General features: G+C 43.3%; 1 protein-coding gene across 2 annotated transcripts; it reads right to left on the reverse strand.

Moving 5' to 3' along the window:
• Positions 1-13,895: 13,895 nt before the first annotated feature.
• LOC149466128 (uncharacterized) lies at positions 13,896-44,092 on the reverse strand. 2 transcript variants are annotated; one of them, XM_089672794.1, is made up of 5 exons: positions 44,020-44,092; positions 33,648-33,755; positions 29,796-29,969; positions 29,569-29,677; positions 13,896-24,299 (listed from the first exon to the last, which is right to left on the reverse strand). In XM_089672794.1, exons 2-5 carry the CDS (start codon positions 33,747-33,749, stop codon positions 22,927-22,929), a joined length of 1,758 nt encoding a protein of 585 aa, XP_089528920.1. In that variant the 5' UTR covers positions 33,750-33,755; positions 44,020-44,092; the 3' UTR covers positions 13,896-22,926. The 2 variants fall into 2 exon arrangements, with proteins under 2 accessions (XP_089528920.1, XP_089528921.1); XM_089672795.1 differs by lacking the exons at positions 33,648-33,755; positions 44,020-44,092 and adding an exon at positions 24,421-24,454 and having other exon boundaries at positions 29,796-29,933.
• Between the last annotated feature and the right edge of the window lie 25,299 nt (positions 44,093-69,391).

The raw sequence follows: 69,391 nt of genomic DNA on the forward strand, positions 1-69,391 counted from the left end.
GCAACTACAGGAAACGTTTGGTTGAGGTTATTGCTGCCAAGGGGAGGGTCAACCAGTTATTAAGTCCAAAGGTTCACATACTTTTTCCTCCCTGCACTGTGAATGTTTACATGGTATGTGCAATTAAACCATGGCAACATCTAATGTTTGTGTAGTATTATGTTCAGCAGACTGTGTTCTTCTATTGTTGTGACTTAGATGACATTCAGAGCACATTTTATGCCCAATTCATGCAAAACTCCACGTAATCCCAAGGGGTTCACATACTTTTTCTTGCAACTGTATATATATATATATATATATATATATATATATATACGTACACATTATAATTATATATATATTATAGTGTGTGTGTTTATATATATAAAATATATAATGTGTGTGTGTATATATATATATATGTGTGTGTGTGTGTGTATGTATGTGTGTATTATATATATATATATATATATGTGTGTGTGTGTGTGTGTATATATAATGTGTGTGTATATATATTACACAAAGGGTTTGCTCAGCGCTGTACATTAGAGTGGGGGGACAATACATGAGACAATACAGTAACAATACAATACACGAGGGGTTCGAGGGCCCTGCTCTTTCGAGCTTACAATCTAGGATATAATGTGTGTGTGTGTGTGTGTGTGTGTGTGTGTGTGTGTGTGTGTGTGTACAGTGGGGATCGAAAGTTTGGGCACCCCAGCTAAAAATTTGTATTAATGTGCATAAAGAAGCCAAGGAAAGATGGAAAAATCCCCAAAAGGCATCAAATTACAGATTAGACATTCTTATGTCAACAAAAGTTAATTTTATTTCCATCATTTACACTTTCAAAATAACAGAAAACATAAAAATGGCGTCTGCAAAAGTTTGGGCACCCTGCAGAGTTAATATCTTGTACTGCCCCCTTTGGCAAGTATCACAGCTTGTAAACGCTTTTTGTAGCCAGCCAAGAGTCTTTCAATTCTTGTTTGAGGTATCTTTGCCCATTCTTCCTTACAAAAGTCTTCCAGTTCTTTGAGATTTCTGGGCTGTCTGTCACGCACTGCTCTTTTATGGTCTATCCATAGATTTTCAATTATGTTGAGGTCAGGAGATTGTGAAGGCCATGGCAAAACCTTCAGTTTACGCCTCTTGATGTAATCCCCCGTGGATTTCGAGGTGTGTTTAGGATCATTATCCATTTGTAGAAGCCATCCTCTCTTTAACTTCAGCTTTTTCACAGATGGCATCAAGTTACCATCCAAAATTTGCTGAAATTTTATTGAATCCATTTTTTCCTTCTACTCGTGAGATGTTCCCTGTGCCACTGGCTGCAATACAACCCCAAAGCATGATTGATCCAACCCCATGCTTAACAGTTGGACAGAGGTTCTTTTCATTAAATTCTGCGCCCCTTCTTCTCCAAACGTACCTTTGCTCATTCCGGCCAAAAAGTTCAATTTTAACCTCATCGGTCCACAGAACTTGTTTCCAAAATGCATCAGGCTTGTCTATATGTTCATTTGCAAAGTTCAAACGATGAATTTTGTGGTGAGGACGTAGAAGAGGTTTCCTTCTGATGACTCTTTCATGAAGACCATATTTGTACATGTACAGTCAGGTCCATAAATATTGGGACATCGACACAATTCTAACATTTTTGGCTCTATACACCACCACAACGGATTTGAAATGAAACGAACAAGATGTGCTTTAACTGCAGACTGTCAGCTTTAATTTGAGGGTATTTTCATCCAAATCAGGTGAACGGTGTAGGAATTACAACAGTTTGCATATGTGCCGCCAACTTGTTAAGGGACCAAAAGTAATGGGACAATTGGCTTCTCAGCTGTTCCATGGCCAGGTGTGTTTTATTCCCTCATTATCCCAATTACAATGAGCAGATAAAAGGTCCAGAGTTCATTTCAAGTGTGCTGTTTGCATTTGGAATCTGTTGCTGTCAACTCTCAAGATGAGATCCAAAGAGCTGTCACTATCAGTGAAGCAAGCCATAATTAGGCTGAAAAAACAAAACAAACCCATCAGAGATAGCAAAAACATTAGGCGTGGCCAAAACAACTGTTTGGAACATTCTTAAAAAGAAGGAACGCACCGGTGAGCTTAGCAACATCAAAAGACCCGGAAGACCACGGAAAACAACTGTGGTGGATAACCGAAGAATTCTTTCCCTGGTGAAGAAAACACCCTTCACAACAGTTGGCCAGATCAAGAACACTCTCCAGGAGGTAGGTGTATGTGTGTCAAAGTCAACAATCAAGAGAAGACTTCACCAGAGTGAATACAGAGGGTTCACCACAAGATGGAAACCATTGGTGAGCCTCAAAAACAGGAAGGCCAGATTAGAGTTTGCCAAACGACATCTAAAAAAGCCTTCACAGTTCTGGAACAACATCCTATGGACAGATGAGACCGAGATCAACTTGTACCAGAGTGATGGGAAGAGAAGAGTATGGAGAAGGAAAGGAACTGCTCATGATCCTAAGCATACCACCTCATCAGTGAAGCATGGTGGTGGTAGTGTCATGGCGTGGGCATGTATGGCTGCCAATGGAACTGCTTCTCTTGTATTTATTGATGATGTGACTGCTGACAAAAGCAGCAGGATGGATTCTGAAGTGTTTCGGGCAATATTATCTGCTCATATTCAGCCAAATGCTTCAGAACTCATTGGATGCCGCTTCACAGTGCAGATGGACAATGACCCAAAGCATACTGCAAAAGCAACCAAAGAGTTTTTTAAGGGAAAGAAGTGGAATGTTATGCAATGGCCAAGTCAATCACCTGACCTGAATCTGATTGAGCATGCATTTCACTTGCTGAAGACAAAACTGAAGGGAAAATGCCCCAAGAACAAGCAGGAACTGAAGACAGTTGCAGTAGAGGCCTGGCAGAGCATCACCAGGGATGAAACCCAGCGTCTTCTGATGTCTATGAATTCCAGACTTCAGGCTGTAATTGACTGCAAAGGATCTGCAACCAAGTATTAAAAAGTGAAAGTTTGATTTGTGATTATTATTCTGTCCCATTACTTTTGGTCCCTTAACAAGTGGAAGGCACTATGCAAACTGTCGTAATTCCTACACTCTTCACCTGATTTGGATGTAAATACCCTCAAATTAAAGCTGACAGTCTGCAGTTAAAGCACATCTTGTTTGTTTCATTTCAAATCCATTGTGGTGGTGTATAGAGCCAAAAATGTTAGAATTGTGTCCATGTCCCAATATTTATGGACCTGACTGTATCTCTTTATAGTGGAATAGTGTACCACAACTCCAGTGTCTGCCAGATCTTTCTGGAGGGATCGTGCAGTCAAACGTGGGTTTTGAATTGTTTTTCTCACAATCCTGCAAGCTGTTCTGTCTGATATTTTTCTTGGTCTTCCAGATCTTGCTTTAACTTCCACTGTTCCTTTATGACTGCCATTTCTTAATTACATTCCGAACAGAGGATATTGACATCTGAAAACGCTTTGCTATCTTCTTATAGCCTTCTCCAGCTTTGTAAGCGTCAACTATTTTCAGTTTCAGTTTTCTAGACAACTGCTTAGAAGAACCCATGGTGCTGATTGTTGGGGCAAGGTCAGATGAGTCTGGGCATTTAAAACCTTTGAGATTGACATCACCTGGTCTTCCCAGACGATGATTGAGAACAATCCATGACACTGGCAGGTCTCAGCTTGGCAAAGGGGGCAGTGCATGCTATAAATTCTGCAGGGTGCCCAAACTTTTGCAGACGCCATTTTTTTGTTTTCTGTTATTTTGAAAGTGTAAATGATGGAAATAAAATCTAACTTTTGCTGACATATTATAAGAATGTCTAATCTGTAATTTGATGCCTTTTGGAGATTTTTCCATCTTTCCTTGGCTTCTTTATGCACATTAATACAAATTTTTAGCTGGGGTGCCCAAACTTTCGATCCCCACTGTATATATATGTGTGTATGTGTGTGTGTGTGTGTGTGTGTATATATATTTTTTTTTTTTTTTTGAATGTGGCCAAAATTGTAGTATTTCAAATATATGTCAATATATCAATATATTTAGGAAAATTATTTTTAAACTATATTTACAATATATTTTTCTTCAATGTGGGAATCTCTTCAGATGACTGTGTTCAGGTGTTTATTTTAGACTGTTATGCACTTTTTTTTGCGTCTAACGTCACGCGTCTGATGTCACGACGATTGACGCGTTTCGTCACTTCCGACTTTTTCTCAGCATAGATCCCTTGAGAAAAAGTCGGAAGTGATGAAACGCGTCAGTCGCAAAACCGGAAGGAGCAGCACGGCCATTTTGGAGATGGTCTCAGCATAGGATGGATGTTTTTTTCTGAAATTGTAAGCAGATAATAAATTTGTGATTTTATACATATACTCCACTGAGTTTTCTCTTCTCTGCCTTGTGAGGAACGGGGATCCTACTGCCCATTGCTGTATGAGGAACGGGGGATCCCACTGCATATTCCAATAAGAGGAAATCCATCTGCATATTCCCCTAAGAGGAAAGCCATCTGGTACATGGGGATTTATGAAACGCCTGTGCAAGCTGAAAGAGGGTAATAGTATCTTGGATTGGAGTGAAGAATCGGATATATTTTTTCACAGTTGGAAGATTGAATAGTGTGGATTATTTTGGATTTTGGACTTCATTATGGACATTTTTGATATATTGGGAATGAGGGGTATGATTTGAGTTTTGGGGAAGGCTATAGAAAAGGTTTATGTTATTCGCCCTCCTTCACTGTCCCATCCTATGACTTCCGGTGGCCAAGGTCACCCTCCATCACTGTCCCATCCTATGACTTCCGGTGGCCAGAGTCACCCTCCTTCACTGTCCCATCCTATGACTTCTGGTGGCCAGAGTCACCCTCCTTCACTGTCCCATCCTATGACTTCCGGTGGCCAAAGTCACCCTCATTCAATTCCCAAACAGGAAACTTGCTGACATTTGTTTCACTGCCCTCTTACGATCCAGGGACAGAATGTAAAAGCAATACCATGGTCAACTGTGTAGGTCTTGAATATCACTCTTCATTCAGTTCACATCTTAGGTCATGTCATCCTCATGTCACACCATCACTTGAATAGCAAAGCACATTCACTTGTTACTAGAAATACTGATTGCTGGGGTAACGTAACTGAAGATGAATTTGCAGGTCAGAACTGTGTAATTGTATGCTCACTCCAAAGTCAGCTTTTACCCGTACTGTAAGAGAATAGTCAGAACCCAAACCTGTACAAATCCTCCCATTATTTAGAAGCCAGCAGCAATCCAGCCCATTATCGTCCTTTTAACCTTCTCAACCACTTCCACAGCAGGCTGATATGCATTTCCAATAGGCTGTATATCAGCCAGTTTCAAGTTATGAGCTTTGGGGGTCCTCAACTTTGGCTCTGATGTTACTAAAGGGTCAAACATAATATTGGGGTTCAAGGGTTGCATAGCAAGCGCCAAAGAGCTACAGGTTGGGCACCAAGGGGTTAATCCTCCACATTGTGTAAAAAGACAGTTTGATCCTGTCCTCTCTGTTCCTCCTCTTTTTCAAGTGACCACCACTTATCTCCAGACTGAACTGTAGGCATGCACATGCTCATTTTGGTGTGTATTGCTAGATAGGTTTTTTTTTTTTCTTGGGCGAGTGCATGTGATCAGCACAGGGCTATTTAGCACTGTCCAGACAGAGGTCAGGGGATTTCCATCTTTCTGGAGAAAACTCCTAATACAAGCTTTAACCAGTGTTCTACTGAAGTCACAAGACTGCTCTAACTTCTGATGAGAAGGTATTTAGCAGTTTATGTTTACAAAAATAATTGCATTTCCCTGTTCTGTGTACTGTGGGAGACCAGATATAGTGAATGCGGGATCCAGGGAGACCAAATATAGTGAATGCGGGGTCTGAGGAGACCGGATATAGTGAATGCGGGGTCCGGGGAGAGCGGATATAGTGAATGCGGGGTCCGGGGAGAGCGGATATAGTGAATGCCTGGTCTGGGGAGAGCGGATATAGTGAATGCCGGGTCCGGGGAGACCGGATATAGTGAATGCCGGGTCCGGGGAGACCGGATATAGTGAATGCCGGGTCCGGGGAGAGTGGATATAGTGAATGTGGGGTCCGGGGAGACCGGATATAGTGAATGCGGGGTCCGAGGAGATTCGATACAGTGAATGCAGGAGCCAGGGAGACCGGATATAGTGAATGCAGGGTCCAGGAAGACCAGATATAGTGAATGCAGGGTCCAGGGAGAGCGGATATAGTGAACGCAGGGTCCTGGGTTTAGTAACACTTTAAGGAGTTCAGAACATTGCGTCTATGTGAATGTGCCATTTCACGCAAGTACCTACCTTCACCCATTCACGTCTATAGGTGGCTGTCCTCAGTAGCAGGACATCCTGGGAATATAAATACAAAGTGTGCTTAAGCTGTAGTAGAAATGTAGCCTATGTGCTTGAAGCGTTGATCACAGTGGATTTATTTTCTAGACACTGTAAAACTTAGAATCTTTGGTGCCAAAGTAAAAACAGATCTCTACAAAGTGATGTAAATGATTTACAATGAAGGGATAACACAATGGATAGTATATACCCGTCCCCCCTATTTATAGCGTATTTTCACTTTTGCAACCCAGTTGTGATGACACCTACTGTATATTTGTTACGTGTCCCCATTCACATAGCATGACTTAAAAAATATTTTATGTTAACCCTTCTTTTTCAAGACCTCTGCAATTGGCCCTGGCATGCTGTCAATCAACCTTTGGGCCACCACCTGACTGATGGCAGCCCATTCTTGCATAATCAATGCTTGGAGCTTGTCAGAATTGGTGGGGGTTTTTTGTTCACCCGCCACTTGAGGATGGACCACAAGTTCTCAATGGGATAAAGATTTGGGGAGTTTCCTGGCCATGGACCCAAAATTTCAATGTTTTGTTCCCCAAGCCACTTAATTATCACTTTTTCTTTATGGCAAGGTGCTCCATCATACTGGAAAAGGCATTGTTCCTCACCAATCTGTCCTTGGATGGTTGGGAGAAGTTGCTCTCGGAGGATGTTTTTGTACCATTCTTCATTTATGGCTGTGTTCTTAGGCAGAATTGTGAGTGAACCCACTCCTTGGCTGAGAAGCATCCCTACACGAGTGGTCTCAGAATGCTTTACTGTTGGCATCACACAGGACTGATGGTAGCCTCACCTTCTCTTCTCCGGGCAAGGTTTATTTGTGGATGCCCCAAACAATTGGAAAAGGGATTCACTGGAGAAAATGGCTTTCCCCCACTCCTCAGCAATCTAGTCGATGTACCTTTTGCAGAATACCAGTCTGTCAATGTTTTTCCTGGAGAGAAGTGAATTAGCTGCCCTTCTTGACACCAGGCCACCCTCCGAAAGTCTTCCCCTCACTGTGCGTGCAGATGGACTCACACCTGCCTGCTACCATTCCTGAGCAAGCTCTGCACTGGTGGTGCCTCGATGCCGCAGCTGAATCAACTTTAGGAGATGGTCCTGGAACTTGCTGGACTTTCTTGGGCGCCCTGAAGCCTTCTTAAAAACAATTGAACCTCTCTCCTTAAATTCTTGATGATCTGATAAGTGATTGAATTAGGTACAGTCTCAGTAGCAGCAATATCCCTTTTTAAACAAAGCAACGATGACTGCATGTGTTTCCATGTAGGCAACCATGGTTAACAGAGGAAGAACAATGATTTCAAGCACCACCTTCCTTTTAAAGCTTCCAGTTTGTTATTCTAACTCAATCAGCATGACAGAGTGGTCTCCAGCCTTGTCCTTGTTAACACTGACACCTGTGTTACTGAGAGAATCACTGACAAATGTTTTTTGGGGAAATAAATCCATTTTCATGGTAAAGAGGGACTTTACAATTAATTGCAATTCATCTGATCACTCTTCATAACATTCTGGAGTATATGCAAATTGCCATCATACAAACTGAGGCAGCAGACTTTGTGAAAATTAATATGCGTGTCATTCTCAAAACGTTTGGGCACAACTGTAGTGGGGTTTTCTCAAATTTGGCTTGAAAAGTGAAGGTAAAAAACCTTCAGTATGCAGCTTCCCATCCCCCAATACTTACCCAAGCCCAATCTGGATCCTGAGATGTGCATGAGATCAGCTACTCTCCTAGCTCTCTGTCTCCTCATTGGCTCAGAGGCCGTTGCTGTCAATTACAGCCAGTGTGAGGGATCAGGGGGACTGGGCCAAGCCCAGTTCTGTGTGTCCTATGGTCACACAGAGTGGGGCTCAAAAGCAAGCACGCACAAGTGCCTCCCATAGTTTTCCATGGGGGCGCTCAGCAGGAGTGGAGAGGCAGGAGCACCAGTAGGGGACCTGAGAAGAGGAGGATCAGGGATGCTCTGCAAAACCACTGCACAGAACAGGTAAGCATGACATGTTTGTGATTTAAAAAAAAAAAAAACCTTTAAAGGGTAACTCCACTTTTGTGGGGAAAATAAAAGAGAAAAAAAAAAAGAGAAAGTATACAAGTGCGATTTAAGTCATATTTTAATTGAATGTTAATAAAAATCCCCTTTCCTTTTCAATCTGCGGCATTGTAATTTTCTGTAAAATAAAATATGGCTACTTGGAGGTGTTCTGTACACGGTTGGTGTACAGAACGTCCCTGAAAATGTAATTTCGCTCTTGACTGATTGGCTTACAGATTTTCCCAGAAGTCTGCCCTAAGATACAAGTCAGATTTTTGGCATCCCCTGCAACAAGCATGCAGTTTGGGGTGAGCTACTCCCAAAGGGAAATGACGTCTTAGTCTAGTTCCACACCTATGCGTTTTCCAGAAACGTATAGCAGTCCATTTAACATGATTTCCTATGGGACAGGTTTGCATCTCCGCATTTTCACCCATTTTGGAAAGGGTCGGGGACTGTTTTAAATGCGAAACATTGCGTTTTTGGTTCTATACACTTCAGTGGAGATGCTGCAGAAAAGCATGTAGTGTGTTTTATTCAGCCCAGTAACAAGTTGGGGAAAAAACGCAAACTGCAGCAAAAACACAACGCACCGCAAAAAGCACTGCAGAAACTGGTCAAATGCAAACTGCATAGGCGTGAACCTAGCCTAAAAGGGATGCAGACCCTGCCACTTTCTTCATCAGAGGCCTACAGGTGCAGCAGCTGATTAATAATTATAAAATCACTCCCATACAGATTCCCTCTGCACATGGACAGACAAACAGCTACTTCTTCTGAATAACAAAAGGTAGGAACCTGCAACAATGGTTGTTAAAATCCTTGTAATGTACATGGATCACCCAGAGGAGTTTTTTTCTCAGCAAAGGTGAAGTTACTCTTTAATATCACTTTAACCCTTTAACACTCAGCTCAGCTATGAGGAAAGATTAGAGGAACTGAATGTATTCTCTCTTGAGAAGAGGAGATTATTATAACACATAAGGGGGAGATATGATCTCCATGTATAATACATAAGGGGGGATATGATCTCCATGTATAATATATAAGGGGGGATATGATCTCCATGTATAATACATAAGGGGGGGGGGGATATGATCTCCATGTATAATACATAAGGAGGGGGGATATGATCACCATGTATAATACATAAGGGGGATATTATCTCCATGTATAATACATAAGGGGGATATGATCTCCATGTATAATACATAAGGGGGATATGATCACCATGTATAATACATAAGGGGGATATGATCACCATGTATAATACATAAGGGGGATATGATCTCCATGTATAATACATAAGGAGAGATATGATCCCCATGTATAATACATAAGGGGGGATATGATCTCCATGTATAATACATAAGGGGGGATATGATCTCCATGTATAATACATAAGGGGGATATGATCTCCATGTATAATACATAAGGGGGGATATGATCACCATGTATAATACATAAGGGGGGATATGATCTCCATGTATAATACATAAGGGGGGTATGATCTCCATGTATAATACATAAGGGGGATATGATCTCCATGTATAATACATAAGGGGGGATATGATCTCCATGTATAATACATAAGGGGGATATGATCTCCATGTATAATACATAAGGGGTGATATGATCGCCATGTATAATACATAAGGGGGATATGATCTCCATGTATAATACATAAGGGGGGATATGATCTCCATGTATAATACATAAGGGGGATATGATCACCATGTATAATACATAAGGGGGGATATGATCTCCATGTATAATACATAAGAGGGAATATGATCTCCATGTATAATACATAAGGGGGATATGATCTCCATGTATAATACATAAGGGGGATATGATCACCATGTATAATACATAAGGGGGGATATGATCTCCATGTATAATACATAAGGGGGGATATGATCTCCATGTATAATACATAAGGGGGGATATGATCACCATGTATAATACATAAGGGGGGATATGGTCTCCATGTATAATACATAAGGGGGGATATGATCTCCATGTATAATACATAAGGGGGGGGATATGATCTCCATGTATAATACATAAGGGGGGGGATATGATCTCCATGTATAATACATAAGGGGGGATATGATGTCCATGTATAATACATCAGTGGTTCATATAGTGAACTCGGTGTAGATATTCACCCTGAGGTCATCACAGAGGACAAGGGGGCACTCTTTACATCTGGAGGAAAAGACATTTAATCTCCAAACACGGAAAGGTTTCTTCACAGTGAGAGCTGTGAAAACGTGGAATAGACTCCCTCAAGAGTTGGTTGTGGCCAGCTCAGTGGATTGCTGTAGGAAAGTCCTGGATTCTTTCTTGGATACACAGAATATAACATTTATAGGTAAAGTTGATCCATGGAATATCCGATTGCCTCTCGGGGGATCAGGAAGGAATTTCTTCCCTGCAGGAACAAATTGGATCGTGCTTTGCTGGGTTTTTTTGCCTTCCTCTGGATCAACTGTGGCTATAGGATTATAACTTTTTTTTTTTATTGGTTGAACTGGATGGACTTTTGTCTTTTTTCAGCCAGACTAACACCGCTCCTTAAGAGGTTTCTGCTGCCATGAGGCGGGGCAGGGTTTCTGATCATGTGACCACTGTGATGGTCAGTGGTCTCATGATCAAAAAGATCCCAATCACAATTAGCGATTGAGAGCTGTTAGCTGTCGGCAACTATGCCTGAAGTGCGCTCTCGGCACAGTTCTCCTTACATTCTGCTACGCATATTTGCAGCCCCTTGGCGTTAAGGCCTACACGCTAAGAGCCCGCCTATATGTGTACTGCGAGCATCTACAGGCTAAGTATGGTTCTCTGCGGCCTGCTGACAAGGGAACAGATTTTCTGCTCAGACTGTTTTTTTGTTTGGTTTTTTTACACATACTTTGCACACCTTTTGTTTTTGCAGATTGAATGTATTTAAATGTTAAATATTAGCATGTTTTACTGTACAGCACGTCAAACATAAGGCCCGTGGGCCCGAATGCGGCCCGCCAGGCCATTTCATGTGGCCCGCACCCCTCTCCTGCAGCTCTGGCACCCCCATTGTCTCCACCTCATCTCAGCAGTTGGCAGCAGAGAGGACAGAACTCCTTTGCCAGATCCTGCGCCTCTCTGTGAAGCTGCCGAGAGACTCGTCTTTGCACCCCCATCTCAGTAGTTGGCAGCAGAGAGGACAGAACTCGTTTGCCAGATCCTGCGCCTATCTGTGAAGCTGCCAAGAGACTCGTCTTTGCACCCCCATCGCAGTAGTTGGCAGCGAAGAGGAGGACAGAACTCCTCTGCCAGATCCTACGCCTCTCTGTGAAGCTGCCAAGAGATTCATCTTTGCACCCTCATATCAGTAGTTGGCAGCAGCGAGGAGGACAGAACTCCTCTGCCAGATCCTGCGCCCCTCTGTGAAGCTGCCGAGAGACTCGTCTTGGAACCCCCATCTCAGCAGTTGGCAGCGGAGAGGACAGAGCTCCCTCTACAGATCCTGCACCACACTGTGCAGCTGCAGCACTCCCTTGTCTCTGCCCCCCCCCCCCCGGTCTCAGCATTTAGCAGAATATGACAGTTTTCCTCCAGCCCCTATACTTTCTGTTTCCCAGCACCTCCCCGGAAGCAGCTCAAGGTGGGGGGGCACTGTAATTTTATTTATTTCAGGTACTTATATAGCTCCGTCAATTTACGCAGCGCTTTACATGTATGTTGTACATTCACATCAGTCCCTAACCCTCAAGGGGCGTACAATCTAAGGTCCCTAACTCACATTTATACATAGAAATACTAGGGACAATTTAGACAAGAGCCAATTCACCTACCAGAATGTCTTTGTAGTGTGGGAGGAAACCAGAGAACCCAGAGGAGACCCACGCAGGCACAGGGAGAACATGCAAACTCCAGGCAGGTGGTGCCGTGGTTGGGATTTGAACTGACGACCCTGGTCCTGCCAGGCAGAAGCGCTAACCATTTAGCCACTGTGCTGCCCAGTGTAATGTAAAATAAGGGTTTCATACTGCTTGTATCATCCACAAGATACTTGAAGAATACTCAGACAGAACACCATGGCAGAACCATGTTCTATCTCAGCAGTTCCCAATAAAGTTTCTTGTGGATGATACCAGAGGTGTACGACCCTTCTTTTCAGACTTGAATCATGTTCTACAGGAGTGTGAGTGGGCTTGGTGCCGGCCTGCACCTGCCCTTCACAGCTGAAAGTGTAACTAAACTCAGGACCCAGTGTTCACCATGCAATTTAGTAAATATAAACTGCTAAATGTACCTTTTCTCATCAGCAGTATAGAGCAGTCTTCTGACTTCTGTCCATGTCCAGCAGAGCACTGGTTAAAGCTTGTAGGAGGAGTTTTCATTCTCCCATGATGGTCCTATGAGACTGCAGGACCCCTGACCTTCTGCATGTGATCAGCACAGGGCCAATCAGTGCTTTCCAGACACTCACACAAGAAAGAAAAAAAAAAACTCTAGCAATACACACCAAACTGAGCATGTGCCGCTTACCCCGACAGGATCAAACAGCCTTTTTACACAATGCGAAGGATTACCCCCCTAGGTTCCACAGTGAGTGCAACAAGCATGCTTTATTGCATATACAAACTGATTTTACTGTTGTGGTTTAGTAACACTTTAAGTCTTAACCCCTTGGCACCAACACCTCCCGACCCTTTACGGGGTTCAGAAGCCGGGAGGCAGGGCGGGGGTTTTAGGATCATGTGACCGCCGTGATTCGCCGTCACATGATCGAGAAAGGTCCCGATCGAAAGAGGAGATCGGGACCTTTCTGTGAGTACCGGACATGTGTGCTGGGAGCGCGCAGGGCGTGCGCTCTCAGCACGTTTTTCTTAACCTCTTCACGCAGGGCCAAATGCAAATGTGGGCCTAAACGCCGAGCGACCACACATTTGCAATCTATTAAAAAAGAACATATGTGCCGAGAGTGCGCGTCCTGCGTGCTCCCAGCACACATGTCCGGTACTCATGGAAAGGTCCCAATCTCCTCTTTCGATCGGGACCTATCCCGATCATGTGACCGCCGTGACGGCGTGTCACATGACCCTAAACCCCGCCCTGCCTCCCGACTTCTGAAACCCTTAAAGGACCGGGAGGCGCCAGCGTGAAGGGGTTAATTGCAGGCAAATGTGTGGCCGCTCGGCGTCAAGGCCCAGGCATCAGGAGGCCACACATTTGCGTGCAGCCGGAGCCAAGAGGTTAAGTTATTACTAAAACCATTAAATCAAATGCAGAGGCAATTAATTAATATTACAAAGAGTAGATATATTACAGGTACAACCGGCCCTTTGAGGACAACCCTAATGCAGATGAGGCCCACGATGAAATTGCGTTCGCCACCCCTGCTGTGGAATATAAGAAATGCTTATTTGATTATAAACTATCATTCTAAAAAGAATAAAAACAAATAAAATCATAAAAATGGTTTGTTTATTGAAACTGCAAAATGTATTAATACATGGTTCGGACACAAAACTTTTTTTTCTTATTAAACCACCTACCTCTACATCTGTTTAGTAATCACTACCGCATTGTGTCATTTTAAAAGTTCAAAACAGAAAAGGGAAAAAAAAAAAAAAAAAATTTAAACAAAATTAGAACTGAATCTACAACGTAGTCTAAAGGGTTTCTGCACACAGTGGCTACTTGTGTCTAATTTGTCTCTTGAAGCTGCAGCACGTTGTCTCTTAAAACCGTATTCTGTGCGTAGATATTTGACATTATTGTTCTGCTTACTGGCTCATTATTAGATCTCAAAAATGACAGGCTGCTGAGTAAACCAATGAGGGGTGAGAAGAGCTTTGTCAGCAGCACCATGAAAACTCATCAGCAAACAATACTGCACAAATTACAAAAAAAAAGAAAAAAAAAAAAAGTAGTAAACAGAATACTGCAGAGTTCCGGTACAAGTGGATGAATTTACAGGCAAGTCCATCTAAAAGCAAAAATTAAGTTTAGGAATTGAGTCCCACATGCAGTTTTAAAAAGGTCTCCAGAAATCAGTGGTTCTCTCTTGTCCCAGTTGGGGTGCAGACCAGGGGTGTATTTACCACAAGGCAAACAAGGCATTTGCCTAGGGCGGCATTTTTCAGGGGGGCAGCACTGCTCCCTGGAAGAAGGGACCGAAGAAGGAACACACACAGCATGGGGACCAGGTGGAATCCGAGAGGCTGCATGACAGTATAATCAGAGACTGACTCTCATTCTAGGGGATGTCTGGAGCGGTGAAGGTGAGCGTCTTTTTCTCTCTTGCTGGGGGGAGGTTAAGGGGTGGGGTGGCCGGTGTATGGATGGTGGTGGTAGTGGAAGGCTCTCTCGGGTGGGGGGTGGTGTTGGCTAGTGTCAGGTTCTCTATGCAGTGGGGGGCAGCTGATTTTTGTGTTGCCCAGGGCAGCACAAAACCTAAAAACACCGCTGGTGCAGGCTATCAGTGATACCTGGCATCCAGCACTAGGTTTAGGAGTTGAAGCAACCAGGGATTTTTAGCAATCCTAAACCTGCAAAAAAATTTGCTGTCATGTCACATCCACTACTTGATGGCCCTGTAACAATTTTATAAATGAAATGGTTTCTTACAATGTTTTTCTGCCACCTTGTAACATCCTCCCTGTACTCCCATACCTGTCCTCCCCCCCCCCCTCCCCCCACTTCCATTTAGAACAAGGAATGAAGAAAAAAAACAAAATTCTGGAGGATACTAGCAACAGAAGGTAAGTTTTGATATAAAGTAGCAAAAAAAGGCTTCTTGTTAAAAACCCCCTGTGATCATTTCAGTAATGTAGGTATATTGTTCTGTCTATTGTTTTTTTTAAAGCTTTGTTTATATACCTTTACTACTTTGTAGTCACATTTCCGAAATGCTCTCTGTTCGTCCTGGAAGTTCAGCTGGTGAGCGCGTCTCTTTCTGCCTAGGAGCCTCGCTCCCTCATTCATGATAAAACATAATTCTTTGAGTACAGTACAGGACACAGGGCTTATATTCAGACCATGGGTTATAAGCAGGCTACCCTTAGGAGATTGGATGCTGGCAAAAAAAAAAACAGCTGCCCCCAGCACACATTCATAACCCCATCCATTCCTTGAGACTCCAGCAATATAGAGTGACAAGAGTCAAGAGGTCTGTGTTCTGTACTGCACTCCAAGGTAAGGAATTTACAGGTAAGCCACAATTCCCATCATCCTAACAATACAGTACAGGACACAGGGCTTGTATTCATAGACCATGAGATGTTCCAAAGCAAAACATTGAGGGGTTGGCCCACAAAAAAAAAAAAAAAAGGATCAAGAAACCCAAAAACACTTGGATAACAGTTTGTAGCCCCTTGCAGCCAAAAAGCACATCAGATGAGGTTTGAACATCAACTTGTTAAAACCTGGAGAATGTATGACCAAAGGACCAAATGGCGGCCTTGCAAATCTGGAATAAAAATGCTCGATGCTGAGAAGCCCAAGAGCCACCAACACACCTGGTAGAATGAGTTCTAATAGGGAAGGGAGGTACCTTTTCCTAAAGGGTGTAGGCTCTAGAAAGAAGTTGAATGATGCACCTGGCAATGGTGGAGCAGGAGTCAGGATGTTCATGACCAAAGCCCATAGGTAGGACAAAAAGGATCAGTTTTGCGAACAGAAGCCTTGACTTCCAGGTAGACCCTAAAAACACCCAAGCAGTGTAGAGAAATGTCCTTGGTGGAGCAGGACAGAGGGAATGAAGACGCTATCCTCATTCAGTTGGTCTTGAGACCATTGGGTAGAAAATGTCTCTGTCCCAAGACTAACCCGCCAACAGATATAATGGCCACAAGAAAGCCTACATGCGAGATCTCCCAAAAGGGATATCCCATATCAGCTCATGATTGGGGTACTCAGGGCAGGCGATGGTCAAGATCAAATAGAATAAAGTCCAAAATAATAATAGAGTATTCCCTAGAACTCAGTTGTCTGTTCTCGCACTAGGGAAAATAAGCTATGTGCAATGATAAATCTGTGTGGGAGGTAGATTTTCTCACTCAAGCAAGGTGGGCATAAACGAGTCAGAGATACCCCTGTCCTTCAGGACCTGGGTATCAACAACCATACCTTTAAGGCCAGCGACTGAGAAGCAGGGTTAAGTGGGGGGTCTTGCGCCAGTAAATCTGGTTTGTTTGGCAGAGGCCAAAGCTTGCCTGTAAGGAGTCTGAGTGTGTCTGTGTACCACGTCTGCCTGGCAAGGTAACACACAGGTTAAATTGCAAGTAAAGGTTATTTTCCCACATCTGTGGCTCTTTAAATTGCAATTAGTGTCTGCGTATAAATAGTCAATGAGATTGTTAGTTCTCACATGGATGCACTGAGCCAAGATACTAGATACTGACCCAAGGGGAGCAGAAAAGAACTGCCAAAAGACCTGAGTAACAAGATAATGGAACTTCATAAAGATAGAAAAAGGATATAAAAAAAAAAAGATATGGAGCTTTATGGTCAAAACCATAAGCGCTACGTTTGCAGAGGGGTCAACAAGGACTATAGTGACAAGAATACCATTGCCACTATGAAGCATGGTGGTGGCTTACTGATGTTTTGAGGGTGTATGAGCTCTAAAAAAGCACAGGGAATCTTGTGAAAATTGGTGGCAAGATGAATGCTATATGTTATCAGAAGATACTGGAAAACAATCAGCATTTTTCTGAACAAAAGCCACGCATAGTACACTGTTGGACTTTCTAGAATGACAATGACCAAAAGCACAAGGCCAAGTTGACCCTCCAGTGGTTACAGCAAAAAAAGGTGAAGGTTCTGGAGTGGCCATCACAGTCTCCTGACTTTAATATCCTCTAGCCACTCTGGGGAAATCTCAAATGTGCGGTTCATGCAAGACGACCCAAAACACTGTATGACCTGGAGGCATTTTTCCAAGAAGAATGGGCACCTATACCACCTGCAAGAATTCAGGGCTGTCTTGATGCTAAAGGGGGAAATACACAGTATTAAGAATTAAGGGTATGCAGACTTTTGAACAGGGGGCATTTCATTTGTTTACTTGTTGCCATGTTTTGTTTTAGGATTGTGCCATTCTGCTATGACCTACAGTTGAATATGAACCTCTTAAGAAACAAAAGAAATAGTTTTGCCTGCTCACTCATGTTTTCTTTAGAAAAAAAAATGGCACGTACTGTACCAATTCTCCAAGGATATGCAACTTTTTAGTAAAACGATCAGCCTTAAAAGGATCACCAGGGCATCTACTGCAATAGCCAGAGGATCCCTGGTCCTGGCTACAAATCTGTTTGTTGTTGAACCTAGAGACCAGGAAGTCCACATCTGTTTTCCCTCACGTTTCACAGAGTCTGGAGGATCTAGGGGTGAAGAGAGCACTCCCCAAAGTCTAGGCATTGGCAGTTAACATCACAGGATACAGTGCATCTTCATATCCATTAGAATATAGTTATGTTGCCCACTTCAGGTGATTGGACCCTGGCCAAAAAAGAGCAGCAATCCTCCCTGCTCAGTTTTGCTGCAAGCTACAAACACTGTAAGAGGGGTGCGATCGTACATCATAGGACACAGTTCAATTTCATATCCATGACAACAGAGATCTCCCAAAAGCAATGATTATGAGGGGAGGGCAACACGCCCCAAAAACCTTACACAGCCATCTGCAAGATCCTCTACCTGAAGGCTGTATCCGCAGAGGCCTGAAAATCATCTACCTGGTTGAATTTAGTAAGGGTATGAAGTGAAGAACAGGTAGTAGCCTTGTAAACTTGAACTACAGAAGGATGATGTTGATCAGTCCAGGAAGCACCAACACTCCTGGTAAAGTAGACTGTTACAAGGAACGGCAGGACCCTTCCTTCAAAGCCATAAGCCCGACAAATATGCTGACAAATACACTCACCGGCCACTTTATTAGGTACACCTTGCTAGTGCCAAGAAAGTCTCCCCCACACCATTACACCACCAGCCTGAACCGTTGATATAAGGCAGGATGGATCCATGCTTTCATGTTGTTTATGCCAAATTCTGACCCTACCATCTGAATGTTGCAGCAACCAGTCTGCCCATTCTTCTCTGACCTCTGATATCAACAAGGCATTTTCCTCCACACAACTGCCACTCAATGGATAATTTCTCCTTTTTCGGACCATTCTCTGAAAACCCTAGAGATGATTGTGCATGAAAATGCCAGTAGACCACCAATTTTTTAAATACTCAGACCAGCCCGTCTGACACGAACAACCATGCAACGTTCAAAATCACTTAAATTCCCTTTCTTCTCCATTCTGATGCTCAGTTTGAACTTCAGAAAGTAGTCTTCACCACGTCTAGATGCTTAAATGCATTCAGTTGCTGCCATGTGATTGGCTGATTAGCAATTTGTGTTACCAAGCAATTGAACAGGTGTACTTAATAAAGTGGCCGGTGAGTGTACATCTAGAATAGAGGATTTTGAAGCTGCTTGCCCCTTGATGTTTATTTTTTGGCCTAGGCCACTACTGTGGCATTGTCTGACTGCATCCTGACTGGGTGACCTTGCAGAACGGAGTTCCCGTGTTGCAGAGCTAATTAGATAGCTGTCAGTTTCAGAATGAGGAGTCTTGCTTCCTCTGAGAATCAGGTCCGATGGACAGTTAGGGAGTTGTAAACTCGCCCCAGCTGCTAAGGCTGGCATCCTTTGGACAGTTGGAGATCCACCATGCCAAAGAGAGATTTGTCTAGCTGGATAGTTGCAACATATCTGTTTGTTCCACAGCATAAGGATGTTGAGTTGAAGTGACTTGGAGTGAAACAGGGTAAAAGGAACTGCATCAAAGGAGGCTACTTTTAGGCCCAGAACCACTATGCAGGGGAAAACTTTGGATCTGAGGGACCAAGTGTGGGACCTTAAAAAGACAATGTTTTCTGGAGAAAGGAAAATGTTGGGTAGGATTGGGTCCAAGAGTAGACCCATGTATTCTAGAGGGCTGAAAGGCAGAGTTTGGAGATTTGATTAACCAGCAGGTTAATGAAAGAACTAAATCATGCTTTGGATGTTGGCAGATATGGATTTGGCTGAGGAGTCTTTAGCAGGAGGTAGTCTTTACCCTGTGCCATGAATGCCCTTGGTCCACAGAAAAGCAAGAAATTGGGCAAGCATTTTTGTAAACACTCGGGGTTAAGAAAAAAGACCCTGAATAGTACTACTACAAACTGGAAGTGTTGGTCTTCTACAGAAAAATGCAGACATTTTTGATATGAGGGGAAGACAGGGATGTGCAGATAGGTATCTTGTCTTGTATCAGGTCTACTGATGCCAGGAAATTACCCTTGCCTAAGAGAAGCAATAATGGATCTTGCCAAATCAATCCAGAAATTTTGGTATACAAAGAAATGTTTAGAGATTTTAGGTCCAATATAGGGTTGGTTTGGGAGGATTTGAATAAAAACCTCAGAATCTTTCCACTGAAGGAAATGGTACAATGCTGCCAGATTGGAGGATAAGGGCAGAGACATCAATTCTATTTTCTACCCAGTGATCCAGGATTTCTTGGATCCAGAATGGCACAAACGCCAACAGACATCTCTCACTCCAAGCAGTGGGAGAGCCCCTCCATTATGAAGAGGGCTTTTGGGAAGGCTTGGTTAACATAGGGGTCCAAGGCTTGGAGAAAAGTAAGTACTAAGCTTTGGTCTGGAGACTGATACGAAAAGACCCCTTTCCCTGAATAAAGATTGGAGCTTTAGAAGTACCAGACTTGAGCTTTCTTTTATAGGAGCACCTTTCCTCCAGTAACTTCCTTGATGAATTTATTAAAAGATTCCTCAACTGGGCATCAAACTAGGGTCAAAGACAGGTTCATGTTCTCTACTCACTTGTCATGTCCAGCAAATAGATATGGCAGCAACTGCCCACTGCAGGGCTGGACCTGCAGTTGCAAAGCAGGACTTTAAGAGGCTTCTAAATGCCTATTACCAGGATCCCTAGAAGGGAAAACATCCTCAGTAGGAACTGTAAGATGTTTATTGAGGAATTAAGTGGCAGGATGTACTACTGGAATACCCATTTTTCCTAAATTCCTTTTAAGAAATTTTAGTAAACCGTTTGGGATCGGTGAATGTCTTTTCAGGATTAGGTTTGAGGTGATTAGGTCAATCATAGTGAACTTTTAATTTGTGCACAGATGGGAAACGTCTTTTGTTAAAGTGAGGGGATCCCCCATGGGATGCTCGTAGAATGGTATGTGCAAAAATAGGATTTTGTGCATGCTGCAGGATCAGCAATAACCCAGGCACTGACAATGTTCCTGTGGCTGTATCTCTGTAGTAGAATTCCCTGTAGCAGGAAAATTCACTGTGCGTGTTTTTCAATAGATATTGCAGGCGGAAGTGTGTCAGCTATGTGGCATGTCACATCTACGTCATCATCCTGAGACTGGACAGTGAAAAAAAAAAAAACAAGTGTAACCGCTTCCTGACCACCCTATAGCAGAACTACTACAGGGCGGCAGGGCTGCGCAACATCATGTAAATATACATGATTTTGTATTTCCAGGTAGGGGGCGAGCGGCTTCAGCTGACGATCACCAGGTCCTGGCCGGTGATTCCCCGCCAGCACCCGGCATTTGCTGAGGAACACTGATGGGGAAGAGACCATTGTCAGGATGCCCGCCGCTGTCCCACTATAAGTCGCTGATTGCCGCCATTACTAGTATAAAAATAAAATTCCAGTATATATCCCACCATTTGTAGACACTTTCATGTAAACCAATTAATTTACATATTTTGGGATTTTTTTTTTCTTAGCAAAGACAAGTAGCAGAGTACATTTTGGCCTAAATTTATGACGAAATTTGATTTTTTTACTGAACCTGTTTAATAGCAAAAAGTCAAAAATATTCTTCTCAAAATTGTCGGTCTTTTTTGTTTATAGCGCAAAAAAATAAAAACCGCACAGGCGATCAAATACCACCGAGAGAAAGCTTCAGTTGTGGAGAAAACAAAATTAAATTTGGGTGCAACGCTGCATGACCACACGATTGTCAGTTAAAGTAACAGCACCATATCGCAAAAAATGGCCTGGTCATGAAGGGGGGGGGGGGGGTAATCCTCTGGAGGGCAAGTGGTTACATTTGCCTATGTGCCAAAAATGTTACAGACAAATATAACAGGGAGTAACACAAAGTGAATAACTCCTGATTCCTCTACCTATGTATTCTGCATTGTGTGCTAAGCACCATGTAGTGTCTATTAGCCAGAAACTGGTCTAAAATACAGGGAAACCCTGTCTTATCTCATCCATCACTGGGCTTGTTAGGTGGTCCAGGCTTCAAATGCCATGGTGGGTTTACACCCGAAGGGGTCTTCAGAGTCTGGAAACCATAGAGATGGACCACAATCCTAGACCATATAGCACCCTGTGGCCAACCACGCACACTGCACTTTTTGCCAGGATGCGCACATACCGCAGGATCTAGTGCCTGAAGCAAACATTGCAGGCTGGTCCCACACAGTGAGGTCCCCAAGGTATAACACCAAGGTTTACCAACCTAGAAACTGCTGGATAGCCCAGGACAATAAGCACTCAGATCTTGATAAAAGTGTCAGAAGAAACAAGGAATGATTGAGAGAAAAAAACTTTTAGGAGAAGAGGTCACTAGCCAAAAATGGCAGTCTCATGGAATGGGTGAGTTTATATGAGCATGCAATAGGGGTGGCCCTAGCAAGTTTTTTGTCAGTGTTCAACCACTTGAAAGTAGCCTACTGTACTGTACGATTAAGAAAATGCATTTTTCCTATTTTTCACCATTTCTTCTCCATAAAAACTGAGTAAATAAAAAATTATAGTATCTAGATATGCTACCAAATTAAAGCCCTATCTGTCTCAAAAGGAAATACATAATATGTTGCAGGTAAACGACAAATGATAAAATGGTATAAGGTGCAAAACGGAGACATCTCTGGAACGTAAAACAACACTTAGGGACTCACGAGGATTAGGGAGCAAGAGGCCCCAGGACTCAAGTGGTTAAATGAACTGAACAATTAGTACTGTCCAATATCTTTTACAGGCTTCTGTGGTCAAAGCAGCCAGAGCCAAACCCCTGAAACACTTCTGTTTAGCAAGGGAGTTTCATTCTTCCCGCTGCTTGTAAGAAATGAAAAATCAAGCTGCAGGAGTGGGACCCCCTTTGTAAATAAATCGTAAATGTGATGAGCAGAGCTGGGAACTCAGCTACAGAGATCCCCATCCTAAAGTCCCCAAAGGGCAGTCACTGCTGGGCAATCCAATCTTTTCTATCAGGGAGCCACAAGACATAAGCCTTTAATGACAATAAAAAAACAATAAATAAGAATTAAAAAGTTGGGTGCTTTTTTTCTTCCTTTTATGTCAAACTCAGTATCTGGCTCCCGAGATCTTCCTAGAACGGACTTAGGGTATGGACATAGAAGTCATTTAAAAGGGTACTTTGCCTAATATACATCCGTGTTCAAGCTGATGCTTGAGATGCCGCAAAAGCCATACTTGCGCGAAACCTGGCTTGTGCTTTCTCTCGAATATGGAGCCTTTCATGTTTTAGAAGGCCGAGCTTTCGTGTAAAAGTCTTGCCACAATCAGGGCAAGAGAAGGGCTTCACCCCCGAATGCGTGCGTTGATGCCTAAGCAGGTTGGCCCGTCTTGTAAACCCCTCCCCGCACTCTGTACACTGAAAGGGCTTGTCACCCAAATGGACCAGTTCGTGTGTCCGAAGGTCAGCTTTAGTTTTGAAGCACCGGCCACAGTCAAAGCATGTGAACACTTTGCCATCTGCATGGATCTTCTGGTGGGTGCTAAAGGCTGAACGTTGGGAAAAACATTTGCCGCAGTCAGGGCAAGTGAAAGGTTTCTCGCCAGTATGAAGCCTCATGTGCTCGATGAGGCCAAGGCTCCGTTTAAAATATTTATCGCATATGGAACACTGGAACTGCTTATCATCTGTGTGGACAGTTTGGTGAGATACAAGATTTCCTTTGCTTCTAAAGCCTTTACCACACTTCAAGCAAACAAAAGGTTTTTCCCCAGTATGGATTCTACGATGGATATCCAAGGCAGCCTGCTGGGAGAAGTATCGGCCGCACTCTTCGCACATCAGCACCTTATCCCCAGGAGGAACTCTGGGAGGCTTCTCAGCTGATTGATCCCCGCTAACGATTTTCTTGATGACGACTTTGCTGTTAATGGTGAAGGCTTCAGTTGCATCACGGTTGGAATTTTTAGGCAGGTACAAAAAGCCTTCCCGCAGGGCCTCCTTTGTCCACTTCTTTGGTTTCTGAGGACCAGTTGCAAGTATAGAACATTTGATGCATTTAATTGGCTTTGATCCCTGTGAACTCTCAGGTTTGGCTGCAAAATTTTCGCTGCATACACTGCAGGTCACCACTGATAGTTTGTCGCCTATGACTGTGGTGCCATCGTCAGAGATGTAAACGGTTTGAAAGTTATCTTCATCGATATCATCCTGAATATCGTCGCTCTCAATCAATTTGGTTCTCATTTCTCTAGGCCAGCTTTCAGATGTAACAGAATCCTCTTGTGCATCAAAGTCAGAAGCTTGGTCATCTTCATCTTCGTCTTCATCGTCCTCATCCTCATCTTCTTCCTCCTCTTCCTCTTCTTCCTCCTCCTCTTCTTCCCCCTCCTCATCCTTTAGAGCAATGGATACACATTGAAGTGGCTCAGTAGACACATCGACAAGTTCTACTACTTGTACTTTATCTTCGGATTTCACACGCAAGCGTTCTGCAATGGTACTTTGATGTTTTGTAGGTTTGTCACAAGTTTCATTTCCCAAGCTGTCTTCTTCTTCTTGACTTTCAACCTCATCTGTTCAAAATATAGCAAATGACATTGAGTTAAAACGGACCTGCCATTTTTACAAGCCCTAACTAAACCTGTGTTACGCTGGCTGTGCATAACAGATGGACCAGTTTCATTCTATATTCACCTTTTTTCCAGAGTCTGCATGACGTTTCCATCATCTAGGCAGATAGAAATAGTCAGTAACCATAACGAGGAAGGATTTTTTTTCTCACCACGGGCCTCTAACTAGCTGAAAATGTCCACATTCCCTTAGGTCCTCTACATGTGATCTTGTAGAGCAGCGTGTACAGCAAACTATTAAAACGCATTTGCGAAGCATCAGAAAGTTCCAGATTTCCTTAAAACTTTAAGGCACCCTTCAGCTATGCAAAAAATATATTCATTACATTTCTCCAATAAATGCCCATTTGCCTAGATTTTTTCATTTTAAAACACAGCAAGTACACAAAAATACCTGATCTCGAAAGAAATCCAGTGTGGTTCTAACTAAAGGGATAACAGGCGCATGGTGTGGCAGTCCATCTATGTTTAATGAGTTCCAAATGGGCAGGGGTGAAGGTAATCCAGTAGGCACTAAGGGCAAGCTGCGTAGGAGCGAAGCATAACTCTGCAGAAGGGAAAACAAAGAAACACAGAGCCTCTAAGTGTGTAATGTGAAGGTATTTAATAAAAAGATAAGTAGTAACTCACATCTTAGAATTTAAAAACAGGCTCATGAGTAAGAGGGTGAGACGTCTGTAGCCAGATGATGTTGTTTGTCTGATCCAGAGAGGAGATCGATTGAGTCCATCAGCAGGTGGTGCTGTGCATGTGCAACATGGATGGTAAGCCTGGTGGAATCTCCAAGGTGTCTGCCAGCAGATGGTGCCGTGCATATGCAGCATGGATGGTGGAGCTTGGCAGAGTCTCCAAGATGTCCGGGATCAGCGCATGTGGCATCTGACATCAGAAACTACTTATCTTTTTATTAAATACCTTCAGAGTATACACTTAGAGGCGCTGTGTTTCTTTGTTTTCCCTTCTGCAGTGTGGTTCTAACTACCTGACAAAGCTGCCTTTGCTGTACTGAAATACCAAGCAGTATTGTTAGCCCTGCCTGAGTCCCCCCCCCCTCCTCGCTGGCTGGGCTATAGAACACCTCCTTATGTTATAGAGATGCAGAAATTTGGATGTGTTCTGTAGTTCTAACACAATTCCTGTTCTAGGGTGGCAATGCTGCTATAGATACTGTATAGATACAGTACAGTATGTAACTATTTGTCCCCCTTGGATGGTGTGTTGGGTTTGTATACACTTTAATACAAGTCTTAAAGCGGTAGTACATTTTGGGAGGGAATTCTACCTGCAAAGTAATATCATAATGTGCTGGTATGCATTCCATTGTAGCACATTATAAAAGACTTGCCTTAAAACGAAGCCCTCCAGAGGCCCGCTGTCACTGCTGGCAGGGCTTCCCTCTTCACCCAGTCTTCCCTCCGGGTCCATGGGCTCTGGCGATTTTAATGGCCGAGCCGCAATGATATATCTCTCCCACGCATGCGCACAGGAGCCATGGCTGTGGCATAGAGCTCTGAAGGGATGGCATGAGTATAAGGTCACCGACTGCAGAAACACTCAATAGCTCCTAAACGGTGCACATTTAGGAAGATACTCCTTGTACCTACACGTAAGTGTTATTATACGTCAAGGTATTACAAGTGTCCAAGAGGTGTTTACTACTGCTTTAAAGGGAATGGTAGCTATCATCGTAAAGTATATCTAAAGGCTCCTGTGCGGCAACCTGAACAGGTCCTTGAATCCAGTAACTACGTTATGGGAGCCTCATGAATAAGAGTGTCCATGTTTGCATCACAGGCAAAATTATATATATATATATATATATATATATATATATCTCAATTCCTCCATCTACGCATTCAAAGTGGATGGGGTAAATCCTCCCGTTATGCTTCTGTATTCTGACAGTGGGGAAACTTTTCCACAATCAGAATACACTGATGAGCCCCGCCAGCTGTGGACGAATTTTGATCCATGTATGCTCGGCTGTATTGAAACCAGAACTGCAGATGCACCAAAAAATAAAAGTGGAACTAAACACTCTCAATCAGCATGAACTAAATTTAATCCTTATGCTGCTAGCATTAGTAAACAGACAGGAAGTTATATTATGTTTCCTTATGTTAAACTTTTTTTTTCATGACGACGGTTGCTTTCTGGTTCCTGAGCTAGGTCAAAATGATGTCATACATCCCATTAATCTGCATGGCCATTTTTTATCTCTTTCATCTGTAGGAGGGGCTTTTTCAGCAAAGCACACCCTCCAGCCTGCATGCTTGCGCTAAGGGCAGATGGATTTCAGGACGTAAATGCTACAAGAATCATCTGCCCTTACTCAAGACGGCCATGTCTAGTAATTGCTAGGGGGGTGGTTTTCAAGGTGATTTCTCAACAAAATAAAGCATGGAGACATGGGGGTTTGCTTTGAATAGTAAAAATAAAGGAAATAGTATTTTCAGTTTGTGGTGCTCAAATACTGTTAAGTCCACCTTTAAGTGCTGCACTACGTTTTTTTTTTTTTTTAATGGGGGGGGGGGCTTATTCCATCAGAACCACTATTTAAAACATGTTGAGCTGAAGGGTGCTTTAAAGGCTGTACACACAAACTGAAGCCCTTTTCTACAAGGCATAAACAGCTATTGTTGTGACAACTGCATACACAAATGAAGTTGTGTAGTAGTTTATCTAGGTAACTTTTTTCATGAATAGTAGGCTGCATAGAGTTATTATACAAAATAAGCATCCCCCTAAACGGTTTCATATTTTATAACAGTATATTAAATTACATTGGATGTATTTGTTTTACAAGGATCAACAAATATATACTCATTCATATTAAAGTGCAAACAGCACAGTCCTTCTGCTTCTCATCTAGCCAAGTCAGTTACAGTAACCCGTGTGTGTGTGTGCGTGCTTGCGGGTGTGTGTGATGCTACTGCCAACTGACACTTCCAGGGGTGTCCTTTGCTAGGAGCTGTGGTCCCTACTGCTGATACCTACACCCCTACTGAGCCCCTTAGTGAAGGAGAGACCTGCAAAAAGGAAGTGTGTGTGTCTCAAGATGCTACTGCCAACTGACACTTCCAGGTGTGTCTGGTCTTGCATCCTTTGCTAGGAGCTGTGGTCCCTGCTGCTGAACCCCTACTGAGCCCCTTAGTGAAGGATAGACCTGCAAAAGGAAGTGTGTGTGTCTCAAGATGCTACTGCCAACTGACACTTCCAGGTGTGTGGTCTTGCATCCTTTGCTAGAAGCGGTGGTCCCTGCTGCTGACCCCTACACCCTTACTGAGCCCCTTAGTGAGGGAGAGACCTGCAAAAGGAAGTGTGCGTGTGTCTCAAGATGCTTCTGCCAACTGACACTTCCAGGTGTGTGGTCTTGCATCCTTTGCTAGGAGCTGTGGTCCCTGCTGCTGACTCCCTAAACCCCCACTGGGCCCCTTAGTGAAGGAGAGACCTGCAAAAGGTCTTCTGTGCTCAGCAGGGGAAATGCTATCCAACACCTTCAGAAGTGTTGGACATCAACAGCACCGGGAGCTCTTCATGGCAGCATATAACCCCCACCCAGCAACAAGGTTACTTTAAACAAGCACATAGGTAGATTTGGGTGTTCTTTGATTCACTTTGTACTAAATACTTAGTATATAAAATTTCAATACGTTCAGTAAACAATATGCCACCCAACTTACTAGAACTACATTATGCTCCTGTATAACTTCTATTCTAAGGCTGGCATTTGTAAACGCAATGCAAAGTTTAAAGTACTTCCTTCCTAAAAAAAATGCAGGAGCTGCCATCGCTAACCTCTTCCTGAAAACACGAATTGCCTAGTGCAGGGGTAGGCAACCTGAGAGCCGCAGGACTACAAGGTCCATCATGCCTCTGCAAGTCATAGCTGTAACTGCCAGTTTTGTAATCTTTGCAATGCCTCATGGGAAATGTAGTTCCACAACAGCTAGAGAGCCGCAGGTTGCCTACCCCTGGCCTAGTGTTATGCTTACTTGCTGGCTTTAATGCCCTCTATGTTTTTCAGAAGAAAAACATTCACCAACGGCAGCCTCTATGTTTCTCTAATGACAGGTTCACTTTGTGCAAGGAAGCTCCACCTTAACACCTTCCTTGAACAGTTGTTCTCCTGTATTGCTAAAATCATGGGACCAATGCCTTGCATCTGGCCACAAGACCATCAACGGACTCAGGAACAGCTTCTTTAGAGAAAGGTAAGCATTTAGGTTGCTTTTCACTGTTCACATTCAGAATAAGATGGGTCTGTGTGTGTTATTCTAAGTAGCACTGGGAAAAGTGTGCTGACTCTGGTGCAAGGTAGCACAAAAACAAATGCAAGACTTTAGTACATGTAGACAGAGAAAAAAAAAAAAAAAGAAAAAAGGGGGGCGCTCTAATGCTGATATCAGCCAACATGACATTTAATGAACTGGTGCAGATCGTATAAAACTAAGCTTGTCAGGCTACAATGTGCTACAGAAAAACGTCAGCCGATATAGGATGCCGACTTACTCCGACCAAAACTAAAGGCCTCAATGGTTAACCCTTTGAGGACCAAGGGACGTATTTGTCCCATGTTTTTAATTGCGTGTATCATCTGATTAAGAACTTAAAACTCTTTTTTTTTTTTTTTTGGTTTGAGTCAAAATATTAGTTATCAACAAACAACAAATGGATCTAGCTTTTTGCCAATTATTTCATGAAATGGCTTAGTTACAGCAACTGAAGTGTACAAACTTTAAAAACAAAAAAATTTATTCTTTTGGCGTTCCAAAATCTTACGGTCCTCAAAGGATTAAGTCCACTAGGTGGCAAAATGCATTTAAGGGACCTCTCCTGCGGGTGGGGAGCAGCGCTGAAGCCATCTTACACTACCGGTTTTACATCTTGTCACAGTGGGGGTTATTTACTAAACCTAGACAGCGCAAAATCTGGTGCAGATCTACATAGAAACCAATCATCTTCCAGGTTTTATTGTCAAAGCCTAACTGAACAAACTGAAGTTAGAAGCTGATTGGCTACCATGGACAGCTGCATCAGATTCCAAGTGCACCAGTTTTAGTAAATCTCCCCCGAGTGAGTTGGTGTCCTGTGTGCGATAGACTGCCATTTTTCTGTAGACTTTAGCACAGTTGCAATACTTTCTAGGCTGCATTAGCAGCTAAGTAAATAGGTTTCTTGTAGGGAACACGCACAGTGCTTAAGCCCATACCCGAGGATTCATCGGACTCTTGATCCTCTATCTTTACGTCTTTGTAGGGTTGCTCTTCATCCATTAGGACATCACTGTAGAGGTCTTTGTGTTCTTCTAAATACTCCCACTGCTCAATAAAGAAAAAACAAATGATATAGTGATGCCTTTCCAGGAACCTAACACATACATGTGACACATGTACACCACCTGCATGATAATATCCCACAATTCCCAGGAGGACTCACCTCTTCCCTCAGAAGCTCAATGATCTTGTTGGTAACTTCCAGGATCTTCTTGCCATTGCTTCTTTTTGATATGAGAGATCGAGGTGGACATTCTGTGATACTCAATCCTACAGACACAGAGGGATTCTTGCTGTCTGTGCCTTCTTCCCTAAACTTCTTGGCAACTGTATAGTCCTATGTAATGGGAGAAATTCATCATCATATAGCATATCTGTTCAGTTTACCTGCTTCCTCTCAGCTCAGTCAGTTTAGTGCCAATAATACGGTCATCATCAAAATCCTCCTTACCTCTGATCAGGTCTGTGTTTTATTTAGGGCTAGATTACATCAGTGTTGCTCTTTGAAGAGTGAACCGCATTCAGTTCACTCTTCAGACAGCATTGACATATAGTGAGGAGGCACCGCATCATCTCCTCACCGACTGCTTCAACCACTTGAACCCTGCACTAGTGTGCCATAACCACATGGATCACACACAGCTACAGGACACCCCTATTAAGTTAGATTGGTCACGTTTAGCAGGCAGTACTACCGGCTGAATGTATCTGCAAGGATAATATTTGCCAAACTGCAATGCAAAGCACTGTGACCGTGGCATATATACTCACCCTCCGCTGTGGGGCAGATGATAAAAATGCAAGTGTAAACTAGGTCTAAAAGAGATAAGTAGAATGGCTAGCAGGGTGTGTCGGTGGAAGATACTGTGGATGAATGGCAGCCAGTGGTGGATGATATGTATCAAAACCTGTACTGAGCAGCACTTCGTAGCCTCCCTAGCGGTCTGATTATGTCCATATTTCTGTGCTCAAAGCGTTACAGTTTTTTGCATGGAAATATGTAGTTTTTTTATTGTAGGCCTGTAATTTTTAGGAATAACTCACTGAAATCTGTCTGAACAAGAGTCTAGTAAACATCTTGGTATGATAAAATTTGAAACATGAAATCATAAATTATAGTATAATAAATCATAAAAAATAATAATAATAAATTTAATTCAATAATATAATCAAACCAAAAACCCTGAAATTTGAAATATAGCACCAAGTTCACACATCGCTGAGCAAAGTTGCAAAATCGTTTTCAGTGTCTGATGACGAATTTCCCCTCGAATCATTATCACTCAATTCTGCAAGTAGTTCTGATTTACTATCGCTGTTCTCTAGCTGATCTAAAACCGCTTTTGACCTAAAGGGACGCTTTTTGGACGTTTCTCAGTTTCCAGGCAGAAAGAACAGTAATAATGCAGGCAGGGCACAGGACAAAGCACTCGGGACAAAATGTATGTGAAATGGTTTGATACAGTAATGTTATACTATGTGATTTTAGTGAATGTCACTTTTACAACTTTCAAATTTCCCACCGTTCCGTCCCCATAAGTCCCGACGACGCAGGGGACGGAACCCAGAAGACAGATACCGGCATCCGCTGGAGGACATTACAGGGGACACTGCAGGAGGGACATCGTGGGAGTGCAGGACAAGGTAAGTGAAGAAGAGATCCTGGAGCAACGCTGCAAGGTATTCCTGAGTATAGCTCGGGGTTACCGCTTGTGGTACTAAAACTTTACCCCAAGCTACACTCGGGAATACCTCCAGGGAGGTTAAGAGTGGAGGCAAACTCTGTGCAGAGGAAGATGAAACAGGAAGGCGCTTCTAAGTGCAGAATTCCAAGGTCAATTTTTAATAAAAGAGGTTAAAAACACTTACAGTGTAGCAAAACAAACAAGCTCATAAGTAATCCATCAATTTCGGGGCATTTTCTCAACGCAATAGAGCCACTGTGCCGGCCAGCAACTGAACTTGAGAAGAGATGTCAAAGATCGCCACCACTCTATCCAGACTGCTGGAGCGCACGCTGTCCACGGACCAGAAGTGGCATAAGCATAAAGTGGTGACACGTTTCGGAGCATGCACAGAGCTCCTTCTTCAAGACTGATGTCCAGGCTAAGCAAGAGCCCATTAAATAGGGTCAAGAGGTGGTCTATGCAAAGGAAGATACACACCTCCCGAAGACCAAGCATGGTGTGGGAATGGAGCGGACTGTATGGAGTGACAGATGAGAGGAGAAACTGGGAAGGGTGTAAAAAGTGAAAAAAGCCAAAAATGGAACTGACAAAACGAAGATGAAACAAATATATATTATATATATATATATATATATACACATACATACATACATACACACTGTGTGGAGGTGTATATCATATTAAAATAGAAAAAGATAAAAATGGGGGGAGGGGAGAAAGAAGATTGTATGAAAAGATATATGGTTAGTCCTTCTGCCTGGCAGTACTAGGGTCATTGGTTCAAATGCCAAGCACGGTACCACCTGCCTGGAGTTTGCATGTTCTCCCTGTGCCTGCGTGGGTTTCCTCCGGGTACCCCAGTTTCCTCCCACACTCCAAAGACATGCTGGTAGGTTAATTGGATCCTGTTTAAATTGTCCCTAGTATGTGTATGTATGAATGTGAGTTAGGGACTTTAGATTGTACGCCCCTTGAGGGTTAGGGACTGATGTGAATGTACAACATACATGTAAAGCGCTGCGTAAATTGACCGCGCTATACAAGTACCTGAAATAAATAAATATATAATAAAAAGAAAAAAGGAGCGTGCAGACAGATTGCTGTTGAGGTATGATAAATGGTACATATGGGTAACATACATTACCCAGCTGCTGGCCGGCACAATGGCTCCATTGCTTTGAGGAAATGCCCCGCAATTGACGGATTACTTATGAACCTGTTTGTACTGCTACACTGGAAGTGTTTTTAACCGCTTTTATTAAAAATTGATCTTGGAATACTGCACTTAGAAGCGCCTTCGTGTTTCATCTTCCTAAAAGAGAAGACTGATGTCATGTACACCTCCCATAGTAGTCTGTGCCTCTCCAGTCGGGTCTGTGTTTTGCTATGAGGGATAAGAGTGATGTCATGTGACCCTCTCAGAATCCTCCGGTTTGGTCTGTGTTTTATTAATAGAGATAAGAGTGATATCTTGTGAAACTTCCATAATCCTGCTCACCTCTCTGTCAGGTCTGTTTTAATTAATATAAAAAGCAAGGTTATATTACCCCCCCCCCCCCCCCCCCTCACCAAGAATCTTTCTAGAGTTAGGACCGCAGGATATACAGAGGTCCCTTGTCATGGGCACTGCAGCTTACGCATATATTTGCAAATGTGTGCAAACAAAACCCTCCTCTTTTAACATAAACTGTTAGCCAGGGCCAATTTGGTTGTTTTGCAGGCTGGCAAGTGTTGCTTGGAAATCGTTTTTCTGTTTGCGATGTGTGTTGCCCTTCCATGTGCACCTTGCTGCAAAGGCTGGTTATAGGTTGGGATGGTTGCCATTTTTTTGTACAGTTGGTTGAATTGGGTGACGGGACACAATGGATGCTTTCGCTGCCGTTGTGCTTTTGCTGGGCGTCAAAGTGCATCCTTGTACCTTTGAGGGGTGGGCTCCCTCCAGGCACACCTGCCCCTAATCTATCCATTGTTATATGTGCTCCTACTACGCAGACTCAGGAAATTTTAGAGTTAGGACTGCAGTATATACAGAGGTCTCTTGTCATGGGCACTTCGGCTTACGCATGTATTTGCAAATCTGTGCAAACAAAACCCTCTGTGTTTAACATGAACTGTTAAACAGGGTCAATTTGATTGTTTTGCAGGCTGGCTGGTAAGTGTGCTGGGAAATGTTTTGTTATTTTTGTGATGTGCGTTGCCCTTCCACGTGCACCTTGCTGTAAAGGCTAGTATCCTCCTGAGAATCCTCCTCACCTCTCTGGTCAGATCTGTGCTCGAATGATAGAGATAAAAGTGATGTCATGTGACCCTCCCAGAATCCTCCTCACCTCTCCGGTCAGCAGGTAGATGATCTCCAGGGTGAGCTTCAATATTCTTTCAGTCACATGACTCTGATCCTTGTCCATCCTCAGTGCTGAGCCGTTAGTCATGATCTCCTGTAAGATAACATATATAAATATGATCAACTACACCATGTTACAGTTGTAGGGGAGAAAGTGTCATATGGTCACTGTAAACCCTTTGCTTCCCATAACTGGCACCTCATAGTAGCCAGGAGCATTGCAGCTTTTCTTAAAGGATTTTGAGTAAATCCCTGCATCCTAAATGTATCTAAAATTTACAGTGTAAGAGTAGTGTAACTACCATGACCTGCCCAGGGCATGGGGTGAGGTGGTCCACAGATTTAGCAACTTTGTAAAAAGTACAGGCAGACCATGAGTTAAGTCCTAATAGGTGCCTGCCACATTGTGGGCTTATCTCTATTATTTATATCAGACAGGTTTATGGCTCTGCCAAGCATACACTGCACACTCAAGCGTGTGTAATAGGAGAGAAGCACAGCCATGCCCACCCCTCCCCTCTGCTACCCATTCACAGAAGCCTTTGTATTTTTTGAATGAGTTCACACAATACAAAGACTTTTGGCAGGAGGACGGGCAGGTATAGTAGCCAAATAAATTCTACACTTGAAGGCCAGCACAGTCCAGCATTGGAGCTCCAGAAGCTATACTGCTGAAGCACAATAAACCTGTCAGCCAAAAGGGGAAGTCCCACAGTGTCTCCACCCCAACTCCTTCTTCCATATTTGGCACCTAATTTTTTTTGGGGGGAGGAATCTGATCATATCCCCCTTTATGTATTATACATGGAGATCATATCTCCCCCTTATGTATTATACATGGAGATCATACCCCCCTTATGTATTATACATGGAGATCATATCCCCCTTATGTATTATACGTGGAGCTCATATCCCCCCCTTATGTATTATACATGGAGATCATATCCCCCCTTATGTATTATACATGGAGATCATATCCCCCCTTATGTATTATACATGGAGATCATATCCCCCCTTATGTATTATACATGGAGATCATATCCCCCTTATGTATTATACATGGTGATCATATCCCCCCTTATGTATTATACATGGTGATCATATCCCCCCTTTATGTATTATACATGGAGATCATATCCCCCCTTATGTATTATACATGGAGATCATATCCCCCTTATGTATTATACATGGAGATCATATCCCCCTTATGTATTATACATGGAGATCATATCCCCCCTATGTATTATACATGGAGATCATATCCCCCTTATGTATTATACATGGAGATCATATCCCCCCTTATGTATTATACATGGAGATCATATCCCCCCTTATGTATTATACATGGGGATCATATCCCCCCTTATGTATTATACATGGAGATCATATCCCCCCTTATGTATTGTACATGGAGATCATATCCCCCCTTATCCAGGACTTTCCTACAGCAATCCACTGAGCTGGCCAGAACCAACTCTTGAGGGAGTCTATTCCACGTGTTCACAGCTCTTACTGTGTAGAAGCCTTTCCGTGTTTGGAGATTACATTTCTTTTCCTCCAGATGTAAAGAGTGCCTCCTTGTCCTCTGTGATGTACAAAATATATGTAAGTGCAGCTAAAAGAAAGAAAGTTTCCTTTTAGTTTATGAAGTACCAGTGGTAGCTGTCAGATAGTGGCAGCGTGTCAGTGCTAGCATCAGTTGGTGTCAGTGTGTTTTAGCATAAAAAAAAATTGTTTTATAGTTTATTTAAAAAGGTAGAACTATAAGATTTTTCCATTTTGGATATAGTAAGGGAGGGTCATAACCCGTGTAAGGTTTACTTTTGCCCTCTTTGTCCCATTGGAGACATTTACGCTCACTTCCTGTCCCAAAGCCAAAACAGGAAGTGATAGGAGTTCCCTGCAAATTAAGGGAATCTGTTGGGGACCCCTAGGTCACAAGAACTAGTGTCCCCATTGCAAGATTTCCTATTATCTTTCTGGGGACAACCCAAAATTTGGGATTTTCTTTTACTTCCAATGACAATAGTAAACAGAACAAATAGAGAGTGTGAATCTCCCTAACGGGGGTACAGACAGCAATAAAACCCTGACAGGTGTACAAATCCATCTCTACTCTGTCCAAAACGAAAACAAAAACAAAAAAAAAAAGCGTTGCCTTTACAGTGCCTTGAAAAAGTCTTCCTCCCCTTGAAATGTTCCCCATGTTGTCATATTACAACCAAAAACGGCAATGTATTTTATTGGGATTGGATGTGATGGACCAACACAAACTGGTACACAATTGTGAAGTGGGAGGAAAATGAAAACTGGTTTTCAACATTTTTTACAAATAAATCTGTGAAAAGTGTGGTGGCATTTGTATTCAGCCCCCCGGAGTCAATACTTTCTAGGACCCCCTTTCTCTGCAATTCCAGCTGCAAGTCTTTTTGGGGATGTCTTCTTTGCAGAATTGCTCAAGCTCTGTCAGATTGGATGGAGAGCGTCTGGGAACAGCAATTTTCAGGTCTGGCCACAGATTCTGCATTGGATTTGGGTCTGGACTGTGACTGGGCCATTCTAACACATGAAGATGCTTTGATCTGAACCATTCCATTGTAGCTCTGGCTGGATGTTTCGGGTCGTTGTCCTGCTGGAAGGGGAACCTCCGCCCCAGTCTCAAGTCTTTTGCAGACTCTAACAGGTTTTCTTCTAAGATTGCCCTGTATTTGGCTCCATCCATCTTCCCATCAACTCTGACCAGCTTCCCTGTCCCTGCTGAAGAAAAGCATCCCCACATCATGATGCTGCCACCACGTTTCACAGTGGGGATGGTGTGTTCAGGGTGATGTTCAGTGTTAGTTTTCCTCCACACATAGCGTTTTGCTTTTAGACCAAAAAGTTCCATTTTGGTCTCCTCTGACCAGAGCCCCTTCTTCCACATGTTTGCGGTGTCCCCCACATGGCTTCTCACAAACTGCAAATGGGACTTCTTATGGCTTTCTTCTTGCCGCTCTTTCATAAAGGCCAGATTTGTACCGTGCATGACTAATAGTTGTCCTGTGGACAGATTCTCCCACCTGAGCTGTGGATCTCTGCAGCTCCTCCAGAGTTCCCATGGGCCTCTTGGCTGCTTCTCTGATGAATGCTCTCCTTACCTGGCCTGTCAGTTTAGGTGGACGGCCATGTCTTGGTAGGTTTGCAGTTGTACCATAATCTTTCCATTTTCGGATGATGGATTGAACAGTGCTCTGTGAGATGGTCAAAGCTTGGGAGATTTTTTTATAGCCTAACCCTGCTTTAAACTTCTCCACAACTTTATCCCTGACCTGTCTGGTGTGTTCCTTGGCCTTCATGATGCTGTTTGTTCACTAATGTTCTTTAACAAACCTCTGAGGGCTTCACAGAACAGCTGTATTTATACTGAGATCACATGACACACAGGTGGACTCTATTTACTAATTAGGTGACTTCTGAAGGCAATTGGTTCCACTAGATTTTAGTTAGGGGTATCAGAGTAAAAGGGGCTAAATAAAAATGCACGCCGCACTTTTCAGATATTTATTTGTAAACATTTTTGAAAACCATTTCTCATTTTCCTTCCACTTCACAATTATGTGCCACTTTGTGTTGGTCTATCACAAAATCCCAATAAAATACATTGACGTTTTTGGTTGTAACATGACAACATGGGGAACATTTCAAGGGGGAGGAAGACTTTCAAGGCAGCGTCATTTCACTTTATGCAGGCCATACATGGGTCGAATTCCATACAAATTTTCTTTAGAAAATCCGAAATTTTGTGCGTTTTGTATTCCGATAGTGCCACCATTGATTTTGAAATGCAGCCAACCAAGCCTTCAATTTCACCTCATGTTGAAATAGAAAAAGAAACTTTTGTGGCCGAGAATCTCCTTTTCTTTCCAGGTCACAGCTTATGTGCATTTTATTATCAATTATATTTCTCGCACGATTCTCCAATCATTGATCAGCAATTTGTTTTTAAAAAAATTTCCAACATGTCCGATCACTCAAATTTGATGGCCGCACGAAAACTGGCCATTGCTGAGGCCCAATAATGGTGAGCAATTCGAACAAAAATTCATAATCACGATATTCGAAAGAAAATTTGTTTGCAATTCAAACACAAGTATGGCCTGAATTAGCGTCAGTGTGTTTAGGTAGGACAAAAAACAAAAACCGTACTACAGGTACAAAAAACAAATCATGCACACATATGTGTTATTGCCACGATCCAAATATCACCGAAACCGTCCTCTCCGCTCCTCCCATGACCTCCTGCTCTCTAGCTCCCTTGTCTCCTCCTCCCATGCTCATCTCCAGGACTTCTCCAGAGCTTTCCCCATCCTCTGGAACTCTCTACCCCAATTTATCAGACTATTGCCTACTCTGCCCACTTTTAGGCGATCTCTGAAAACCTATCTCTTCAGGGAAGCCTATCCTGCCCTCAGTTAACAATGGAACCTTCTATTTCTCCTACCAGTCCATCCCCCACAGTTATTACCTTTTGTACCACAGCCCCTCCCTGTTAGATTGTAAGCTCCAAGGAGCAGGGCCCTCCAAACCTTCTTGTATTGAACTGTATTGTTCCTGTATTGTCTCCCGTTATATTGTAAAGCGCTGAGCATTTATTTGATCATTGGTATATGATTAGATGTTAGCAGCTTCTCTGTGAGTTTTGCATTATATCATTAGTCAAAGCGCAGGAGGTTCACATCATTATTAAAAATCTAAACTGTCACTGTACTAATGACACTGTCTGGGAAGGGGTTAATAATCTAGGGTGATCAAAGGGCTAACAGTGTGCCTCACCAGTTTCTATATGTGTACAGTGTGGTGTTTTTACTAAGGGATGTGTTGGATTTTATTCCCTGCTTTGCAGGGAAACAAAATCCAGCACATCGCCGCTGACAGGACACAGCTCTACCTTGTTTACATAGGCAGAGCTGTGTTCTGTCTCTCTCCTATGGATTGTGAGTAGCACAACATCATTTTGTTCTTATTGAGTTTATATTTTTAGCAGTGATCACTGTATTAGTGTCACTGGTTCCCACAAAGTGCCAGATTGTCCGCCGCAATATTGCAGTCCCGCTATGATTGCCACCATTACTAGTATAAAAATAAATAAATACAAATTCCAATATATATACCATAGTTTGTAGACGCTATAACTTTTGTGCAAGCCAATCAATATACGCTTAATGGGATTTTGTTACCAAAAATATGTAGCAGAATACGTTTTAGCCTAAACTTATTAAGAAATTAGATTTTTTGTTTTATAGCAAAAAATATTGTTTGTTTTTTTTCAAAATTTCGCGCAACAAATAAAAACCGTAAAGGCAATTAAATACTTTAGATTGTAAGCTCCACAAAAGTATATACAGTACTGAAAGTATTGTAATTGCACTGTCTCCCTTATATTGTAAAGCGTTGCACAAACTGTTGGTGCGATATAAATCCTGTATAAAAATAATAATAATAAATACCACCAAAAGAAAGCTCTATTTCTTGGGGGGGAAAAAATGACAAATTTAATATGTACAGTGTAGCATGACCGCGTAATTGTCTGATCAAGTAGCACAGTGCTGTATAGAAAAAAAAATAGCCTGGTCAGGAAGGGGGGGGGGGGGGGGGGGGTAAATCTTCCGGAGGTCAAGTGGATAATCAATTAGCAACGTTTACTAGATTATACAGTCACGAGTAATGAGTTCAACCATTTAATCGCAACACCAGCAGCAAGAGGAGGAAGAAAAGGCTTGTCGACTTATCAATTCCCTCTGAGCCACCAATAAGGAATGCATCGAATTATGTACATGTATACTTCGCTATGAATAGATCGAAGTACCCTAATTTGAATAACAATTGCCTTAACTCCTCATGCACACAGGACATTTTTACAGCGGCTGTTTTTGGCTTCTGGCGTTTTTTTTCTACAGCCGGTAAATTTCCCCAGCATGTTATCCTATGTGTTCACTCGCCCTCCAGAGGATTTACCCCCCTTTCTGACCAGGCCTTTTGTTGTGTTACAGAGCTGCATTACTTGAACGGTCATGCAACGCTGCACTCAAAATAAATTGACCTCCTTTTTTTTCCCACAAAAGTGTATTTGATTGCCTCTGCATTTTTTATTTCTTGCGCTATAAACAAAAAAAGACTGCCAATTTAGAAAGTATATCTATATATTTTTGACTTTTGCTATTAAACATGTCCAGTAAAAATTTTTTATTTTTTTTGTAAAAATCAAAATGTTGGCATAAATTTAGGCCAAAATGTATTCTGCTCCATGTCTTTCCTAAAAAAAAAAAGAAATCCCAATATGTGTAAATGAATTGGTTTACGTGAAAGTTATAGCATCTACAAATGGCGGTATAGATACTAGGATTTTTTTTTTTAAACTAGTAATAGTGGCGATCAGTGATTTATAGCGGGAGTGCGGTGGGAATTCTGACACTGGGGGGAACTGACTTGGTGTCACTGACATCCCCAGTGACACCAATACAGTGATCAGTGCTAATAAAAAGCACTGACACTGTACTAATGGCACTGGATAGGAAGGGGACATGTGGGGAGATCAAAGGGTTAACTGTTTGCTGTTTTACAATGTGTGGTGTGTGTATTTCGCTATAAGCACACTGCTTTTTATGGCTCTGCTATGTAGAGCCATACAAAGCAGTGTGCAGGAGCTGACAGGGGAGAGAACTGTGTTGTTTACATACAGGTCTCTCCCCGTTGGAAAATCCTCGGTGATTGCCAGGTGCCCGCGGGGAATCACCATCTGGGACCCGGTGATTGACAGCCGAGGCCGCAAATGGCGGCACACCCCCTACCCGGAACTGCAAAATCAAGTGTGTGTGTGTGTGTATATATATATATATATATGTGATTTTGTGCACCCTGCTGCCCTGTAGCAGTATTTCTATATCGTGTGGCACGGAAGCGGTTAATCAGCATTTTTTGATAGTTCTTGAGAGTTTTCTGGCTGAAGAAAAAAAACAGAACTAGTGGGTCTCAAGAGGAGTTTTTTAGCAGTAAAAATGCTCTATTGCTGTTAAAAGCTGAAAAACATAAAAAACAAAAAAAAGCGGCTATTCGGCATTTATGAGCCGGAAGATTTTGTGGGAGTGTAACTTTGCTAAAAAACACACTGAAAAACACTACAAAAAAAAAAGCTGAAAAAAGCTACTGCAAAAATGCTAAAAAAAAAACTTATTGCAGCATTCTACAACACTACTGGCATTTTTATAACATCCAGTGTGCATGAGGCCTAAAAGAGAAGAGGTCCCTTTAATTAGAAATTGCAACTCGAGATCTGTAATGGTTAAAGTTCCTGATATAGCGGTGTCTGTTGTATTCTGCTAGCAACGGTGGAGCCCATAAACATTAGTGAATCCTGGTAATTTAAACAGCTATTAAATCTGGGTAAATCTTCCTAAGGTCATGTGGTTACAGTTTTCTTTTTTTTTTACTAAGCTGGGCCAGTTTTCCTTCCATTATAAATCAAGATCAGGATATATCCATTACCATTTACCGCCAAATTAAAGCGGAGTTCCTGTTGATTTAAAAAAAAAAAAAATTATATAAAAAGTCCACAGCTACAAAAACTGTAGCTGCTGACTCTTAAAATACAGACACTTACCTGTCCCTCGGTCCAGCGGTGTCCTCACCATTGCTGGTTTCACCGGCCGTCTTCTCTCCCTGGCGCCGGCATCTTCAGTGTAGGCACCCTGCTGTGACAACTTGCGGCTTCACAGCCAGGTGCCCACTGCGCATGCACGAGAAGCGCTGCACTTTGTGAATGGCCCTGTAGTCTTCTGGGACCTGTCACATGGGAGGGTGGGTGGAGGACAACTTCCGCTTCCGATCGCCTAGGCCAGTGATGGCGAACCTTTTTGAGCTCGAGTGCCCAAACTGCAACACAAAACCAACTTTTTTATTTCAAAGTGCCAACACTGGAATTAATCACTTGCCTACCGGGCACTTCTACCCCCTTCCTGCCCAGGACAATTTTCAGCTTTCAGTGCTGTTGCACTTAACAATGACAATTGTGCGGTCATGCAAAACTGTAACCATATGCAATTTTTATCATTTTTTCACACAAATAGAGCTTTTTTTGGTGGTATTTAATCACCACTGGGTGCTTTATTTTTTGCACTATAAATGAAAAAAGAGCAAAAAATTTAAAACATAAAAGGTTTCCTTTGCTTCTATTCTAAAATTTTGCAAACCGGTAATATTTCTTCTTTGATGTGCATTGGTGAGGCTGCACTGATAGGCAGCACTGATGGGCATTGATGAGGCGGCACAGAAAGGTAGCACTGATGAGGCGGCACTGGTGAGCATTGATGAGGAGGCACTGATGATGCACTGATATGCAGGAAATGATGGGCACTGATAAGCGGCACTGACTGATAGCACCAACTGGAGGCACTGACAGACGGCACTGACCGGCGGCACTGCTGGGCATCATTGATGGGTGGCACTGATGGGCAGCACTAATGAGGTGTCACAGATAGGTGGCACTGATATGCAGCACTGATAGGCGACACTGATAATGGGTACTGATAGACAGCACTGATAGGTGGCACTGACTGACATCACTGCTGGGCACTGACTGGCGGCACTGCTGGGTGCTGACTGGCACAACCGCTGGGCACTGACTGGCACAACCGCTGGGCTGCACTGATGGGCACTGGTGGGTGGCACTGGTGGGAACAGGTGGGTGGCACTGGTGGGCACAGGTGGGTTGGCACAGGTGGGTGGCACTACTGGGCACAGGTAGGTGGCACTTCTGGGCACAGGTGGGTGCATTGCTGGGCACAGGTGGGCGCACTGCTGGGCACAGGTGGGCGGAACTTGTGTGTGGCACTGCTGGGCACAGATCATCAGGGCACTGATGATCAGTGACCCTGATGATCGGTGCCGATCCCTGCTCTCACAACTGCCGGTTCTCGGCAGTACTTTCCTCACGATCTGACAGCGTGAGGAAAGTGTAGCCGAGAACCGGCATTTGCATTTCCCGGTGATCAGCATGTCATTGGACACGGCTGATCACGTGGTAAAAGGCCGCTGTGATTGGCCTTTTACCATGTCATGTGATCAGCTGTGTCTGTAGGACACAACGATCATGGAGATCGCCCCCGGGGGTGCGCAGGAGAGCGCGTTCTTCCTCTTCTTCCTAGCGTGCCCACTGAGATGGCTCTGCGTGCCAGCTCTGGCACGCGTGCCATAGGTTCGCCATCACTGGCCTAGGCGATCGCAGCGGAACTGGGAGTGGGTACCTGTTAAAATGTGGGTACCCCCGCTCCCCAAAGGTGCCAATCCTTAATGGAGAGTGGGGGACAAAGACTTATGCAGGCCATAGACAATGGCAATGGCATCGGCCGATTTACGCGGTTCCTCCTCATTTCTTTTATCGGTCATGCTAGAAAATGTGAGGAAAAACGGCCGATTTTCGCAATCATTGGTGGCAACAGAACCGCCGATGTTTCATTTTTCGGATGAAAAATCGGCCGATAAGCGAACCGTCTATGGCCTGCATTAAAGCGGAACTCCCGCTTTTGGGTGGAGCTCCACTTTAAAGCCCAATCTGTCTTGAAAGAAGCGCGGTATAACCCACCTGACTACACTGGTTGTTGTGATGATCTGTACAGTTAAGCGAACTCGGGTCAAAGTTGCAAAATCGGGGTCTGGGAGTTGGGGTTTGTTTTGATCCTGGCCATGAAGGGGTTAAGGGCAGGGACAGACTGACCATTTGGAAACTCGGGCACTGCCCGAGGGCCCGGGGTCAGTAGGGGGCCCCATGAGATGCCCCTGGTACCTTTTTCATAGGTTTTTTTGAGCTTGGGCAAGGACACAGGGGCCCCATGATCCCCTATTGCCCGGGGGCCCCATGAATTGTCAGTCCGCCCCTCGTTAAGGGTATCCTCCCCCATCCAATAAGCAGAAGAACCAGTGCCAGTAGGAACCAATAAAGGAAGAGCCATTGTATGGGGGAACCAATTTCCCAGCACACCCTCACTATTGTGATGGGGGGAGGCTAATTAAAAGGGCACATTGCAATGCCAGAGGGGAAATGTTATAGGGGAACCTAACGAAGAATGCCCCACCATCTGGAGGAGCAGATAGGAAACGCTATGCTCCACCCTGAAGCATCAGCAGCCATGTAGGAACCTTATTAAGGATGGAACACCACCATGAGGAACCAATATGCAAAGGCACCCTCCACCCACCGCAGAATGTCTCTCGGGGGAGCCATATTCCGGGCGCACACCACCTTGGCGCCCTTTATTGCCATGTCCCGGAGCTAAGTGCGCCTCCCGACTCCCTCCATCTTCCCCCCGGGGATGCACATTACTCACATGAAGCCCGGGCTGCCCGTAGAACGTCCAGTCCTCCCGACGTCACAATGCCTGCTGTGTGACGTCATGGCCGGATATGGCGGGTGCTTTGCATCTCGGGACTCGTAGTCTAGAGTCGAATCCCCGCTTAGCGGTGCCACCTCCACAGGCAGGCTATATAAGCCCCCTCAAAGAGGCAGAAGGTGAAAATCACTGCTGAGGATGGCTGTTTATGTAAACAGATTACCTTCTAAAATAACAGTTACCATGGGGATCAAAAAAACGATTTTAATCTGAATAAATCTGCATTTTCAATTGAAGGCATAATTCACTTTTATCAAAACAACAGCCTATGCAGATAAAGGGAGTCTGTAGAGGAAAATACACTGAGCAGCTTTGACTGAAGGTATATAATGACCTTGGTGTAGGCCTTTTATATACCTCATGAAGCCTGACTGGAACACTACTAGGATGTTGCTAAGAGAGGCCTAGTTGTTACTGTTCACCTGAAGGGTGAACGAGCTCATAGGTTTATATGCTCCTGTAGCCAGGTTACATAGTTAGTCTGGCTGAAAAAAGACAAACCTCCATCCAGTTCAGCCATTAAAAAAAAAAAGTTATAATCCTACACCCACAGTTGATTCAGAGGAAGGCAAAAAACCCAGCAAAGCATGATACAATTTGCTCCTGCAGGGGAAAAAAATCCTTCCTGATCCCCCTAGAGGCGATCGGATATTCCCTGGATCAACTTTACCTATAAATGTTATATCCAGTTATATTCTGTGTATCTAAGAAAGAATCCAGGACTTTCCTACAGCAATCCAATGAGCTGGCCAACTCTTGAGGGAGTCTATTCCACATTTTCACAGCTCTTACTGTGAAGAAACCTTTCTGTGTTTGGAGGTTTCAGCTGTGTCATTATACCATTCAGGGACATTTACAGAAGAGACTATGGTTAATCTTTTTCCCCCGTAGTGCCCAGTACTGGGACCGAGACATCACTTCCTGTTAGCAGAATGGATCCAGTTCTTCTGACAGCAGAGGATCTTGGGACCTGTAGCCAATACATCCTGTATTCTTGAGTGCTGATTGTACTACAACTACCAGAAAGCTGATGAACGAGGAGGATGCTGGGAGAGCAGATATATTCTACAGCAAGGGACTGGGTCGCTCTATTGGTGTGGGATTCAGAGCTGAACACAGGTGGACTACCGTTCTCCTCCAGAGACAGATTGCTGGCCTACTGCTGCGGGACTCCGCATATAGTTCAACACAGCAGTGATGATCGCCACACCAGAATCACATCAGCTTCTCTGCATGGGGACTGTCACTATGCAGTCTTCACACAGACATCTCTGCTCTTTACACTGATAGGCCATCAGATGGTAACTCAACACTTCCCTGCAAACAGCCAGGAGCCTGGGCAAGAACTTTTATTCCTAGGAGGCCGTGCTACCCATGGGATTGATTAGTGGGCAGGTGCCCAACCTCTTTGTGTCACCACTCTAGAGACACTGCATGCAAACACATTTACACCTCAGTATCAGGGGACCTTTCCTTTGAGCAGTACCACAGCCTATCTGTTTAATTTCATTGAATTACCAACATTCTCTAATGTTTATGGACCCCACCATTGCTAGCAGAATACAGAAACCACAGTATCAAGAATTTTAACCATCACTGGACTTAAGTTTCAATCTCTATTTAAAGGGGATGCCTTCTCTTTTAAGTCCATTGTTATTCATATTAGGGTACTTCTATCTATTCATAGTGGAGTTTACATTTACATCATTTTCTGCATTCCCCATGGTGGCACTGGTGGTCCGCAGGGAGCTGATAAGTCGACAAGCCTTTTCTTCCCCTTGCTACTGGTGTTGTGATTAAATGGTTGAAGCTTACTACTCGTGACTGGGCAACTATGTGGCAAATGAGGTTTAAGGTTGATAAATATAAGGTTCTGCATGGCATATGATCACCATGTATAATACATAAGGGGGGATATGATCTCCATGTATAATACATAAGGGGGGATATGATCTCCATGTATAATACATAAGGGGGATATGATCTCCACATAAGGGGGGATATGATCTCCATGTATAATACATAAGGGGGATATGATCTCCATGTATAATACATAAGGGGGATATGATCTCCATGTATAATACATAAGGGGGGATATGATCTCCATGTATAATACATAAAGGGGGTTATGATCTCCATGTATAATACATAAGGGGGATATGATCTCCATGTATAATACATAAGGGGGGGGATATGATTTCCATGTATAATACATAAGGGGGGATATGATCACCATGTACAATACATAAGGGGGGATATGATCACCATGTACAATACATAAGGGGGGATATGATCACCGTGTATAATACATAAGGGGGGATATGATCTCCATGTATAATACATAAGGGGGGATATGATCGCCGTGTATAATACATGAGGGGGGATATGATCTCCATGTATAATACCTAAGGGGGATATGATCTCCATGTAGAATACATAAGGGGGATATGATCTCCATGTATAATACATAAGGGGGGGGGGGATATGATTTCCATGTATAATACATAAGGGGGGATATGATCACCATGTACAATACATAAGGGGGGATATGATCACCATGTACAATACATAAGGGGGGATATGATCACCGTGTATAATACATAAAGGGGATATGATCTCCATGTATAATACATAAGGGGGGATATGATCGCCGTGTATAATACATGAGGGGGGATATGATCTCCATGTATAATACTTAAGGGGGGATATGATCACCGTGTATAATACATAAGGGGGGGTATGATCTCCATGTATAATACATAAGGGGGATATGATCACCGTGTATAATACATAAGGGGGGATATGATCTCCATGTATAATACATAAGGGGGATATGATCTCCATGTATAAAACATAAAGGGGATATGATCTCCATGTATAATACATAAGGGGGGATATGATCACCATGTATAATACATAAGGGGGGATATGATCACCGTGTATAATACATAAGGGGGGATATGATCACCGTGTATAATACATAAGGGGGGATATGATCACCGTGTATAATACATAAGGGGGGATATGATCACCGTGTATAATACATAAGGGGGGATATGATCTCCATGTATAATACATAAGGGGGGATATGATCACCATGTATAATACATAAGGGGGGGATATGATTTCCATGTATAATACATAAGGGGGGATATGATCTCCATGTATAATACATAAGGGCGATATGATCACCATGTATAATACATAAGGGGGGATATGATCTCTATGTATAATACATAAGGGGGGATATGATCTCCATGTATAAAACATAAAGGGGATATGATCTCCATGTATAATACATAAGGGGGGATATGATCACCATGTATATTAAGGGAGATATGATCTCCATGTATAATACATAAGGGGGGATATGATCTCTATGTATAATACATAAGGGGGGATTTGATCTCCATGTATAATACATAAGGGGGGATATGATCTCCATGTATAATACATAAGGGGGATATGATCTCCATGTATAATACATAAGGGGGATATGATCTCCATGTATAATACATAAGGGGGGATATGATCTCCATGTATAATACATAAGGGGGATATGATCTCCATGTATAATACATAAGGGGGGATATGATCTCCATGTATAATACATAAGGGGGAATATGATCTCCATGTATAATACATAAGAGGCGATATGATCACCATGTATAATACATAAGGGGGGATATGATCTCCATGTATAATACATAAGGGGGGGGTATGATCTCCATGTATAATACATAAGGGGGATATGATCTCCATGTATAATACATAAGAGGGGATATGATCTCCATGTATAATACATAAGGGGGGATATGATCTTTATGTATAATACATAAGGGGGGATATGATCTCCATGTATAATACATAAGGGGGATATGATCACCATGTATATTAAGGGGGGATATGATCTCCGTGTATCATACATAAGGGGGGATATGATCTCCATGTATAATACATAAGGGGGGATATGATCTCCATGTATAATACATAAGGGGTGATATGATCTCCATGTGTAATACATAAAGGGGATATGATCACCATGTATAATACATAAGGGGGGATATGATCTCCATGTATAATACATAAGGGGGGATATGATCACCATGTATATTAAGGGGGATATGATCTCCATGTATAATACATAAGGGGGGATATGATCTCTATGTATAATACATAAGGGGGGATTTGATCTCCATGTATAATACATAAGGGGGGATATGATCTCCATGTATAATACATAAGGGGGATATGATCTCCATGTATAATACATAAGGGGGATATGATCTCCATGTATAATACATAAGGGGGGATATGATCTCCATGTATAATACATAAGGGGGGATATGATCTCCATGTATAATACATAAGGGGGATATGATCTCCATGTATAATACATAAGGGGGATATGATCTCCATGTATAATACATAAGGGGGGATATGATCTCCATGTATAATACATAAGGGGGATATGATCTCCATGTATAATACATAAGGGGGAATATGATCTCCATGTATAATACATAAGAGGCGATATGATCACCATGTATAATACATAAGGGGGATATGATCTCCATGTATAATACATAAGGGGGAATATGATCTCCATGTATAATACATAAGAGGCGATATGATCTCCATGTATAATACATAAGGGGGGGGTATGATCTCCATGTATAATACATAAGGGGGATATGATCTCCATGTATAATACATAAGAGGGGATATGATCTCCATGTATAATACATAAGGGGGGATATGATCTTTATGTATAATACATAAGGGGGGATATGATCTCCATGTATAATACATAAAGGGATATGATCTCCATGTATAATACATAAGGGGGATATGATCACCATGTATATTAAGGGGGGATATGATCTCCGTGTATCATACATAAGGGGGGATATGATCTCCATGTATAATACATAAGGGGGGATATGATCTCCATGTATAATACATAAGGGGTGATATGATCTCCATGTGTAATACATAAAGGGGATATGATCACCATGTATAATACATAAGGGGGGATATGATCTCCATGTATAATACATAAGGGGGGATATGATCACCATGTATATTAAGGGGGATATGATCTCCATGTATAATACATAAGGGGGGATATGATCTCTATGTATAATACATAAGGGGGGATTTGATCTCCATGTATAATACATAAGGGGGGATATGATCTCCATGTATAATACATAAGGGGGATATGATCTCCATGTATAATACATAAGGGGGATATGATCTCCATGTATAATACATAAGGGGGGATATGATCTCCATGTATAATACATAAGGGGGATATGATCTCCATGCATAATACATAAGGGGGGATATGATCTCCATGTATAATACATAAGGGGCGATATGATCACCATGTATAATACATAAGGGGGATATGATCTCCATGCATAATACATAAGAGGGGGGGTATGATCTCCATGTATAATACATAAGGGGGATATGATCTCCATGTATAATACATAAGAGGGGATATGATCTCCATGTATAATACATAAGGGGGGATATGATCTCCATGTATAATTCATAAAGGGATATGATCTCCATGTATAATACATAAGGGGGGATATGATCACCATGTATATTAAGGGGGGATATGATCTCCGTGTATAATACATAAGGGGGATATGATCTCCATGTATAATACATAAGGGGGGGGTATGATCTCCATGTATAACACATAAGGGGGATATGATCTCCATGTATAATACATAAGGGGGGATATGATCTCTATGTATAATACATAAGGGGGGATATGATCTCCATGTATAATACATAAAGGGATATGATCTCCATGTATAATACATAAGGGGGGATATGATCACCATGTATATTAAGGGGGGATATGATCTCCGTGTATAATACATAAGGGGGGATATGATCTCCATGTATAATACATAAGGGGGGATATGATCTCCATGTATAATACATAAGGGGTGATATGATCTCCATGTATAATACATAAAGGGGATATGATCACCATGTATAATACATAAGGGGGGATATGATCTCCATGTATAATACATAAAGGGGATATGATCTCCATGTATAATACATAAGGGGGGATATGATCACCGTGTATAATACATAAGGGGGATCTGATCTCCATGTATAATACATAAGGGGGGATATGATCTCCATGTATAATACATAAGGGGGGATATGATCACCGTGTATAATACATAAGGGGGGGTATGATCTCCATGTATAATACATAAGGGGGGATCTGATCTCCATGTATAATACATAAGGGGGGATCTGATCTCCATGTATAATACATAAGGGGGGGATATGATCTCCATGTATAATACATAATGGGGGATATGATCTCCATGTATAATACATAAGGGGGGATATGATCTCCATGTATAATACATAAGGGGGGATATGATCTCCATGTATAATACATAAGGGGGGATATGATCACCATGTATATTACATAAGGGGGATATGATCTCCATGTATAATACATAAGGGGGGATCTGATCTCCATGTATAATACATAAGGGGGGATATGATCTCCATGTATAATACATAAGGGGGGATATGATCAACATGTATAAATACATCAATGGATCATACAGTGAACTCGGTGTAGAGATATTCACCCTGAGTTCATCACAGAGGACAAGGGGGCACGCTTTACATCTGGAGGAAAAGAAATGTAATCTCCAAACACGGAAAGGGTTCTTCACAGTGAGAGCTGTGAAAATGTGGAATAGACTCCCTCAAGAGTTGGTTGTGGCCAGCTCAGTTGATTGCTGTAGGAAAGTCCTGGATTCTTTCTTGGATACACAGAATATATCTGGATATAACATTTATAGGTAAAGTTGATCCAGGGAATATCTGATTTCCTCTTGGGGGATCAGGAAGGAATTTTTTCCCTGCAGGAGCAAATTGGATCATGCTTTGCTGGGTTTTTGCCTTCAACTGTGGGTGTAGGATTATAACTTTTTAGTGGTTGAACTGGATGGAGTTTTGTCTTTTTTCAGCCAGACTAACTATGTAACTGTATAATTTGTTAAACGTTTCTCACCGATCATTTGTATATCACCAGTGTTCTGCTTTTATGGGTAACTTGGGTTGTGTATCCTGAACCCATTATTCTGTGGTCTACTCTTTTGGACAAGACTAATATAAAGGTGTTACTAAAGAATTGTGTCTCTTGCATTAATATTCTATACTGTTGAAATATGTCTGAACCCAGATTTTCAGAGGTGTTGGGAGGCTTGCAAGTTCAGGGCAACCACTTGGGACAAGCATTATCAGTCAACCACCCTAATACACCTGTGTGCCTGAGCCTTAGTATGTGCGGCTATACTGCCACTCCTCTTCACAGTGGATCACTTTTCAGAGGGTGTTTAACAGGTGATAAGAAAGCAACATGTCACCTCCTCCCACATGCTTTAACTCTCAAAATGCCGACTCATCTCACTACAATCACATTTGCGGTATGGCCTCATTCACTTAAATAGGTCATGTTGTCAACCTCGACAACCCGGACACATCCCAACTCCTCCACTTAACCTCCTCCTTTGCACTTGCACAGTGCATGCAATCCACCACCCACTCTGACGGTAATATCCTTGATCTTGTCTTCTCCAACCGCTGCGCTCCCCACAACCTCACTAACACCCCCTTCCCTCTCTCTGACCACAACCTGATTACCTTCTCTATCTCCTCGTCCTCCAACGCCTACCCCTCCAAATGTCACACTACTACCAGCCGTAACCTCCGCAACCTTAACCCTACCTCCCTCCACTCTGCAGCTGATCAACTCCACGACCGCATCCTCCCCCTGTCCTGCCCCGACTTGGCTATGACCGCCTATAACAACGCGCTCTCAACAGCCCTTGACTCACTAGTGCCTTTAACCACACGCAACATCAGATCCCGACCGCTCCAGCCCTGGCAGACTGATCACACCAAAACCCTCAAACGACACAGTCGTGCCCTGAAGCGACTATGGCGCAAAACCAAATCCCAACAAGCCTTCACCCGCTACAAATCTGCCTTCCACACCTACACCTCCTCCCTCCATGCTGCCAAACAAGCCTACTTCCTGAGCCTACTTCCTCATCAAGGCCCTCTCCTCCAAGCCTCGCCGACTCTTCTCCACCTTCAACTCTCGCCACCCCCACCTCCACCCAGCACCTCACTCACTGCCCTTGAGATTGCCAATCACTTCAAAAACAAGATTGACACAATTCGCAAGGACATTGCCGCAACTCACATGCCCTCTCAACCCGTCCCCTCTCACACAGCTACCCCCTCATCCCCCCTCCCCCTCGACATAACCCGCAGGAACTTTGTCGCTGCTCAAACTCCCTCCAACCCCCTCTCCAACCCCCTTCCCCCTCACTCAGCTACCCCCTCATCACCCCCCTCCCATGGCCCCACCACTGCTCTGACCTCCTCTTCCACCCCACCCTACATTCCTCATAGTGAAGCTCCCCCAACACTCCGCACCTTTGACCTTACTACCATCGAGGAAGTCTTCAAGATCCTCTCTGATGCCCGCCTCACCACCTGCCCCCTCGACCCTATCCCCTCACAACTCCTACGACCTCCCTCCCCCTGCATCCTACGCTCCCTCACCCACATCTTCAATCTCTCCCTCTCCTCCGGCACTTTCCCCTCCCCTCTGAAACATGCACACATCACCCCCATACTTAAAACGCCCTCCCTGGACCCCAATGACCCGAACAACCTCAGACCCATCTCCCTGCTCCCATTTACATCTAAACTCCTCGAGCGCCTAGTCTACACCTGCCTATGCTCTCACCTCAACGACAACAACCTCCTCGATCCCTACAGTCCAGCTTCCGTCCCCTACACTCCACCGAAACTGCCTTACTCAAACTCTCCAACGACCTGCTAACCGCCAAAGCTAATGGCCACTATTCAGTGCTCCTACTCCTTGACCTCTCTGCGGCCTTTGACACAGTCGACCACCCCCTCCTCCTCAAAAAACTACACTCCCTTGGCCTCAGAGATTCTGCTCTCTCCTGGCTCTCATCCTACCTGTCACAACGCTCTTTCAGCGTTACCTATAATGCTACCACCTCCCTCTCACTCCCCCTCTCTGTTGGGGTCCCTCAAGGCTCTGTCCTCAGGCCCCTTCTCTTCTCCATCTACACCTCCTCCCTTGGCCAACTCATACACTCTCACGGCTTCAACTACCACCTCTATGCCGACGACACACAAATCTATCTCTCAACCCCCCACCTCACCCCCTTGGTCTCAGCCCGAATCACACACCTGCTGAGCGACATATCAGACTGGATGTCGCTTCACTTCCTTAAATTGAACCTCTCCAAAACCGAGTTTCTTGTCTTCCCCCCAGCCCGGACACCACCCCCCATTGACTTCTCTATTACATCCAACAACACTACCATCAAACCCGCCCCGCAGGCCAGAGTACTTGGTGTCATTCTGGACTCCAACCTATCCTTCCAGCCCCAAGTCCAATCTTTAACAAACTCGTGCAGACTCCACCTCCGCAACATCGCCAAAATCCGCACATTCCTAACTCCAGAAACCACTAAATAGCTCATCCACTCCCTCATCATATCACGACTCGACTACTGCAACTCCCTCCTCACTGGCCTGCCTCGCTGCTGGCTATCCCCGCTTCAGTCGATCCTGAATACGGCTGCCAGACTCATTCGCCTTTCCAACCGCTCCGTCTCCGCCACCCCCCTCTGCCAATCCCTCCACTGGCTTCCGATTGCGCAACGGATCAAATTCAAAATCCTAACGCTGACGTACAAAGCCGTCCACCATACTGCCCCGAACTACATCACTGACCTAATATCCAAGTACCGCCCAGCACGCACACTCCGCTCCTCACAAGACCTCCTTCTCTCTAGTTCCCTGGTCTCCTCCTCCCATGCCCGCCTCCAGGATTTCTCCAGGGTGTCACCCATCCTCTGGAACTCCCTGCCCCAACCCATCAGATTATCACCTACTCTCCTCTCCTTTAGGCGCACCCTGAAAACCCATCTCTTCAGGGAAGCCTACCCCACCCCCTGCTAACTTGCCGACCTCCTCCACTCTTCCTACCACTCCATCCCCCACAGCTATCTCCTCCTGTGCCACCATCCCCTCCCTCCTAGATTGTAAGCTCGAAAGGGCAAGGCCCTCAATCCCCTCATGTTTTGCATTGTATTGGTATTGTTCTGTCACATGTTCTGTCCCCCTCTGTAATGTACAGCGCTGAGCGAACTATTGGCGCTTTATAAATACTGTATAATAATAATAATAATAATGTGCAGCCTGTTTAATTTTTTTCCGTGGCTATGAAGCAAAGCTTTGCACCTATGAAATAAAATCATGCAGCGCTAAGAAAAAGGTTTCAAGTATAATGTCCAAGACGGCAATATATCAGCTCACATGTATCCCAATAAAAGGGAATGTAATGAATAAATATATTAATATTGATGAATAAATAAATATATATAGAGATCAATCATTAAATAAAAAGTTCCAATCGGGTGGCTGTAGTGAATCCTGATCCGGCAAAAAAGTGCTAAAGTGGTGTAAATAATGCGCACTCACTGGACGCGCATATTAATTGCGCCTTATACAAGTAAATACAGATGTCATCTGATGGGGCCTGAAGCTGAAAGGTCTTCCCTCCAGGGGATTGGTCATCAGATGTGAAAACAGTAAGCCAGGTGTCGGGGTATCCTTATTCCTTCTGGGAGTGGTCATATATCACCAGGTATCCAGGTAAACCTGCAGACCCATTATCCTAGGACGGGCTACCACGCTTTATGGATAGCACTACTTTTGCCACTCCCACCTCCCACGTAAATGAGTCCTAATACAAGTGACAAATAGGAAATATTATTCATTATACCCTATATGGGGGGTCTCCAAGCTTTCTAAACAAAGGGCCAGTATCCTATTCATTATACTTCAGGGGGTCAGATTGTGGCCAGTGTGAATAAACAGTGCCTCAGATTTGGTGATCAGTAGGAGGGAAAAAAATGACATTATGTCTGTGGTCAGTAGGAGGAGGAGTAGTGCCCCATTATTGATATCAGTGGGAGGAGTAATGCCTCATTGGTGTCAGTGGGAAAAACAGTGCACCCTTATTGGTGTCAGTGGGAAGAACAGTGCTCCATCATTGGTGTCAGTGGGAAGAACAGTGCACCCTTATTGGTGTCAGTGGGAAGAACAGTGCTCCATCATTGGTGTCAGTGGGAAGAACAGTGCACTCTTATTGCTGTCAGTGGGAAGAACAGTGCTCCATCATTGGTGTCAGTGGGAAGAACAGTGCTTCATCATTGGTGTCAGTGGGAAGAACAGTGCTCCATCATTGGTGTCAGTGGGAAGAACAGTGCACCATTATTGGTGTCAGTGGCAAGAACAGGGTCCCATCATTGGTGTCAGTGGGAAGAACAGGATCCCATCATCAGTGTCAGTGGGAAGAACAGTGCTCCATCATTTGCGTCAGTGGGAAGAACAGTGCTCCATCATTCGTGTCAGTGGAAAGAACAGCACCCCATTATTGGTATCATTGGAAGGAATGGTACCCTATCATTGGTGTCAGTGGGAAGAATAGTGCTCCATCATTGGTGTCAGTGGCAAGAACAGTGTTCCATCATTGGTGTCAGTGGGAAGAACAGTGTCCCATTATTGGTGTCAGTGGAAAGAACAGGGCCCTATCATATCATTCGTGTCAGTGGGAAGAACAGTGTCCCATTATTGATGTCAGTGAGAAGAACAGGGCCCCATCATTCGTGTCAGTGGAAAGAACAGCACCCCATCTTTGGTATCATTGGAAGGAATGGTGCCCCATCATTGGTGTCAGTGGGAAGAACAGCACCCTATCTTTGGTATCATTGGGAGTAATAATGCCCCATCATTGGTATTAATGTGAAGAACATTGCCCTATCAGTGGTGTCAGTGGGAGGAACAGTGCCCCATCATTGGTGTCAGTGGGGAGAACAGTCTCTCATCATTGGTATCAGTGGGAAGAACAGGGTGCTGTCATTGGTGTCAGTGGCAGAAGTAGTACCCCATTATTGACATCAGTGGGAGTAATAGTGCCCCATTGTTGTTGTCAGTGTGAGCAATTATGCCCTACTGTTTGTGTCACTTGGAGGAATTATGCCCTACTGTTGACTGCAGATGAACCTCCAGGGCGGGGCATTATTCTCAACGGCCCAGTCTACTATAGACCTCCCTCCCTGTCTGCAGCTTGGCTCAAGAGCCCACCTTTTCTAAGCAAGTAAACACTAAAGGGATTTTCTGTGTGCAATAAATGTAAGAATTCTATTTATTATACAGGTGAAACTAGAAAAATTAGAATATTGTGCAAAAGTTCATTTATTTCAGTAATGCAACTTAAAAGGTGAAACTAATATATGAGATAGACTCATTACATGCAAAGCAAGATAGTTCAAGCCGTGATTTGTCATAATTGTGATGATTATGGCTTACAGCTCTTGAAAACCCCAAATCCACAATCTCAGAAAATGAGAATATTCCATGCAATCAATAAAACAAGGATTGTATATAGAACAATATCGGACCTCTGAAAAGTATAAGTATGCATATGTACTCAGTACTTGGTTTGGGCCCCTTTTGCAGCAATTACTGCCTCAATGCGGTATGGCATGGAAGCTATCAGCCTGTGGCACTGCTGACGTGTTATGGAAGACCAGGATGCTTCAATAGCGGCCTTCAGCTCTTCTGCATTGTTCGGTCTCATGTCAGGTGAGTTTGCTGGCCAATCAAACACAGTAATCCCACGGTCATTGAACCAGGTTTTGGTGCTTTTGGCAGTGTGGGCAGGTGCGAAGTCCTGCTGGAAAATGAAGTCAGCATCCCCATAAAGCTCGTCTGTGGAAGGAAGCATGAAGTGCTCCAAAATCTCCTGGTAGACGGCTGCATTGACCCTGGACTTTATTGTGAGATGGGGAAACAGCTCTCATTGTTTGAGCACTGTTTGTGTGGAAGTAAATTAATGTTTTGACTGACATTCTGTGGTTTAGCCACAAGATGTCACTGTTTTTCTAACACAGCCTCAGACTGCATAGATATTTGTATATTCATGAAGAGGTGGGGTTTTGCACACAGAGTTGGAGAGAACAGGAAGGGGAGAGAGAAGCCATGTTTTGGAACATGGTGAATAAGGGGCCGTGTGAGCTGAGAATCTGATGACATCCAGGTGTGAAAGCGTCCCTCAGTAACCAGAGATTTCTGCCAGGAATGCTGATGAGATTGCTGCCAGGAGGCTGATGAGATTGCTGCCAGGAATGCTGATGAGAATGCTGTCAGGAAGGCTGATGAGAGCAGAGGAACTAAGCAACATATACGGCAAGACTGCATGCTTGTTGGAGAGACATTTGTTCTGTTCAGAGTCACCAGTGGATGCAAAGCAGAGTCGGGTCGGTAAGATCGTGCATGCACCTCATTTTAGTGTTGGCGCTTTGAGACTGAGTCCAGGCCTATAGTTAGTTAGGGTCTCTGTTTGTGTCAGGCCACAAGTGTTGCTACTGATTATTGGAAGGACATTTCACATTGGAGAGCTGATAAAATCCTACAAACTCAAGCCAGACTGGCGTTTTGCTCAGAAGGAATACTCAGGCACGTGCTACAGGACCAGTTATGGGAGGGGGAATACTGTAGATTTGTGTAAGATTGTAAGCTGTTGTGCTGCACCGCAGGCTAGCCCATACCATACACCCATACACTGATTCCTGCTCTTTTAGGGTAATAACAGGTAAGGTGTGGCAGCTTATTTGTGCCCACCAGTAGGTAAATTACTTCACTTTCTACCTTCATCCATCAGAAGGCGCCGTGCTGTGCAGCACAAGGGTCTCAGCCTCTGGGCTGGGTGTATGTAAATTTATTGTATGTTTCCAGCATTTGTGGTTGTGTTTATTTGCCACATCTAAGTAAAATTCTGTTGTGGCAAAAGCTGGTGTTGGGGTTGCTTTCCTCGTTCGTGTCTTCACTGTATCCTCGGGAGCCCACCCCGATAGACAGCTTACATTATGAAGCAAAGTGGACCAACACCAGCAGATGACATGGCTTCCCAAATTAACACAGACTGTGGAAACTTCACCCTGGACTTCAAGCATCTTGCAGTTTGTGCGTCTCCATTCCTCCTCCATACTCTGGGTTCTTGGTTTCCAAATGAGATGCAAAAGTTGCTCTCATCAGAAAAGAGGACTTTGGACAACTGAGCAACAGACCAGGTCTGTTTCTCTTTAGCCCAGGTAAGATGCTTCTGACGTTTGTTGTTCAGGAGCGGCTTGACAAGAGGAATACATTTGAAGCCCATGTCCAGGATCCGTCTGTGTGTGGTGGCTCTTGATGCACTGACTCCAGCCTCAGTCCACTCCTTGTGAAAGTCCCCAACACTTTTGAATGGCCTTTTCCTGACAATCCTCTCCAGGCTGCGGTCATCCCTGCTGCTTGTGCACCTTTTTCTTCCACACTTTTCCCTTCCACATAACTTTCTATTAATGTGCTTTGATACAGCACTTTGGGAACATCCAACTTCTTTTGCAATTACCTTTTGAGGCTTTCCCTCCTTATGGAGGGTGTCAATGATGGTGTCAGGTCAGCAGTCTTTCCCATGATTGTGATTCCTACTGAACCAGACTGAGAGACCATTTAAAGGCTCAGGAACCCTTTGCAGGTATTATGGCTTAATTAGCTGATTAGAGTGGGACACTTTGAGCCGAGAATATTGCACCTTTTCACAATATTCTCATTTTCTGAGATTGTGGATTTGGGGTTTTCATGAGCTGTAAGCCATAATCATCACAATTATGACAAATCACGGCTTGAACTATCTTGCTTTGCATGTAATGAGTCTATCTCATATATTAGTTTCACCTTTTAAGTTGCATTACTGAAATAAATGAACTTTTGCACGATATTCTAATTTTTTGAATTTCACCTGTATGTCAGCAAGGGCTTTGGCTATGCAATAACCAGAATATTGCTGCCTTGGGACCAGGGGTGGACTGACAACTCATGGGGCCCCCGGGCAATAGGGGATCATGGGGCCCCTGTGTCCTTGCCCAAACTCAAAAAAGCCTATGAAAAAGGTACCAGGGGCATCTCATGGGGCCCCCTACTGACCCCGGGCCCTCGGGCAGTGCCCGAGTTTTCAAATGGTCAGTCCGCCCCTGCTTGGGACTTTGTCAGGGATTGTTTCCTAGCTAGGACATTAGCTCCCATGTCACCATTAGTGTTGTCTCTGCGAAGCATGAATCACCCAATCGGGGCCTGCTCTGTTGTACCCAAGTCAGAACGAACACATTGCCACTCTTCCAACACATCACATTGTTAGTTATGGGTGGAGCTGTACTCGTAATCTTCATGTGTCTGCAGCACTTTTAGTGTAGAAAATAGAATGACATACGGCAGATGAGAGATTTAATATATTGCCGCACCCAAGAGACAACGCACTGAACGCCGTCTTGTTAATCCCACTTTGGAGCTAATGTTTACAGCAACTCTGAACTAGGAGCTGACATTTAACCCCTGAAAAACCTGGTTTTCAGGGGTCTGTAAATGTGTTTCTATTATGTTCCATCCTATCTCATAGTTTTTGTAAAGGGGAAACAGGAAGTGAATTAAATATTGCTTTCCTTTGCCCTTTCCAAAACCACGCGTCTTCATCAGGGCCAGATCTAGGGAGAGTGCTGGGGTGGGCTGTGCCCCCTCAAGATTTTAGTTTTACCCCCCAAGGTCTCTGAGCATGCATCTATTAGTCCATGAGCCATTCTGAAGCAGATAGTTGATGTAAGGAGACACGCTGATGGTGTCAATTCATGTAGGGGGCACTCTGATGGAGACACCTGATGTAAGGGGACACTCTGATCAAAACACCTGATGTAAGGGGGCACTCTGATGGAGAAGCCTGATGTAAGGGGACACTCTGATCAAAATACCTGATGTAAGGGGGCACTCTGATGGAGAAGCCTGATGTAAGGAGACACTCTGATCAAAACACCTGATGTAAGGGGGCACTCTGATGGAGACACATGATGTAAGGGGGGACCCTGATTGAAACACCTAATGTAAGGGGGCACTCTGATGGAGACACCTGATGTAAGGAGGCACTCTGATTGAAACACCAGATGTAAGAGGGCACTCTGATGGGGACCCTGATGTAAGAGAGCACTCTGATGGAGACACCTGATGTAAGGGGGAACACTGATGTAAGGGGGCACTCTGATGGAGACACCTGATTTAAGGTGGCACTCTCATGGAAACACCTGATGCATGGGGGCATTCTGATGGGACACCAGATGTAAGGGGATGCTCTGATGGAGACACCTGATGTAAGGGGGCACTCTGATTGGGATAACTGATCATATGTAAGGGAGCAATCTGATGGTGACAATTGATGTAAGGAGAGACTCTAATGAGGACACTGATGTAAAGTAGTTCCCTGCTGGAGACACCTGAAGTAATAGAGCATTCTGATGGGGACCCTGATGTATGGGGGCACTCTGATGGAAACACCTGAAGTAAGGGGGCATTCTGATGGGGACCCTGATGTTTGGGGGCACTGTGATGGGGACCGTGATGTATGGGGGCACTCTTCTGATGGAGACAACTGAAGTAATGGAGCATTCTGATGGGGACCCTGATGTTTGGTGGCACTATGAGGGGACCCTGATGTATGGGGGGCACTTTGATGAAGACACCTGAATAAGGGGGCATTCTGATGGGGACCCTGATGTATGGGGGCACTCTGATGATAACCTGATGTAAAGGGTGACTCGATGAGTACTCATGATGTAAAGAGGGACTCTGATGAGGACTCCTAATGTAAAGAAGGACTCTGATAGGGTTATCTGTCATAAGAGGGCACAGGTTCTGTTTAATCAGCCTAATCTAAGGACAGCTGTGTGACAGACTGTCAGTGACTCAAGCACAGTGTTTACCTTATGCCCCCTGACTTTTTTACTTCGCCCCCTGATCAGATAGGCTGGATCCAGCCCTGACCTTCATATGGTCAGCAGTTGCATTCATTTTTGGCAACTGCTATATGTGGGCTTTATTTTTTCTCCATGTGTATATCACTTTGCAGTTATACTTGTGTTCCCCTTCACTCAGGATGGAGGGCGTGGGTCCTCAGACCTACCCTGAAGTCTAGGGAAATGTGTGGCCCTTAGGTTCCTTCATCCCCTGGCTTGGGGGCATCTCTGTTCTGGAGAGACCTTCACCTAGTATTCAGTGATTGGGTTCGGCTGGTCATGAGGAGAAGGGTCCACCAACCCTTTTGGCTAGGTGGACCTTGAGTGTGCCTTACACCCATCAGGAGCCTTGCGATTCAGGGTCAGGGAGGGATCCTAATTCTTCGAGGGTTCACTTTTATGCTTCACTTTCTGATGTTTCGTTTTTGTGTACCCATCGTAAAATGTGGGTTTCATTAAAATAGCTGCAGGCACAGACATGCCTGCTGTAATTTTCCCAGACAAATCAAGTATTGTACCTGCTTATGTGTGAAGAAAGCCACACTCCCGACCCAACCAAAGTATGTCAGTGTGAGACAGGTTTCACATGGATATGCATACTCCGGTCAGGTCGGGAGTTTTCTTCTAACACAAGGATCTGTCACTGGTGGATGAGTGAGTTCATATGCCGGTAAGCCAATCTCTGAGGACCAGAGGGATTGGTTCTCCCCCTGCTTAGAGCGGCACTCCAAGTTCCATTACATTTTACCTGCTTGCATTGTTTTTCCTTTCTGTAAATTATTTTTTTAATTCACTTGCAATGTGTCTTTGAACTTGCTAACAAATTTGACCCTCACCTTCCCATTTCTCCTTGCACATCATAGCCTTCTTCTCACTATGGGTGTCCAATTTCTGTCTGTACTGACCCAGCTTCTCTATCTATCCTCTCACCTCTATGTATAACCATTTAGTAGCTGCTGGAAGAGGAAAAAAGGGAAATCCTATCAGCCTTTCTCAACCATTTTTACCCAAGATGAACCTTTGAAATAATTTTCAGGTCTCAGGGAACCCCTGGTAGGATTAGTCCCATTGGGGGCCATTGACAAAATCATCTTTACATTGGTGGTGGTAAGTGGAAAAAATGCCCCCTTTACAGGGGTGGGCAGAATAATAGCCTTGTGGTCATGCCTCTGGCTCTGCCAAGTGCGATTAGACCTTGAACTATGAAGGTACTGTCAGATGAGAGGACAGTTAGTCACAGCTTGAAGAAGCCTAGGGTTCCACAAACCCCGGTTGAGATTGCTGCTATATTGAGTCACTTGAGTGACCGCTCTGAGTTTGCAGATATCACATCCAATATGGCAGCGCCTAGCAGCACGCTCGAAGCTTGTGGAAGTCTACACAAGGGAGGCTTTTAGAGGTAAATCAATATGCCTAGAATATTATAAATGCACACACAATCATATGGGTAGATTTTTTTTAATTATCTGGTGATAGAGTCTCCTTAAGGGGCAGCTGCCCCCGAAACGGGGAAAATATATAACCAGTGTGGGAGTTTTTCCCATTTAATAGCATGCAGTAACAACCCTGAAGAAGGGAGAGTCTTTTCTCCTGAAACATGTTGGTTTGATGTACTTGTCCCTACTCTCAATAAATGCCTCTTAATCTACCAACAAAAGTGCATTCTTTTGGACATTGGGCGCTCCTTCTTTCCTATTATTCCAAGTATACGCGTGGAAAAGACCTCAAAGTCATACCAGAAAGGCAGCAGCCTAAACCCTAAGAGGGTTTACTGCCAATATCCACCATTGGGTACAACTGACTGGAAGGCCATCTCCCTACCCATCCACGCAACCACCCACCTACGACCAGTGACTGATCCAGTCAGTCCAGTGTGGTCTTCAGCATAAACAATGAAGAATATATCTTTATTGAATACTGAGACTGATGTAAGTGTTGCACAAAAATACATGAACATTTTATTCCGACATATATATTGATGGTATTCTTCCCTCTATTATGAGGTTAAATCAGTATTCCACCACCCAATGGAAAATCTCATTTTGAGCTGATACAAGTATTCTCAAGTTGCAAAAACATAGATGCACTGGGGTTGATTTGCTAAAGGCAAATACACCGTTCACTTTTCAAGTGAAGTTGCATTCTACAAGGAAATTTTCTCCAGAGTTTAGTGAATGTGGTGAAGCTTCACTTTGCAAAGAAAGCCCAATCATATGCATTTTGGCTTGCACATGATTGAATGATGGAAGTCAGTAAAGCTTTACCACACTCACTATGCTCTGGGGGTAATTCCCTTGCAGAGTGCAACTGCCCTTGCAAAGCGAACTAGTCTATTTGCCTTATGTAAATCAACCCCTGTGTCTCCTGTCCTGATCCAGGATGGACTACAAGTATCACTCAGCTCCACCATTGTTCAAGAGAAGCTGTCAGGCTCTACCTCCTGCCCAGGCTCAGTATCATTTATTTCATATACTCATTATTTACTAATTTCTTGCACTCAGGTCAGTGCACCTTTCCTTTGAAGTCTTATGTTTGTTCATGTACTTACATAGTTAGTCTGGCTGAAAAAAAGAAAAAAGTCCATCCAGTTAAACCATTAAAAAAAAAAAATAAAGTTATAATCCTACACCTACAGTTGATCCAGAGGAAGGCAAAAAAACCCAGCAAAGCATGATCGAATGTGCTCCTGCAGGGAAAAAAATCCTTCCTGATCCCCCGAGAGGAAATCAGATATTCCCTGCATCAACTTTACCTGTATCCAGTTATATTCTGTGTATCCAAGAAAGAATCCAGGACTTTCCTACAGCAATCCACTGAGCTGGCCAGAACCAAATCTTGAGGGAGTCTATTCCACATTTTCACAGCTCTCACTGTGAAGAAACCTTTCTGTGTTTGGAGATTACATTTCTTTTCCTCCAGACGTAAAGAGCGCCCCCTTGTCCTCAGTGATGACCTCAGGGAGAATAACTACACCAAGTTCACTATATGAACCACTGATGTATTTATACATGGAGCTCATATCCCCCTTATGTATTATACATGGAGATCATATCCCCCCTTATGTATTATACATGGAGATCATATCCCCCTTATGTATTATACATGGAGATCATATCTCCCCTTATGTATTATACATGGAGATCATATCCCCCCCTTATGTATTATACATGGTGATCATATCCCCCCTTATGTGTTATACATGGTGATCATATCCCCCCTTATGTATTATACATGGAGATCATATCCCCCCTTATGTATTATACATGGAGATCATATCCCCCCTTATGTATTATACATGGTGATCATATCCCCCTTATGTATTATACATGGAGATCATATCCCCCCTTATGTATTATACATGGTGATCATATCCCCCCCATGTATTATACATGGTGATCATATCCCCCTTATGTATAATACATGGAGATCATATCCCCCCTTATGTATTATACATGGAGATCATATCCCCCTTATGTATTATACATGGAGATCATATACCCCCTTATGTATTATACATGGAGATCATATCCCCCTTATGTATTATACATGGAGATCATATCCCCCTTATGTATTATAAATGTCGATCATATCCCCCCTTATGTATTATACATGGTGATCATATCCCCCCTTATGTATTATACATGGTGATCATATCCCCCCTTATGTATTATACATGGAGATCATATCCCCCCTTATGTATTATACATGGAGATCATATCCCCCTTATGTATTATACATGGAGATTATATCCCCTCTTATGTATTATACATGGTGATCATATCCCCTCTTATGTATTATACATGGTGATCATGTCCCCCTTATGTATTATACATGGTGATCATATCCTCCCCCCTATGTATTATACATGGTGATCATATCCCCACTTATGTATTATACATGGAGATCATATCCCCCCTTATGTATTATACATGGAGATCATATCCCCCCTTATGTATTATACATGGAGATCATATCCCCCTTATGCATTATACATGGAGATCGTATCCCTCCTTATGTATTTTCCATGGAGATCATATTCCCTCTTATGTATTATACATGGAGATCATATCCCCCTTATGCATTATACATGGAGATCGTATCCCTCCTTATGTATTTTCCATGGAGATCATATTCCCTCTTATGTATTATACATGGTGATCATATCCCCCTTATGTATTATACATGGTGATCATATCCCCCCCCCCTATGTATTATACATGGTGATCATATCCCCCCTTATGTATTATACATGGAGATCATATCCCCGTTATGTATTATACATGGTGATCATATCCCCCTTATGTATTATACATGGTGATCATATCCCCCCCTATGTATTATACATGGTGATCATATCCCCCCTTATGTATTATACATGGTGATCATATCCCCCCCTATGTATTATACATGGTGATCATATCCCCCCTTATGTATTATACATGGTGATCATATCCCCCTTATGTATTATACATGGTGATCATATCCCCCCCCTATGTATTATACATGGTGATCATATCCCCCCTTATGTATTATATGGTGATGATATCCCCCCTTATGTGTTATACATGGTGATCATATCCCCCCTTATGTATTATACATGGAGATCATATCCCCCTTATGTATTATACATGGTGATCATATCCCCCCTTATGTATTATACATGGAGATCATATCCCCCCTTATGTATTATACATGGTGCTCATATCCCCCTTATGTATTATACATGGAGATCATATCCCCCCTTATGTATTATACATGGTGATCATATCCCCCCTTATGTATTATACATGGAGATCATATCCCCCATTATGTATTATACTTGGAGATCATATCCCTCTTATGCATTATACATGGAGATCATATCCCCCCTTATGTATTTTCCATGGAGATCATATCCCCCTTATGTGTTATACATGGTGATCATATCCCCCCTTATGTATTATACATGGAGATCATATCCCCCTTATGTATTATACATGGAGATCATATCCCCCTTATGTATTATACATGGAGATCATATCCCCTCTTATGTATTATACATGGTGATCATATCCCCCTTATATATTATACATGGTGATCATATCCCCCCCCTATGTATTATACATGGTGATCATATCCCCCCCCCCCCTATGTATTATACATGGTGATCATATCCCCCTTATGTATTATACATGGAGATCATAGCCCCCCTTATGTATTACACATGGAGATCATATCCCCCCCTTATGTATTATACATGGAGATCATAACCCCCTTATGTATTATACAGGGAGATCATATCCCCCCTTATGTATTATACATGGTGATCATATCCCCTCTTAATCTCCTCTTCTCAGTAGATAATAAATTCAGTTCCTCTAATCTTTCCTTATAGCTGATCTCCTCCATGCCTCTTATCAGTTTGGTTGCCCTTCTCTGTACTTTCTCCAGTTCCCCAATGTTCTTTTTGTGAATTGGTACCCAAAACTGAACTGCATATTCCAGATGAGATCTTACTAATGATTTGTAATAATTTGTTCGCACCAGGGATTATCCCTATACTGTTGTATATTATGCAGCAAGGCCATGGCATTAGCCAGAACATATTTTTCACTCTGATCAGTGTATCTAGTAGCAGGGGCGGACTGACAACTCATGGGGCCCCCGGGCAATAGGGGATCATGGGGCCCCTGTGTCCTTGCCCAAACTCAAAAAAGCCTATGAAAAAGGTACCAGGGGCATCTCATGGGGCCCCCTACTGACCCCGGGCCCTCGGGCAGTGCCTGAGTTTCCAAATGGTCAGTCCACCCGTCTAGTAGTGCACTTTATAACTCCTTTTTTTTTCTCTATACCTGAGGGTTGCCTTATACCTTCTAATCTGACCATACGATCTTTGTACAATTGCCTTTAGTCTTGCCAAAAGAAAGCCCTGTCCTGGTGTTTTGTATGAACACCTTTCCAAAAGCCTCCAGAAGTGTGACAAACATGTTGAAATGATAGGTACATGTAAATAAATGGCAGGCTTTACATTGATCTCATTGCTTTCATTTTCCCTGTATACTAATTAAATAATTGCATTTGTACATAGGAGTCTGTAGTCCAGAATCATATCCATAAAGGCCAAGTGCAGTAACAATTATAATGATCGCCATATTGGGACTGTGTAATTTAATCCGAGTGGAAGTGGGAGCACCCATATGGAAGAAAAATATATTTTAAATATATTTTAAAAATATTTTTCACAAATATATTGACATATATTCGAAATGCTACAATTTTGGCCACATTCAATATATTTCAAAATAAATTTCAATAAATATATACATATCTATATATATACATGCTTGGCCAGTCCATCACCTTTACCCTCAGCTTCTTTAGCAAGGCAGTGGTGGTCTTGGAGGTGTGTTTGGGGTCTTTATGCTGGAATACTGCCCTGTGGCCCAGTCTCTGAAGGGAGGGGATCATGCTCTGCTTCAGTATGTCACAGTATATGTTGGCATTCATGGTTCCCTCAATGAACTGTAGCTCCCCTGTGCCGGCAGCACTCATGCAGCCCCAGACCATGACACTCCCACCACCATGATTGACTGTAGGCAAGACACACTTGTCTTTGTACTCCTCAGCTGGTTGCCACCACACACGCTTGACACCATCTGAACCAAATCAGTTGATCCTGGTGTCATCAGACCACAGGACATGGTTCCAGTAATCCATGTCCTTAGTCTACTTGTGTTCAGTGGGTGCACCCATATGGAAGAAAAATATATTTTAAAAATATTTTTCACAAATATATTGACATATATTTGAAATGCTACAATTTTGGCCACAGTCAATATATTTCAAAATAAATTTCAATAAATGTATACATATCTATATATCTATATATCTATATATATATTGCATGTTGAAATGCGTTTTTATTACAAAATATATGGAAATATTTTTAAAAATACGCTTCAAATATACTATATGTCTTTAAAAATACAAATCTACATTTTTGGAATGCATTTACAAATATATGTAAAATGTATGTTAAAATGACTTTATTATATGTTAAAAAAAATCTGAAGAATATATTTTTAAAAAATATATTTTTAAAAATATATTTTTTTAAAATATATTCTTCAGATTTTTTTTCTCTACTAAAACTATATATATGTAATCTTTCAGGTTATAAGTACATTTCCAGCAAAAAATACTGATTTTTACTTGTAAACAAAAATTGCCAGAAAAGGTTTGAAGTAGATAGTTTCATCCACCCTCTTTTGTTAATAAAGCTTCAAATTACATTCAGTCTTATTGCAGAATAGGAGGTTTTACAGTATCTCCCAGAAGTGAGTCCCCCCCTCACATTTGTGTAAATATTTGATTCTATCTTTTCATGTGACAACACTGAAGAAATGACACTGTGCTACAATGTGACATAGTCAGTGTACAGCTTGTATAACATGTAAATTTGCTGTCCCCTCAAAATAACTCAACACACCACCATTAATGTCTAAACCGCTGGCAACAAAAGTGAGTCCACCCCTAAGTGATAAGGTGCAAACTGGGCCAAAAGTGTTAATATTTTGTGTGGCCACCATTATTTTCCAGCACTGCCTTAACCCTCTTGGACATGGAGGTCACCAGAGCTTCACAGGTTGCCACTGGAGTCCTCTTCTACTCCTCCATGACAACATCACGGAGCTGGTGGATGTTAGAAACCTTACGCTCCTCCACCTTCCATTTGAGGATGCCCCACAGATGCTCAATAGGGTTTAGGTCTGGAGACATGCTTGGCCAGTCCATCACCTTTACCCTCAGCTTCTTTAGCAAGGCAGTGGTGGTCTTGGAGGTGTGTTTGGGGTCATTATGCTGGAATACTGCCCTGTGGCCCAGTCTCTGAAGGGAGGGGATCATGCTCTGCTTCAGTATGTCACAGTACATGTTGGCATTCATGGTTCCCTTAATGAACTGTAGCTCCCCAGTGCCAGCAGCACTCATGCAGCCCCAGACCATGACACTCCCATCACCATGCTTGACTGTAGGCAAGACACACTTGTCTTTGTACTCCTCACTTGGTTACCACCACACATGCTTGACACCATCTGAACCAATCAGTTGATCCTGGTGTCATCAGACCACAGGACATGGTTCCAGTAATCCATGTCCTTAGTCTACTTGTGTTCAGCAAACTGTTTGCTGACTTTCTTGTGTATCATCTTTAGAAGAGGCTTCCTTCTGGGACGACAGCCATACAGACCAATTTGATGCAGTGTGTGGCGTATGGTCTGAGCACTGACAGGCTGACCCCCCCACCCCTTCGACCTCTGCAGCAATGCTGGCAG

Source organism: Staurois parvus, unplaced genomic scaffold, assembly GCF_062004578.1.
Source record: "Staurois parvus isolate SC_StPar_1 unplaced genomic scaffold, SC_StPar_1.0 ptg000132l, whole genome shotgun sequence".
In the NCBI taxonomy this organism is placed as follows: Eukaryota; Metazoa; Chordata; class Amphibia; order Anura; family Ranidae; genus Staurois; species Staurois parvus.

Bases quoted from the DNA above. Each gene is read 5' to 3' on its own strand.
- LOC149466128 (XM_089672794.1), bottom strand. From the start codon at position 33,749: ATGACTAACGGCTCAGCACTGAGGATGGACAAGGATCAGAGTCATGTG. The intron at 29,970-33,647 runs GTGAGGAGGATT...CCCATTACATAG, and splicing joins TCTACCTGCTGACCGGAGAG to GACTATACAGTTGCCAAGAA. The intron at 29,678-29,795 runs GTGAGTCCTCCT...TTTATTGAGCAG, and splicing joins TTGAGCTTCTGAGGGAAGAG to TGGGAGTATTTAGAAGAACA.